This window comes from Belonocnema kinseyi, chromosome 4 (genome assembly GCF_010883055.1).
Source record: "Belonocnema kinseyi isolate 2016_QV_RU_SX_M_011 chromosome 4, B_treatae_v1, whole genome shotgun sequence".
Classification (NCBI taxonomy): domain Eukaryota; kingdom Metazoa; phylum Arthropoda; class Insecta; order Hymenoptera; family Cynipidae; genus Belonocnema; species Belonocnema kinseyi.
The window spans coordinates 61,824,125-61,887,677 of NC_046660.1; the positions used below are offsets into that span (position 1 = coordinate 61,824,125).

Below are 63,553 nucleotides of genomic sequence, written 5' to 3' on the forward strand. Positions count from 1 at the left end.
CCCCCCCCCCCAACGAGACATTCAAAAAGGTTAGTGGTGTGACTTAAATGATTTCTCTGACCAGTCACGGGGGTGCAGCAAATCCCATTTCTAATAATTTTACACATTTTGCCAACATTTTGTACTTTTTATTGAAAAATAATGGTTTTAAAGAAAAAATCTATAATAGAAAAAAGTGTATTTTTAAATTATCCACAAATTTTACTGACAACTTTTTTGTGAATTTTAAATATTTAATGAAGGAAAAGAAAAGAAAACAGATTTTAATAGCTTTATCAATTTTCGATCTTAAAAACGATACTTTCTAGTATTTTCATGGTGGTTTTCATCATCGGCGTGTTAAAATACATCGATATACGGCGGGAAAAAAATCAGAGGTATACTTATTTTTGGAACCGGATATAAAAAAATTGTGTACCTTTAGAAGTATTTTTTATAAACAAATCATGAGTGAATATTAGGGTGATCCAAATTATTTTTTCGAATGTTCATGCATATCGCCCTCATTTTTGTACAATTCCCAAAAAATTAAATGTCTTTACCAAAAAATGATATTTATAATTTCCGCCCACCGCATAAAGTTTAACACGTATTTCCCATAAGAAAAAATGACCTTTTTATAAATTTTATTCAGAATCGTCAATCTTAGGTAAATAGAATTTAAAATCAATATTTCTCTTCACAATTAGCAATATAATACGAATAAACAATGACTTTAAAAACATCAACCCTATAATTTTGTTTAATAGGGTCCCGAAAAAACTCCCATAAGTTTAGCCCTAATTATAATTTTTTTGCGTTTTTTGAAACAAATTGTTTGTAATATATAAATCATTACTTTATATTAATAATCTTATGTTTAAATAATTTGTTTAAACAATTCATTATTGTTTACAGGAATTTTCTCCTAGAATAGTTAGAACGTCGTGGTTTTTTCCGAATTTTAAAACTTTTTTCTGATTTTCTAGTTATAGCGAGGCAATAATTAATTAAATTCAACATAAATAGTTTTTTCAATCATTTATTATTATTTATAACAATATTTTCTTGGAATAATGCTAGAACGTTCTAGTTTATTCTAAAGTCTTCCACTTCTTGTACACTTTTGAACTAGAGCTAGTTAATAATTAATTACATTTGACAAAATTAATTGTTCAAATAATATTCTCTTCGAATACTGCCAGAAAGTTGCCTTTTTTAAATATGTAACTCTTTGTCTACTTTTCACTTAGAATGAAGTCAAAATTAATGCAATTTGATAGTTGTGTGATTTTATAGTCATTTTTTTCTGGAATTTTTAACTCTTTGTCCACTTTTTACTTAGTAAGATAATAGTCAATGAAAATTAACAAACATAATTGTTCAAGAAATGTATTATTGTTTATAGCTATCTTCACTTATAGCCATGCTAGATATTTGCGGTTTTTTCTGAAATTTTTAACATTTTGGCACACAGCTTACTTCATGAGATAATACTTTATTAAATATAACAAAAAATCATTTTTAAACAAAAATGATTGTTTAAACAATTTATCATTCACTTAAATAGTTTTAGCATTTATTATTTTAGCGAAACAAAATTCTATTTTTCTCATTTTTAAAGTCCAATTTTTTATTCTTACTAATATAAATTTATAAGTTCTTACCCTGGTACTGAAATCTCTGGAGGGACTTCAATTTGAGCTTTTTTCTTCTTTGCTGGCATGATTCTTGCATTATTTACTTAATTTTCAAAAAACATTCAGACTGACATTTTTACCTAACCACATTGAGTTAAAAATAAATAATAGAATGCCACTTAAAAAAGGAATGAAATAAAAAAAATTATTGACTTACGTGAAAATGCCACTGTTATTGAATCAAATCTAAATCAAAGCTGAAACCAGTTGAACGCAATTTATCGACCAAACAACAAAAGGAAGAGGAAAACCATTACGTCAGAATGAGAAAAGTTCTAACCTACTAGGAGACCCGAAAGTCGAATTTAGATTTAAAAAAAAATTTAGTGAAACAATTGCATCAACAATTAAATAGTTGAATTTTCAAGAAAAGACGAATTTTCACCAAAAAAAATAATATTGAACTAAAGTTACAAGGGTAGTTGCATTTTGAACCAAATAGTTCAATTTCAAATAAGGAAAAACTAATTTTTTCCAAAACAGTTCAATTTAAAAAAACAAAGAATTTTCAAGAAAAATACAATTTTCTAAGCAGAGATGACTTTTCAACTTAAAAAGACAACTTTCTAACCGAAATAAAAAAAATTACAACGAAACAGTCGCATTATTAACCAAATAGTTGAACTTTAAAGAAAAAAGATGACTTTTCCTTAAATTAGTTGAACTTTTAACCAAATTGGTTTTAAGAAAGTTTTTAATAGTCGAATTTTCAAATAAATAAGATCGAAAATCAATCCAAAACAGTTTTAAGACGAAAAAATGGATTTTTTAAAAGAGAAATTAGTTCATTTTCAACCAAAAATATCTATTTTCAACTAAAAAAAAAAACATTATTTAACCAAAATAAGAAAATTAATATTTAATTTAAAAAGAAGTAATTCTAAGCCAGCTGAAATTAACTGAAAAAAAAACATAAATTTGTAAAAATAGTTGAATCAAACAAAATGACGAATTTTTAGATAAAAATATCAATTCTTAACAAACAAACAAAAAGAATTTTCACCAAAATCGTTTTATTTTTAACCAAAAAAGATAATATTTTTAAAGAAAGAGATGAATAATGAATATTCTGCTAAAAAGACGAATCACCTACAAAACAATAGAATTTTCCAATTGAAAATATGAATTCTCAGCAACAACAAAAAAATGTATTTTTTTACAAAGCAGTTTCAGTTTACAACAAAGCAGGTCATTTTCCAACTAAAAAAGATTAATTCTCAATAAAACATGTAACAGTTGAATCCCTTAATAGAGCAGATTGATTTTCAACCAAACAATTGCATTTTTAACAAACAAAAAAATGAAATTTCCACCAAATTGATGACATTTTCAAGCCAAAGGTGAATTTTCAATAAAACAGTTCAATTTTCTTTGATAAAATATTACTTTTTTACAAAATAGTTGAATTTTCAACAAAAGAATTAAATTTTCAACCAAATATTACAATTTTTGACCAAAATAAGGGATAAATTTTTTAACAAATAATTAAATTTTCAAAATAAAAATATTAATTTTCTACAGAAAAATTAATTTTTCACCAAATAGTTAAAATTTTGATCAGCATAATAGATTAGAATAGAAACAATAGATTTTTCAACCCGCAAATGTGAATTTTGAATAAAAGGTTAATTTACAAATAAGGAGTTGAATTTTCAACCAAAAAAGGTATTAAAAAAATGAGTTTTTAATCCAAGTAGTGGATTTTTTAACTAAAAAAGTGGAATTTTTAAGCAAAATTATTATTTTTTGAACGAGAAGATGGAGACGAATTTTCTCAACAAATAATTTAATTTTCTACCAAACTGTTGAATTTGTAAGCCAAGAAGATGAATTTTCTACAAAACAGTTTAATTTTTAACACGAAAATATAAATTTTTAAGTAAGAAAATTAATTTTCAAGCAAATAGTTGAATTTGCGACTAAAATGATGAGTTTTAATGCAAAAATCAATTTTTAATACAAAAATCAATTTTTTACAATGAAGTTTAATTTTTCAAATATAAATTCTTAACAAAACATGTAATAGTTGAATCCTTAAACAAAACAGATTGATTTTCTAACAAACAGTTCTATTTTTAACTAAAAAATATAACATTTTTACCAAAATAGTTTAATTTTCCACCCAAAGACGAATTTTCAGCAAAACAGCTGAATTTTATATAAAGTACTATAAGGTGCGACTTTTTAAAATGTACCAAATAATTAAATTTCCAAACAAGAATTTGTATTTTTAAAACAAATATATAAATTTTCAACTGAAAAGTTAATTTCTTACTAAAAAAAACTTGAATTTTTAATCAAAAAGATGTATTTTCAAACGAGAAGATTAACATTCTACCAAAAAGGTGTTTACTGAGATACATGAATTTTTAAACAAACACGACTAATTATCTACAAAATAATATAATTTTCAATCCAAAAATATACATTCTCAATAAAAAAAATAATTTTTTATTAAATAGTTAAATTTTCAAATAAATAGTTAAAGATTAACCAAATATTAAAAATTTCAAATGAGAAATATGAATTTTAAACAAAAACGGTAATTTGCCACCACATAGTTAATTTTTTAAATAACAAGCAGTTTATATCATTATCTCATAATATTCGTATTTAAAAAAAAAATAATAATGAGTGACGTTTTTTATTTAAAAAGTTTCAAAAGGAATTTTTTTCATATGAAAAAAAGTTGTTAAAAATAAATATTTTAGCTTGATTTAAATACATTTAATAGCCAATTGCAATTTAAAAAAATGGAATAATACAGTTCATAAAAAATTTCGCAGCAGAAATCAAGCCAAATAGTTCAATTTGTAACCAAATAATTAAATTTTTTACTGAAATACTTAAATCTTTAACCAAAAAGATGAATTTTCAACTATGAAAATTATATCTTCACTTAAAAAACGCGAATTTTTACACAAACATATGAATTTTTAATTAAAAAGTGTCAATTTTCAAAAGAACATTAAATAGTTAAATTTTCAGTTGAAAAATAAAGTTTTGAATCAAAAAATCGAATTTTTATTAAAACAGTTGATTTTTTGACTAAAGAGATAAATTTTCACCAAATAATTGACTTTTTAACCAAAAAGTTGCATTTTCAAATAAAAAATATGAATTTTAAACAAAAAGTTAACTTCCTACCAAATAGCTAACTTTTTAAATCAATATTTTTAATCCTGAACAAATAATTGAATTTCCTACCAAAATAGTTGCATTTTCAACCAAAAAGATGAATTTCCAAACGAGAAGAGTAACACCAAAAAAGTTTAAATCTGTAAAAAAAAGAGAGTATTTTTTTTTATTTTAAAAAACCGAATTATCTACAAAAAATATGATTCTCAATCCCAAAATATATAGTTTCAAAAAAAAAAGTTAATTTACTACTGAATAGTTAAATATTCAAATAAATCGTTTTTGTTGAACCAAATAATCGAATTTTCAGCCAAAACGTTGCATTTTATATCAAAAATATTAATTTTAAACAAGAAAGTTAATTTCATACCAAACAGTTAAATTATCAAATAAACAGTTCGACTCCTAAAGAAATTATTTAATTTCCTACCAATATAGTAGACGATGAACTTTCTCACAAAAAATGTTTACTAAGATAGATGAATTTTTAAACAAAAAAGATTAATAATCTACAAAGAAAAGATTTTTCAACCGAAACATATACATTTTCACCAAGAAAGTTAATTTTTTTACTAAATAATTAAATTTTCAAATAAATAGTTCAAGTTTAACCAAATGATTGCAGTTTCAATTGAAAAGTTGCATCTTTGAACAAAAAATATGAATTTTAAACAAAAAACGTTATTTCCAACAAAATAGTTAATTTTTTAAATATAAATCTTGATTTTTAAACATATAATTGAACTTCGTAATAAATAGTTAAATTTTTTAATAAATATTTTCATTTTTAAATAAATAATTTAATTTTCTACCAAAATAGTTGAAGTTTCAACCAAAAAGATGCATTTAAAATAAAAAATATAAATTTTAAACCAAAAAGGTTATTTCCTACAAAATAGTTAATTTTTAAATAAATATTTTGACTTTTAAACAAATAATTAAATTTCCTATCAAAATAGTTGAAGTTCCAACCAAAAAGATGAATGTCCGAACGAGAAGATTAACACCAAAAAAAAGTTGACATTTTTAGAAAAGGAGAATAATTTTTTATTTTAAAAATATGAATTACACTGTGTGACAGTAAAAATATACTTTTATGGAGATGGATCTTTATCGACATGTTGCAGTCTATTTTCTCGTATGCACCCACAAATTCGTGCACGACTTCAACATGATCTGGGCTCTTGTTATTTCCAAAGAACTTTTTACAGAATTGAATGAAACTCTCCCACGCTCGTCTTTCTCGACTGTCAATAAATAAGAATCATATATGTTACCTCCCCTTAGCTTTGCATCACTCAGTTTACACGGGAAAAAAATTCTTGAGAACGAGTGAATCGAGAATATATTAAAGTCAAAGAAAGTGTCCGCTTAGATTAGGTAAAACGTTTAGTTAGAAGAGTTAAACATTTAGTTACTTTATGTAAATTGTTCTCGTAAATCAGTAATTTGGACACAAGTGCTAAGTTGGAGAGTTTATTATTTTCTACAGATTATGTACAATTTTATTATCTTTAGATTAAAAAAAATTTTAGTTGTTATAGAAATATTTTAAGGGCATGTGATACTTACAGTTTCCCCGGCTTTTTTTCCACAAAAATGAAAATTTTTAAAAACTGAATTCGGAGATGCTATAAAATATCATAACGGACGTCCCCGGACTCTTTTTTGAGGGATAATAACAAAAAAAGTTTATTGTGCTAAATAAAAATTTTATGCATATGTATTATTTTGAGGTTACGTCGTTTTTCATCTCTGCCTTTCCAATAATCTGGAAATTATTTACGAAATAAACTTTTTTGATTGCCTGCAAACAAGGTTTGTTTTGGGAGATTAGTTACTATGTTTATTTGTAAGTCCAAAGTTTTCGGCCAAAAATATTGTGTAGTTTGGAAGCAACGCTCGGGTGAATTGTAACACACATAACCTCGAAATATACACGCACGTTGTTAGCAATATCAAAAAATTTTTGATAAAAAAACACAAAAAAAGTATGTGGGGACGTCCGTTAGCATGTTCGCTATCATTTCCCAGATTTTGAAGGCAAAATATTTCTTATCCTAGGAAAAAAGCCGGGGAAATCTAACGCTAAAAAAATTGATACTATTTCCTAAGCGCTATGCAAATTAATCACATTTTGCTAAATTAAAACTTTTTTTAATTAACCCACAAAAAAAGTGTGTGGGGACGTCCGTTAGCATGTTCGCTATCATTTCCCAAATTTTGAAGACAAAATATTTATTATTCTAGAAAAAAAGCCGGGGTAACCTAAAATTGGTAATATCGACAATTTTCTAAGTATCACATGCTCTTAACTTACAGAAGCCAATCTTTCGTCAGGTATCGCGAAAATGAATTTTCCTGAAAACCGTATAATGCATTTGGAGGTCAAGTTTGTTGTTTTTATCGCGGTTCTTGATAATTAAATAAAGTTATCGCCTACAATAAAAAAAATTGTAAATTATTATTACCGTGTCATAAATTCTATTTAATATTAACATGCGCGCACATTTTAAGTGGTAAAAAGCATTTAATTGTCCAAAGTAAATCTGAACTGTCACTGCTCCCGATTAGACCGTCGCCATTTTATTTCGCTGCTCCCACAATGCACCGGCGCTCTTCCGATAATTCCTTCAGACACCTATTCTTAAAATCCCTATTATAGCTATACTTATCAGGGGTTTGACTATACGATATCCTTTGTATATGGAAAATGGTCAAGGATATTCATTTTCGCTGATCCAGGAATCTTTCATAATTCCTTCGTTCGTTTTCAGCTAAATGTTTAGCTATAATAAGGAATAATATCCCTATCACAGCTGAATTTCTTTACCGTGTAAGGAATGCAACTTCTTTCAGGTAACAAAACGCTTCTCCGTCGACTCTCAATTTCCTCAAAAACTGCTTCGCGTAACCAAGTTTCAAGTGCAGTGGTGGTAGGATGACATTTTCTGGTCGTACTAGTGGAGGGTTCAAAACTTTTTTTTGCCAATTGTAAAGAGTTAATTGTAATGAAACCCGAAGTAATGAACGATATGGTTTACTCAACTACAGTTCAGGAATTGAAGAATATCCAACTCGGTGATCATGGTAAAGCTGATGATCATGAAGCTGTTGATAAAGAGTACCTTCCGTCTGCATCAAGTTCAAGAGAACGACATGCAGTATCAAATGTGCACGGTAAAAAAAATTGAGCTGTGACAGGGATATTATTCCTTATTATAGCTAAACATTTAGCTGAAAACGAACGAAGGAATTTAGGAAGAACCCTGAATTAGCGAAAATTAATATCCTTGACCATTTTCCATATACCAGGGATATCGTATTGTCAAACCCCTAATAAGTATAGCTATGATAGGGACATTAAGAATAGGTGTCTGAAGCAATTATCGGAAGAACGCCGGTGCATTATGGGAGCAGCGAAATAAAATGGCGACGGTCTAATCGGGAGCAGTGACAGTTGAGATTTACTTTGGACAATTAAACGATTTTTACCACTTAAAATGTGCGCGAATGTTAATATTAAATGGAGTTTATGATGCAGTAATAATAATTTATTTTTGTTTCGATTGTAGGCGATAACTATATTGAAATATCAAGAAACGCGATAAAAACAACAAACTTGACCTCCAAATGCATTACATGGATTTCAGGGAAATTCATTTTCGCGATACCAGACGAAAGATTGGCTACTGTAAGTTAATATATTTCTATAAAAACTAATTTTTTTCTAATCTGAAGATAATACAATTATACATAATCTGTGGAAAATAACAAACTTTCGAACTTAGCAATTTTTTCCAAATTACTGATTTATGAGATCAATTTCCATAAAGTAACTAAATGTTTAACTCTTCTAACTAAACGTTTCACCTAATCCAAGCGTACACTTTCTTTGAGTTTAATATATTCTCGATTCACTCGTTCGCCTCAAGAATTTTTTTTCCGTGTGGACTTTCAGGACCTTAGAACGTAATTTATGTCTATCACGGAGACAGTCTGAAGTGCTCGCTTCTTGATTGAAGAAATGGAATTTGGTAGAAGATGATCCTGAAAGTCCACATTTGATACTGCATGTCGTTCTCTTGAACTTGATGCAGACGGAAGGTACTCTGTATCAACAGCTTCATGATCATCAGCTTGACCATGATCACCGAGTTGGATATTCTTCAATTCCTGAACTGTAGTTGAGTAAACCATATCGTTCATTACTTCGGGTTTCATTACAATTAACTCTTTACAATTGGCAAAAAAGTGTTTTGAATCCTTCACTAGTAAGACCAGAAAATGTCATCCTACCACCATTACACTTGAAACTTGGTTACGCGAAGCAGTTTTTCAGGAAATTGAGAGCCGACGGAGAAGCGTTTTGTTACCTGAAAGAAGCTGCATTCCCTAAATTGAGTGATGCAAAGCTAAGAGAAGGTAACATATATGATTCTTATTTGTCGACAGTCGAGAGTTCATTACTTTTCTACATTTATTTTATTTTTATTTATTTATTTTTTTTTTAAGAGCTGCAATTGTTAATTTCAGGGATCCTGACGAGCTTCAGATTCGAAAACTTATGCGAGATGAGGAATTCGCAAACAAGCTGAATGCAGTGGAAAGACGAGCGTGGGAGAGTTTCATTCAATTCTGTAAAAAGTTCCTTGCAAATAACAAGAGCCCAGATCATATTGAAGTCGTGCACGAATTTTTGAGTGCATATGAGAAAATAGACTGCAACATGTCGATAAAGATCCATTTCCTGCACTCACATTTAAATTTCTTTTCGGAAAATCTGGGCAAGATGAGTGATGAACAAGGTGCGCGATTTCACCAGGAAATAGGAACCATCGAAAAACGTTTTCAAGGGAAGAGTTCCATCAACATACTTGCTGATTACTGCTGGTCATTAAAACGAGAAACCAGTGATGAATCATACAAACGGAAGAGGTCAAGCAAGCATTTTTGACTCAGATAATTCCTATAATAAGTATTTATAATTAATAATAATACACAATAATAACTAAAAATTACAGAGCTATAATGACGGTTGCTATCAATTTCATCCCTCATAACGCAACCTAATTCAAATTAGACGTCAGCAACGTACATGCAAATTTACCAAAAATTTCTTAAAATCTTAAAATGCACACAACTCCGTCAATTTTCATCGAACTTGATTCAAGAATAGCTCATTCGACGCGAAATTAAATTTACTTTCAAAATATTGTATTAAAAGTAATCTTCAAGATCGAATAATATCGTAATATCGTCAGAATTGACAAAATGTAAAAATATCGTCAAAACTTACCAAATTTTTTAAAAAATCGCAAATACTTTCAACTGCAGTCTTGTCAGTTTTTATTTCGAGAAAATTCGCAATAGACAGTCGGAAAGGCCTGCATTTCACCTTTGAAACAATAAAAAAAGTTGAGAATCGGATAAAAATTAGAGAAGTTATGAGTGATTGTTCACATGAAACTGTACCCAAAAATGGTTTTTGGGCCATAAAATTAGATTAGTTAAATTTTCAAATAATTAGTTTCTTTTAACCAAATAATTGAATTTTCAACCAAAAAGTTGCATTTTAAATCAAAAATACGAACAAGAAAGTTAATTTTCTACTAAATAGTTAAATTTGGAAATAAATCATTCAAGTTTAACCAAATAATTGCAGTTTTAATCATGAAAAATGGTATCTTTAAACAAAAAATATGAATTTTAAAAGAAAAAGGTTATTTCCTACAAAATAGTTAATTTTTAAAATAAATAATTCAAGTTTAACCAAATAATAGAATTTTTCAACCAGAAGGTTGCATTTTCAAATAGAAAAATATGAATTTTAAGCAAAAAAGTTTCTTTCCTACGAAATAGTTAAATTGTGAAATAATTGAATTACCTACAAAAATAGAGGAATTTTCAAACCGCAAAGACCAATTTTCTACAAAAAAGTTCAAATTATTCAAAACAGTTACATTTTGAACCAAACAAAAAAAAAATTGAATTGCCAAAATAGTTTAATTTTCAGTTCTAAGACAAATTTTCTACTATAAAATAGGACTTTTTAACCAAATATTATTAGGGATGCAAAGTGGTCCATTGAATGAGATGGAATAGTTCTATCTTTTCCTATCCCCCAATTTCTATCAATTGCTATCATTTTTAACCTGTAAACTGTACACTGGTGCAACTTGGTTTGTTTGCAATTTTAATATTAATTATTTAATATATTGAACATATGATAAACAACTAGCCAAAAAAATGAAAAAACTTCGGGTGCGAATTCGCACCAGTGTACCGTTTGAGGGTTAATCTTTCTCCTACCAGCTGGAATATCCTATATATAATCCTTAAAATTAAAATCATCTAAAATAAATAAGGAGTCAAATTTATATTATATTTTCACTTTATTTTCTCTTTAACTTCACTAATATAATTACTGCTGTGAAATTTATTTATTTTTCTCAGATCTCGCTCTCACTTTTCATACATTCATCGCGAATTACAGGAATGTGATGGATATGTAATATAATAATTTGCGCATTATAATAACTTTATAATATAATAATAATAATAACTTTTCAATGCATAAAAAGCAGAATAGGTCCAAAATAACTATATTATTTTGGATTTCCTTATCTGTATAGGGTAACGAGGATCCTTTTGTCGAGTAAACGTTCATGCCTTTTAAACCTAAACTTTAATATATATATATATATTTTAAATTAAAAATTATTTTATAAGTGCGAATGGCAAAATGATGGCAAAATAGTAAAAATAGGAAGAATTTGGACTTCCACATTGACAACAGGTACGTTCCTCGACATTATTTGGTAATACCCTAAATCATATCACTATGCATTATTTTAACTTTATTTTAAATTTATTTTAACATTATTTTAGCTTTAGATTTCGGACGTTAAAGACAGAGTTTATATTCAAATTTTATTTAAATTTTACTTCGCATTAATATTTACTTCTGTTTTGTGTGAAAAAAAAGTTTTTGACGTTTACCCATCAGCTTTTATAAACCTGGATAAGAGAGATTATTTGTACTATTATTTTGTTGTGCTTGATTAAACGTTTCAGAGAAAAATGAAAAATGCTTATTTTTAAAATAATTATATAAAAAGTTAACCTTTCCATCACGTCAAAAACATTTTTTTACCTTCCTTTGGCCGTTCCGCTTGGCTGTATAATTTATTAACGAAAAATAAATTCAATGTTATTTAAGTTTTCACACACTTCGGAATTTTTTTATTCATACTCCTTCCAGTAATAAGTGATTGCCAAAATTATAATATGTTAAAGTAGTAAGATGCACTTTTTAATAATTTTTCAAAATAAAAAAAATAAAAATTTTTTAAAATTCACTCACGTTACATGCACCGTATTGCGAGAATTTGTAACCGTAGAGCCTATGCTCGAATCTTGCTACTGGCATTTTTTTTTCCTTCAAATTTTGTTTTTATTGCAATTGATTACAATATTTATATAGCCGAGATAAAATATCAATCCCTGATAATTTTTTAAATGAAAAAATTTGGGTTTTCCGCCTTTACCAGTTTTACTTCGAGAAAAAGGTTTTTTTTTTTATAGAAAAGTCTCACTTTTCCTCATTCAATTGAAAAGTTATATTTTAGTTATTATTATTTTTCATAAGAAAAAAAATATATAAATAATATAAATATTTAAATATAAAGAAATAGTAAAATACAATATAAATAAGAGACATCTGATATCATTGTCATAATATTCATATTTTGAAATGAGAGTTTCATAAAATAAAAGTTGTTAAAAATGTTTGTTTGAGTTTGATATAAATAAATGTAATCATCAATTTTTAAAAATGAATAAAAAAAATTAGCAAAAAAATGACAAAAATGAAAAACTCTCGCATCTTACTAATTTTTTGCCAACGAATTAAATGATCAAATTATTAGTTAAATTTTTAATCAAATTTTAACCGGATTTTTAATCAAATATATGAAATTTCATTCAAGTGGTTGATTTTTTCAACTAAATGCATCAATTTTCAAACAAAAATTGAAGAGGTAAAATTGCAGTTAAAAAATAAATTTTCAACAAGAAAAAAAACGAATTTTCAAAAAAAATAGTTTAAATTACAACGAATTAGTTTAATTTTTTTACTAAATGAGATAACTTTTCGATCAGATGATTAAATGTTTGACCAAAAAGTTGAAGTTAGAACCCGAAAATATGAATTTCCAGAAAAAGTTAATTTTCATCGAAATAGTTGAATTTTCTATCAAACCGACTGCTGACTTTTTCCATTTTTTTACAATAAAATATTATTGTAAAAAAATTGGTTTTTTCAACCTTTACCAATTTTACTACCGGAAAAGCTTTTTTTTAGAAAATTCATTTTTTAACATTTATAGTTTAGCTATTATTATTTTTATATAAGTTGTAAATAAAGTTGGAAAAAATCGTAAAATATTCAAAAATAAAGAAATAATAAAATTCCCGACAGCAGGAATCGAGCACGGACTTTCCGGTTACAAACTCTGAGCGTTACCGTCTGACCTAACGAATTTTTTTTCTAATCTTTCTGTTTGAGTTTTCTAATTACCAATTACTGGCAAGAGTATGAATCGAAAAAAATCCAATCTTGTTAGTATAAAAGCGTAAATAATACTGATTACAAAATTAGTGAAACTAAAAGGCTTCCCTCTGTCGACAGCCTTAGTCGGATACAATGTTTTGAAAACATTCTGCAATACTTTGAAAGCATTCATAAACTTTATATACGAAAATATTGCCTCGTCAATACGAGTTGACGACAAACATGAGCTTTTTTCCGTTAACTCCCGTTAGAATAAAAGAATTGCAATATTTAAAATCCTTTTTCTAGTCTTGCAAACGATTCGATGCAAACCTGGTCAACAAATGATTGTTAAAACGTGAATAATACTGATTATAAAATTATTATAGATGAAAGGAAAGGGTTTCGTTCCTCCTTCCGACAGCCTTCAATGGAATAAATGTTTTTAAAACATTTGAAATGCTTTGGAAGCATTGATAAACTTTGTATACGAAAATATTGCTTCGTCCATACTAATTGACGGCAAACATGAGCTTTTTCCGTTAACTCTCGTTAGAATAAAAGAATTGCAATATTAAAAACCCTCGTTCTCTTCTAGTTTTGCAATCCAATTCGCGGATCAATCCTTGTCAAAATTTAAAAGCAAAACTTGCTTCGTCTTCTACAGTCAAATCTGGATTTAGTCTCGATTTTGGGGCTGACGGTGACTATAAATCCAGATTCTCGAAACTGTTTTCTCCCTATCCTGTTTCTCTTTCTGTTTTGTCACGCCTGGGTGAACATCCGCGCGACGCGGCGCCTATTCCCGGAAACACTAAATCGAGGTTCAGTAAATCCAGATTTGACTGTATTTTTTCACTATCTGTGACACAGCTAAACGAATACAACAATCCGACAAACATGTTCAAATGCTTTGAAAGCATTTCGATAACTTCGTGTAAACAAGAACCTCTCCAGGCGTATACATAGTTTTATTTACTATTATTATTTATAAATATATAGTTTTATTACACATAAGCGGTAAACAAGAGCCAGTTTAGCAATTAATTTTGTCTATTTTAGTACATTATTTAATATTATTTTGAATTTAAATTGAATTCCTTTGAATTCGCATTAAATTCAAATTGAATTCTTTTGAATTCCTTTCTAAATAATTTTTTTTTATCTTTTAAATCCTCTTCAATTCTTATAACTTGCTTGAAATCTTTTGAATTCCTCCGAATTCCCTGATATATCTGAATTTTTCTAAATTATCTAAATTTGTTGGATTCCGTAAATTCCCTTAATCTCCTTGCATTATTTAGAAGCCGTTAGTTGTCCCTAAAATCATGGAATTATCAGAATTCTTTGAATGTCCTTAATCAACTGAATTCGTCAAATTTTCTGAATTCTGCCAATTCACGGAATTCAAAGGACTGCACAATAATATGCATTATTCAGCGATTTTAGAGAATTAAAGATAGAGATTTCAAAAAATTCAAAATATCAATGGAATTCAGACAATTCGGGGAATTCAAGAAGTTTCAGGAATTAAGGATATTCAATGAATTCAGAACATTTAGAATACTCAAGGATTTTCGGGAATTACGCGAAATGTAGAATTTCGAACATTCAAGAAATTCCATGTATTCAAGTAGTTACGAATATTCAAGGAATTATGAAATTCCGATTATTCAAGGAATTTAAAAATATTTCAGGAATTAAGAGAATTTATCATATTCAAGGATTTCGGGGAATTCTGAGAAATTCAGAATTTCGGAGAATTCCGAATATTCAAAGGAATTCAGAGATTTCAAAGATTCAGATAATGCAAGGAATTAATAAAATACTGGGATTCTAAAGAATTCAAACGCGGGATTAAAAGAATTCAAGCAATTCAGAGAATTAAAGAGGTTCACAGAATTAAAATAATCCAGAGAATTTGGAGACGTAAAAGAATATAAAGAATTAAGAAAATCACGAACGTGTTATTTACTTAAATAGCACGAGAATTCTGGATCAATCTGAAAAATCTCTATCCCTTCCACACACTACTCCTTTCCCCTGCCGAGTGAGTCACGCCTACCCCGAAAGGGAAATGGCTTAATCGTGTAATAATAGAAATTCAGAGAATTATAAAAATTCAGAGAATCCAAAGTATTGAGAGTACTCAGAAAATTTAGAGTATTCACATAATTCAAGAAATTTAAGAAATTCGAAAATTCTGCGATTCCAAAGAATTGATACAAGGAATTAAAAGAATCTAAAAATTCAGTTCGAAAAATTAAAATAATTTAGAGAATTAGGACAGTTTAGAGAATTATATAGATTTAGAGAATTATAGAAATTCAGAGAATTCAAGGAATAAAAGAATTAAGAAAGTTAAAAAATGCAGATAATTCAAAGAATTACGAAAACTTAAGAAATACAAGGAATTCAGAAAATTCAAGGAATGCAGAGAATTAAGGGAATTTCGAAAATTTAACAAATTAAGATAAATTTAGGAATTCAGAGTATCATAGAAATTCAGAGAATTCTATTAATTTAGAGAATTCTATTAATTTAGAGAATTGGATGAATCTAAGGCATTAAGATAATTAAAGAAGTAAATAAAATTCATATAATCCAGAAAATTTGGAGCCTTAAAAGAATATACAAAATTTAGAGAATTATAGAAATTCAGTGAATTATTAAAATTCAGAGAATTCAGATAATTCAAGGAATTCCGAAAATTTAAGAAATTCCAGGAATTTAGAAAATGTAAGGAATGTAGAGAATTGAAGGAATTTAGAGAATTCTAGTAATTTCGAAATTGCTGGAAATTCTAGAATTTCAAAGATTTCTACAAACTCCGAGAACTCTGGGATTTCAGAGAATTCCAGCAAGGAATTTCAAAAATCCAAGGAATCTAGATAAATCAAGAAGTACGCAAAATTTAAATAATTAAGAGAATTTGGTGGATTAAAATATTTAGAGAATTATGCAATTTCGGAGAATTATAGAGATTCAGAAAATTGAGAGAATTCTAAAAATTCAAGGAATTCAGAGAATTTAGATAATTCAAGGAATTCATAAGATTCAAGGAATTTAAAGAATTAAAGGAATTCAGGTATTCCAGGGAATTAAAATCAGGAATTCGAAGAATCCAACGAATCCAGATAATTAAAGTACACAGAATTAATATAATCCAGAGAATTTGAAGCCTTAAAAGAATATAAAAAATTTAGAGAATTATATAAATTCAGAGAATTATTCAATTTCAGAGAATTCAGATAAATCTAGGAATTCGGAGTATCCTAGAAATTCAGAGAATTCTAGTTATTTCGAAATTTCTGGAAATTCTATTATTTTAAAGAATTCTATGAACTCAGATAATTCTAGGATTTTCGAGAATTCCAACAAGGATTTTAAAAAAATCAAAGAATGCAGATAATTTAAGAAGGTCGGAAAATTAAAATATTTGGGAGAATTTGAAGAATTAGAAGACTTTAAAGAATTACGCAATTTCAGAAAATGTAGAGAATCGTAAAAATTCAGAGAATTCAAGAAATTTAGATAAATTCAGAAAATTAAAAATATTTATGCTATTTAGAAAATTTTGAATATAGGAGGAATTCGGGAAATTCCGAGTATTCCATGAATTCAATAAATTGAAGTAATTCAAGGATTTCAAGGCATTCCGAGATTTTCAGGGAATTTAAGAAGTACAGAGAATTAACTAAATGCAAGAAATGTGGGGAAATAAGAGAATTCAAAGGAATTATAGAGAATTCACGAATATCAAAAGTAAAGAAATTCAACGTCTTCATCGAATTCAAGGAATTCAGTGAATGTGAGGAATTTAAAGAATTCAGGGAATTCAAGAAATTCAGAAAATCCAAAGAACTTCAGGATATTAAAAAATTCCAGGATTTTCGGGAATTCAGAGATTTCCAGGGAATTCAATAAAGTCACAGAATTCAAGCACTTTCAGAAATTCAGAATATGCCAGGATTTTTTTAAATTCAGGAACTTCAGAGCCTTTAGGAAATTCAAGGAATTCGCCAATTTTTAAGAATTGAGAGAATTCAGAATATGTAAAGAATTCATAAAACTTAGAGAATTCAAAGATTTCACGCTACACAGTGCATTTAGGGAATCCAAAGAATTCATGAAGTTGGAGAAATGCAGAAAATTGCAGGAATTCAATAAGTTCCGAGAATCCAGGAAATTCAATAAGTTCGGAGAATTTAGCAAATTCCGAAAAATTCAAGAGATTTCATGGAAGTAAAAATAATTAAAAATAGTACAAAATAATACAAAGAATTGCAAGGAATTCAATATGAATTCAAAATAATTAAAAACAGCTAAAACTACCTGTTTTCCGCGTATAAAGTGTAACAAAAACAAGAGACATCAACTGCAAAAACCGAGTGGTTCTTTAAAAATGTAAACGAACGACACAATTTTAAAGTTTACGACGTACACTCCAAGAGAGTTTTTTTTGAAACATAGAGTTATCGATTTATAAACTTTCTCTAGGAAGATATCGTTTAATATTTACAATATCAAGACGCGATTATTGCCAAAATCAACAACGACAATTCTGCCGCTTGCAGTCAAAGCAACTCCGGCAGGCCGATCCATTTGGTTGTAGTAAGTTCCATAGGATCCCAAGTGTCGCCTGAATAAACCCGCCTTGTTGCGAATCTGAACCCGATGATTTCTCGAATCAACAATGATAATGTTACCTTTGTCATCAGCCGCGATACCCTGAGGTCTGCTGATTGGCTTGAGTTTGTCATTCTGGCGAACGACAACTTTCGAGGAGACGAAATCGGAATCGATTTCGATGATCCGATGGTTGTTGAAATCGGAGACAAGAACATTGCCTTCAGGATTGAAGCAAACTCCACGGGGTAGATCCAGAGTTTTCAGGTCGCTTAGGCTCCCGAAAGACTTGAGGAAAATTCCCTGTGGACTGAACATCTGAACTCTATTATTTCTCGTGTCGGAGACGACAATTTGGCACTCGGAATTTACAGCCACGTCCCAGGGATAGATGAACTGACCATGGTTGGAACCTTTTCCACCAAAAGTGTGAAGAAAAGTTCCTTCCATTGTGAAGATCTGGAAAAGACAAAAAAATCCCAGTCATTTCCCGGGATGCAAACATTTTTCACGGTCCATGAGACTTAGAAATTGGACTCTGATGTCCAAAATTTGGCCATTTGAAGTAATAAATACTGAGCTGCAAATTAAAGCACTCAAAGTCGAACTCTTGAACTTTGAACTTTTTAAATTTTTTGGTTTAAAAAATGTTGTATTTAAATGCTCAATTATTTTCTACGTATAAAATGGAAGCTACCAACACTTTTCAAATGATCAATTTTAAATTAAGTTTAAAGATTCTGATTTAGATTCAGTTCCAAAAATATAAAGCCACGTCATCATTTTAAATGCTCTAAATTTAAGAATCAATCAATGCCTATAAAAATTATATAGTTTTAAGCAATTTCTATGCTAGAAACATAAAAAATTGAACGATTACATTTTTTTTATAAGCTGAACACTTCTTAAATTAAGAGTTCAGTTATTTTTATTTTAAATAGTTAAAAATCCTTAAAATGTTTCAAAATTTTATTTTAAGGTCTTGAAACATTTACATATTGTTTCACATTTTTTCAAATTTTAAATTTTTTAAAAAATTTCAGAACTTCTAAGTATCTTTTAAAATGATTCGATTTTTTTTCTAAAATTTGTCCTATCAATTTCTTTAAAACCATACAAAGTTAAATTAATTAATTTCAAATCTTCCTCATTCATTTTTGATTCAGAGAATTCTGGGATTCCAGAGAATTCAAACAAGGAATTAAAGGAATCTAAGGAATTCAGTTTGAAAAATTAAAATAATTCAGATAATTAAGACAATTTAGAGAATTATAGAAATTCAGAGAGTAAAAGAATATAAAAAATGTATAGAATTATAGAAATTCAGAGAATTATTAAATTTCTGAGAATCCAGATAATTCAAGGAATTCCGATAATTTAAGAAATTCAGATCATTCTGGGATTCTAGAGAATTCAAACAAGGAATTAAAAGAATTCAAGGAATTCAGTCCGAAAAATTAAAATAATTCCGTGAATTAGAATTATTAAATTTTTTTTCAATTGAGAAAACTATAGAAATTTAGAAAATTATAAAAATTCAGGGAATTAGAAGAATTCAAAGAACTGAAAAAATTAAAAAATGCAGACAATTCAAGAAATTGCGAAAATTTAAGAAGTTCAAGAAATAAAGAGAATTTAAGGAATGCAGAAAACTGAAGAAATTCCGAAAATTTAACAAATTCTGATAAATCTAGGAATCCAGAGTATCCTAGAAATTCAGAGAATTCTAGAAAAGCAAAAAATTCTATAAATTCAGAGAATTCTACGAACTCAAAGAATTAAACAAATTCAGAGAATTCTGGGATACCCGAGAATTCAAACAAGGAATTAGAAGAATCCAAGGAATTCAGTTCGAAAAATTACAATAATTCAGGGAATTAGGAAAATAAAATATTTTGAAAAATTTAGAGAATTATAGAAATTCAGAGAATTTAAGGAATTGAAAGAATAAAAAATTAAAAAATGCAGATAATTTAAGAAAATACGAAAATTTAAGAGATTAAAGGAATTCTAGTAATATGGAGAATTCTGGGAATTCAAGAAATTCAGAATTCTAGAAACTCGGAGAATTCTACGAACTCAGAGAATTCTGGAATTTTAGTGAATTCCAACAAGGAATTTAAAGATATCAAGGAATCCAGATAATTCAAAAAGTTCGCAAAATTAAAATAATTAAGAGAAGTTGGAGAATTAAAATAATTTAGAGAATCACGCAATTTCAGAGAATTATAGAAATTCAGAAAATTTAGATAATTCTAAGAATTCAAGGAATTCAGAGATTTCCGATAATTCGAGGAATTTAGAAAATTCAAAGAATTTAAAGAATTAAGAGAAATTTAGAAATTCAAAGAATCCTAGAAATTCAAAGAATTCAGAGAATGCCGATAATTAAAGGTATTTAGAAAATTGAAGGAGTTTAGAGAATCCAAGGAATTCAGAAAATTCAAGAAATTGAGATAAATTCAGGGAATTCAGGATATTGGAGGAATTCGAAAAATTAATGGAATTCAGATCATTCTAGAGGGCAGAGATAATTCCGGGAATTCAAAATATTTAGTGAATTACGAACATTCATGCTATTTAGAACTTAAAAAGAAGAAATTCGAAGAATCCAAGAAATCCAGATAATTAAAGAATTACACCGAATTAATATAATCCAGAGGATATGTAGCTGTAAAAGAATATAAAAAAATTGAGAGAATAATTAAATTTCTGAGAATTCAGATATTTCAAGGAATTCCGATAATTTAAGAAATTCAGATAATTCTGGGATTCTAGAGAATTCAAACAAGAAATTAAAAGAATTCAAGGAATTCAGTCCGAAAAATTAAAATAATTCCGAGAATTAGAACTATTTAGAGAATTATAGAAATTCAGAGGATTAAAGAACATAAGAGAATCCAAGGAATTCAGAGTATTCAGAAAATTTAGAGACTCAGATAATTCAAGGACTTCAGAGAATTCAAGGAATTCCGAAAATTTTAAAAATTCAGAAAATTCTGGGATACCCGAGAATTCGAACAAGGAATTAACAAAAATAAAAAAATGCAGATAATTCAAGGAATTACGAAAATTTAAGAAATTCAAGGAAATCAGTAAATTTACAGGAATGCAGAGAATTGAAGGAATTCCAAAAATTTAACTAATTCGAAGAAATTTAGGAACTCAGAGTATCCTAGAAATTTAGAAAATTGTAGGAATGCAGAAAATTCTAGTAATTTAGAGAATTCTGGAAATTCTAGCAATTCAGAGAATTCTACGAACTTGAATAATTTTAGTAAAGAATTCGAAGAATCCAAGGAATCCAGAGAATTAAAGAAGTACGCAGAATTAATATAATCTGGAGAATTTGGAGCCTTAAAAATACAACAAATTTAGAGAATTATAGAAATTCAGAGTATTCAGGATTCAGAGGATTATAGAATTTCAGAGAATTCAAGGAATTAAGAGAATTCGGAAAATTTAGAGATTTCAGATAATTCAAGGAATTCGGAAAATAAAAAAAATTTAGATAATTCTGGGATACCCGGGAATTAGAAAAAGGGCTTAAAAGAATCTAAGGAATTCAGTTCAAAAAATTAAAATAATTCAAAGAATTACGAAAATTAAAATATTTTTAAAAATATAGAGAATTATAGAAGTTCAGAGAATTCAAGGAATAAAAGAATTAAGAAAGTTAAAAATGCAGATAATTCAAAGAATTACGAAAACTTAAGGAATACAAGGAATTCAGAAAATTTAAGCAGTTCAGAGAATTAAAGGAATTCCAAAAATTTAGCAAATTCAGAGAAATCTAGAAATTCAGAGTATCCTAGAGATTCGGAAAATTCTAGAAATGCAGAGAAATCTGGGATTTCAGAGAATTTTTGAATTTCATAGAATTCCAACAAGGAATTTAAAGAATTCCAGGAATCCAGATAATTCAAGAAATCTAGATAATTCAAGAAATTCGAAAAGTGAAAACAATTCAGATAATTTAGAGAATTATGCAATTTCAGAGAATTCAGATATATCAAGGAATTCTGAAAATTTAAGAAATTCAGATAATTCTGGGATTCAAGAGAATTCAAAACAAGGAATTAAAAGAATCCAAGGAATTCAGTCCGAAAAATTAAAATAATTCCGAGAATTAGAACAGTTAAAATAATTTTTTAAATTTGAAAGAATAATAGAAATTTAGAATTTAAAAAATTCAGGGAATTCTAAAAATTCAAGGGATTCAAAGAATTCAGAAAATTTAAGAAATGCAGATGATTGAAGGAATTCCGAAATTTTAAGAAATTCCAGGAATTCAGAAAATTTAAGGAATGTAGAAAATTGTGATTCAGTTCCAAAATTATAAATCCACGTCATCATTTTAAGTGCTCTAAATTTAAGAATCAATCAATGCATTTAAAAATTATATAATTTTAAGGAATTTTATGCCAGAAACATAAAAAATTTAACCACTACATTTTTCTGTATAAGCTAAATTTGGGCATTTGTTTTTTCGGATTTAGAATTAAATGGGGGGGGGGGCCTTTGCCCTTTTAAAAAAGCATTTTTGAGCCACCCTATTATACAGTTCTTATAACGATTTTTTTATTTTCTATAATATTTTTTCTAAAATGGCGAATAAATGAAAAGAAATTCAATATAGGAAAATCCATATACACGGAGAAAACGATATCGCAAGAATTGCAATATTTACCGTAATTCCTGCGCTATATATCGTACTTATTACATTATAATAGCGTAAAATCGTGATATCGTACATTGCAAGATTTTACATTATATTCTTATTTTATTATATTACCTATATATACGAGGGTTTTAGTAGTGGTCAAGCGATGTTAGTGCATTATAATATCGTTATCATATTCCGCTTTATTTCAATACAGAAGTCGTGTAATATCATTGGGCGATATCTTTTTCTCCGTGTAGGCTTAAATTTCCTATAAAATTTGTTATCAAGGGTTAATTTATTAACACCAACCTGAATTCGATGATTATCCTTATCAGCCACCACGATTCGACGCTGCGCATCAACAGCGACTCCTGCAGGTCTGTCAAACTCGCCCTGCAACCTGCCTTGTTTTCCAAACCTCCTCACAAAAGAACCGTCCTCTCCATAAATCTGAATTCTATGATTCGACCTATCTGATACGATAACATGACCAAATTTATCGCAAGCGACACCCCAGGGTCTGCAGAGACTATCAGCTGGATGACCAGTGAAGCCAAGAATCCTCGTGTAGTGTTTAGGAGGTCGGTACCATTCCGTCCAGACAATAACTGGAGAACTGTTGCCTGAAACGGCATTTCCTCCAGGAACGGGAATTAGAGGTTTGTCTCCAGTTGGTGAGACTGAACCTGAACAATCACCACGACCTTTCACAGGTCTTCGATCTCCAATTGATCCTGGATTATCCAGAGTGATTGAACCCAGTTTTTCAGTCAACTGCTCCACATCACTGTTCACGTTGAAGGACATCCAGTTTTCAATGGGTAACAAGTTCCTGCGGAACTGCTGAATTTTGTAGATCTGTCAAGAGTAAAAGGTCATTTAGTTTCTGATATTTAGCAGGATGTCCACCCTACCTGGAAAATCTGGAATGGGGATGTTGCATGAAATGAAGATATTTTTAGAAACTTGAAGCAGTGAATAACGTTATGGAGAAAACAGAAAATTTGTTTAGGTTTCTAATTCATAAAAAAATTCTATTTTACGTCTATTTGATCACATTCAAACCGATGTGACGTCACTAAGGTATACAACTGAGCACCAATGAGGCCAGTTTAGCCGCCATGTAACTTTTCAAAATTATGACCACTCAAGTTTTACGGTCGCCACGGTTTTCTACCCTACCTGGAAAATCTGGAATGGGGATGTTGCATGAAATGAAGATATTTTTAGAAACTTGAAGCAGTGAATAACGTTATGGAGAAAACAGAAAATTTGTTTAGGTTTCTAATTCATAAATAAATTTCTATTTTACGTCTATTTGGTCACATTCAACCCGATGTGACGTCACTAAGGTATACAACTGATCACCAATGAGGCCAGTTTAGCAGCCATGTAACTTTTCAAAATTATGACCAATCAGGTTTTACGGCCGCCACGGCTTTCTACCCTACCTGGAAAATCTGGAATGGGGATGTTGCATGAAATGAAGATATTTTTAGAAACTTAAAGCAGCGAATAACGTTATGGAGAAAACAGAACATTTTTTTTAGCTTTATAATCCATAAACAAATTTCTATTTTACGTCTATTTGGTCACATTCAAACCGATGTGACGTCAGTTAGGTATACAACTGAGCGCCAATGAGGCCAGTTTAGCCACCATATAAGTGTTCAAAATTATGACCAATCAGGTTTCACGGCCGCCACGGTTTTCTACTTGACAGCTGATCGAGCTGATTATCTAAGCTAACCTATCAATGCCTACAAACGCTAAAAACAAGGTTTCTAAAATAAAAGCCGAACCAAGGATAAAGATTCGAATGAAATTTGTATTCATTTAGCGCAAAACATACAAGCACGTTGGCAATGGGCAGAAGCTATTTGGACAGGCTATTTCAATTCTTTTATTTGTAATTATTATTTAATAATAATGTATGAGAGCCATTTAGAGACATTTATACTTTTATATTCATGTTAACAAAACCATTTTTACTTTATTTTTTATTTTTCATAATTTTGGTAATTTGAATTTTCCCGCGAAGAATTGCGTCACAAAGATATAGCCAATCTAAGCATTTGGCGGAAAATGCCGCGAGCGGCAGTAATATTCAAACTTTATTTACAAAAAAACATGTTTCTAATTCAATAAAAAATTCTTCCTTCTTCGAATGAAATAATGAGTAAATGAAGAATCAAAATATCTTTTTATCTCATTTCATGCAACATCCCCATTGTCAGGGAATTTTTATACACCTGGAAACACCTGGATGACAGGGATTTTTTTAAAGTCAGGGAATTTTGTCGAGAGTTTACTTATTTTATTTTATTCTAATATGAAATTTAATAAACAATAATTATAATAATAATAAAAATAATAAACAATAATTCTTAATTGGTAAAAGTAGATTTATATTAGGGATCGTCCATAAACCGATTTTAATGTTTTTCTTTAAAGCTGATGAAATTTCGAAGAAATTTTTGTCGAGTCTAATTTTGAATTCAGTTTCTCAATTTTGTTATAAATGAATAACAAATACATTACAAATACATTATTCAGGCATTTGTCGTCAGAAAAATTCGTTTTTTTCTATGTCAATTTTAAAAAATTAAGAACCTCATGATAATTTTAGAAGATTCATAATTTGTTGATGAATTTTATGATTTATTAAACAAATTTAATTTAAAAATCCATTATTCGAGCACTTATCGACGGAAAAATTCGTTTTATTCAATGTCACTCCTTTTAATTGGGAACTTCATGATAATTTTAGCAACATCCATCATTATTTGATAAATTTCATTATATTTTTTTAAACAAATTTAATAGACAAATGCATTAAAAGGACTGACTTGGAAGAGAAGCGAGTTTTTAGGTCAACAAATGCCCGAATAATGCATTTTTCAATTAAATTTGTTCAACAAAAACACAAAATTAATCAACTAATTATGAATGTTACTGAAATTATCGTAAAGTTTCCAAATTAAAAGGACTGACATTGAAAAAAAACAGTTTTCCGTCGACATATGCCCAAATAATGCATTAGTTTATTAAATTTTTTAAAAACATCATAAAATTTATCAACAAATTCTGAATTTTTCTGAAATTATCATGAGATTCCTAATTTTTAAAAATTGACAGCGAAAAAAATGAATTTTTCTGACGACAAATGCCTGAATAATGCATTTGTTTATTAAATTTGTTTTAAAAAAATCATAAAATTTATCAAAAAATTCTAAATTTTTCTGAAATTATCATGAGGTTCCTAATTTTAAAAAATTGACAAAGAAAAAAAAAAAATTTTTCTGACGACAAATGGCTAAATAATGCATTTTTTTATTAAATTTGTTTAAAAATATCATAAAATTTATCAACAAATTATGCATTTTTCTGAAATTATCATGAGGTTCCTAATTTTTAAAAATTGACAAAGAAAAAAAAAATTCTGACGACAAATGGCTAAATAATGCATTTGTTTATTAAATTTGTTTAAAAATATCATAAAATTTATCAACAAATTATGCATTTTTCTGAAATTATCATGAGGTTCCTAATTTTAAAAAATTGACAGCGAAAAAAAATTAATTTTTCTGACGGCAAATGCCTGAATAATGCATTTGTTTATTCAATTTGTTTATAACATTAACAAGAAGTATAAAGATAATTTTTTTCATTAAAACATTGTTTTCATTCATATTTCTTGCAATATAATTTGAAAAAAGGTTAAATTATTTTAAATTATAGAAAATACATTTTCAACCAAAATTTGTTCATAAAAATTTTTTGTTTATTGTATCACGACGGATTATCTTTACATAATGTAAATCTATTAAACATCGGCGATTACCACCATTTTCCTATTATTGACGAGCACCGGGAACGTCAAATAGAAAAAATTGTAATTTGTTTCGTCATATTTATTTATTTGTAAAAAAAATTTAAAAACTAAATTAAAAATCAGACTCGACAACCTTCTATGAAATTTAATCGGCTTTAAAAAACCATCCAAATTGGCCCACAGGTAAGTTTGCAGATGGTAAATGTTTTTGGTAGAAAAATTAATCTTTTTGTTCAAAATTTTATCTGTTTAGTTGAAAATTCAACTTTTTGGATGAGAATTCTTGAATTTTTTTAATTAAAAATTCATCCTTTTTGGTAGTAAATTAATCTTTTTGTTTAAAAACATATTTTTTAGTTGAAAATTCAACTTTTTGGTTCAGGATTCTTGAATTTTGTTAAAAATTCGGTTTTTTTGGTAGTATATTAATCTTTTTGTTTGAAACATCTAATTCCTTTTTTTGTATTGGAAAATTACTTTGGGAATTGAAAATTATACCTATTCCATTTTTGGTTAAAATGGAACTATTTTTATCAAAATTTTTTTTTTTTTTAATTCTAGATTAGTTGAAAATTCAACTTTTGGATTGAGAGTTTATGTCTTTTCTGGCAGAAAATTAATCTTTTTGTTTAAAAATGAATCTTTTCTATTTTAAACTTCAACTTTTTTGTTGAAAATATTTAATTTGATTAAAATTTCGTCTTTTTTTAGTAAATTAATATTTTTGTTTAAAAATCCATTTTTTAGTTGAAAATAAATTTTTTGGTTCATGATTCAAAATATTAGTTAAAAAACTAATCTCTTTGGTTTAAAACTGAACTGTTTTGTTGAAAATTCTTTTTTTGTTATGAAAAATTATTTTGGTAATTGAAAATTTACATATTCCATTTTTGGTTGAAAACGTTGTTTTTTAAAAGAATTAAAATTTTTGTTAAAATTTAACTATTTTGATAAAAATTCGTTTTTTTTTTTTTTAATCTCTTTAGTTGAAAATTCAATTTGGTGGGTTGAGCGTTCTTTTCTTTTTTGTTAGTAAAATAATATTTTTGTTTAAACATACTTGAATTCTGTTAAAATGACATCTGTTTTGTTAGTAAATTAATATTTTTGTTTCAAAATTCATCTTTTTTAGTTGAAAATTCAACTTTTTGGTTGAAAATTCCTATTTTTTTTTAAGAAAATGATTCTTTTTTTAAATTCATCTTTTGGGTTAAAAAATTAACAACTGGGTTTGAAAATTGAACAATTTCTTTAAAAATAAAAAATAATTTTTTTCTTAAAAATTCAACTGTTTGGTTCATAATTCTTAAATTTCATTAAAAATTCGTTTATTTTAGTAGCAATTTAATCTTTATGTTTTAAAATTCATCTTTTTAGTTTAAAATTGAACTTTTTGGTTGAGAATCCCTGAAATGTGTTAACATTTTCTTTCGTTAAAAAATTAATCTTTTTGGTTAAAAATTTAACAACTAGATTTTTAAGTTGACGTACTTTCTTAAAAATGCAATTTTTGGTTAAAGATTCAAAATTTTGATTAAAAAAATCATCTTTTTGGTTGGAAATTGAACTTGTTTGTTGAAAATTCCTTTTTTTTGGGTTGGAAAATTACTTTGGTAATTGAAATGCCTATTTCATTTTTGTTCGAAAATAGTCCTTTTTTAAGTAAAAATTCAACTTTTTGTGAATATTAAATTATTTTGTTAAAAATTCGTTTTTTTTTTATTTAATCTTTTGGGTAGAGAGTTCTTGTCTTTTTTGGTAATAAATTAATATTTCAAGAGAACTCTGGAATTTTATTATATATAATATTAAATAAATAAGTAAATGAATTTTTTTATAAATTCGTATTTTTAGATAGTAAATGAATCTTTTTGTTAAAAAATTCTTCTTTTTCAGTTGAAAATTCAACTTTTTGGTTGATAGTTCTTGTCATTTTTGGCAGTTAATTATTGTTTAATAATTCATCTTTTTTAGTTAAAAATTCAACTTTTTAGTTGAGAATTCTTCAAATTTATTAAAACTTTGTTTTCTTCGTTATAAAATTCAACTTTTTGTTTAAAAATAATGCAATTTTTGTTTGACTATTCAAAATTTTAGTTAAAAAATCATCACTTTGGTTGGAAATTGAACTTTCTGTTGAAAATTACCTTTTTTGTTGAAAAATTATTTTGATAATTTATTGAAAATTTACATATTCCATTTTTGTTCAAAAATTGTGTTTTTTAAGTAAGAAATCAACTTTTTGTTAAAATTAAACTATTTTGTTAAAGACTCATTTTTTTCCATTAATCTAGTTCAATTGAAAATTCAACTTTTGGGTTGATAGTTCTTGTCATTTTTGGCGGTAAATTATTGTTTCAAAATTATTTTTTTTTAATTCAACTTTTTAATTAAGAACTCTTCAAATTTATTAAAACTTTGGTTTTCTTCGTTATAAAATTAAACTTTTTGTTTAGAAATAATGCTACTTTTGATTAAACGATTCAAAATTTTAGTTAGAAATTCATCACTTTAGTTGGAAATTGAACTGTTTTGTTGAAAACTTATTTTTTTAAATTAATCTTCAACTTTTTAGTTCAGAATTCTTGAGTTTTGTTAAAAAATCGTATTTTTTTGGCAGTAAATTAATATTTCAAGAGAACTCTTCAAATTTATTAAAACTGTGGTTTTCTTCGTTACAAAATTAAACTTTTTGTTTAAAAATAATGCAATTTTTGGTTGAACGATTAAAAATTTTAGGAAACATTCATAACTTTAGTTGAAAATTGAACTGTTTTGTTGAAAATACCTTTTTTTTGTCGAAAAATTATTCTAGTAATTTATTGAAAATTTCCATACTCCATTTTAATTCAAAAATTGTTCTTTTTTAAGTAAGAATTCAACTTTTTGTTAAAATTAAACTTTTTTGATAAAAATTATTTTTTTTTTTAAATTAATCTTCAACTTTTTAGTTGAGAATTCTTGAGTTTTGTTAAAAAATCGTTTTTTTTTTTGTAGTAAATTAATATTTTAAGAGAACTCTTGAATTCTATTATATATAATATCAAATAAATAAATTGATTAATTTTATTCAAAATTCTTATTTTTTTATGGTAAATGAACCTTTTTGTTTAAAAATTCATCTTTTTTAGTTGAAAATTCAACTTTTTAGTTGAGAATTTTTGAAATTTATTAAAAATTCGGTTTTCTTTTTTATAAAATTAATCTTCTTGTTTAAAAACAATGAAATTTTTAGTTGACTATTCAAAATTTGAAGTTTGGAAATTGAACAGGTTTGTTGAAAAACTATTCTAATAATTTATTGAAAATTTACATATTCCATTTTTGTTCGGAAATAGTTTTTTTTTTAAGTAAGAGTTCAAGTTTTTATTCAAATTGAATTATTTTGTTAAAATTAAGATATTTTGTTAAAAATTCCTTTTAAACAAAAATAATCTAGTTGAATTGAAAGTTCAACAGTTGGGTTGAGAATTCTTGTCTTTTTTGGTAGTAAATTAATATTTCAAGAGAACTCTTGAATTTTATTATATATAATATTAAATAAATGAATTTTATTACAAATTCGTATATTTCGATAGTAATAAATGAATCTTTTTGTTTAAAAAATCTTCTTTTTTAGTTGAAAATTCAACTTTTTATTTGAGAATTCTTGAAATTTGTAAAAAATTCGATTTTCTTTGTTATAAAAATTTAACAAGGTTTTAAAGTTAAACTCCTTTTTTACATACAATTTTTGGTTGAAGATTCAAAATTTAATTAAAAACTCATCACTTCGGTTGGAAATTGAACTGTTTTGTTGAAAATTCTTTTTTTTTTCGTTGAAAAATTATTGTGATAATTTATTGAATTTTTATTTCATTTTTGTTCGAAAATGTTTCTTTTTCAAATAAAAATTAGTTTGTTTTTTTAGTTGGAAATTCAACTTTTGAGAGTTCTTGTACTTTGTTGCAAATTCATCTTTATTGGTATAAAATAACTTTTTTTATATTTTTGGCTTGATAAATTTACTGTTTTGTATAGAAAAATTATTATTTTGTTTTGAAAGTTCAATAATTTAGTAAAGAAATCAACTACTTGATAGAATTTTTTTTTATAATTACATTTTTCGGTAATTAAAAGTTAAAGTATTCCATTTTATTTTAAAAATGTACCTTATTTGTTTAAAAATTTAATAAAACCCGGATTAACTGTTATATAAAATTCAATTAGCTCTGAAAATCACTTTTTTCTTTTAACGTTTGATTTATAACCGAATATTAGAATTAATTAAAATAAATAAAAAAAACTGCACAAAATTGCTAATATTGTTTATAGATAATTCCTTTTTGTTTCAGTTAAATTTTATTGATTTTACAGAATTAAATGGCAAATATCAGAGAAGGCATTTGAAAATTATACCTATAAAAAACGTAAAATACCTGAAAAAAAACTTGGAATTATCAGGTAATTTTTTTTTCCAGGATTTTAGTAGACACCCTATTTATAGAAAATGTTTCTAAAGCCAACATTTTTGAAGAAAAATGACCATTTTTAGGCCAATAACGCAGGTCAAGTTGAACTTCAATTCATATTTTAATAATCTTATTTATATATATATAAAACAATTTATAATTTATAGTCAACCAGCTCAAGTTTTTTTTTTAAATAAAAAATAAAATTTTAAAAATTTAATTTTCTAAATTTTAAATAAATTTGGAAGTGAAAAAATTTGTTTCTTACATCAGAGATGGCCATGTCTTTCATCAGTATCAAAGGGAAAGGATTTATTGAAGATTTCGCTGCTTCCATGGCGCTGTAAAGTCTGTTTGTAGTATTCCTCAAGAACATGATGGTATTTCTGAGTTCCTGGTCTCTCGTCTGGAGTTTCGTCATTTGGCAAATTTTCTTCTCTTCAATTTCATTCAGGAGCGTGTGTTGCCTTCCGTCGAAACCCATCCTCAACAGCTTTACGAGATTTAGCACATCTTCTGTCGCCTGTTTTGCTCGCAGTTCCAGTGTATTTGCTGCAACCTAAAAAATAAATACAGTAAATTTTTTAATTTTTAATTTTGCAATTAGTAATTTATTTAAAGTATTTGAACTCAGCGATTGCCGATAATTGTTCACAAATAAATGTTTTCGACATTAATGATAATAAATAATTTGAAAAATATTAATGATTATAAAAATAAGTGGTCAAAAATACATTCAAGGCGTTCAAAATTTAAGAGTTTTTTTCAAATCGAGAATCTGTAAATGAAATTATTTCAGAAAAAAAAATTCGAAAATAGAACATATTTAAAACTTTAAAAATCGATTACGTAAAATTCAAAAGAATTGAAATGTTTCAACGCTGCTTAAATTGTAGAATTAAAATTTCTTATTACATTTAAAAAAAATTAAAATTGATACCTTTAAAATTAAATTACTCGAAAAAAATTTGAAAATAAAAAGTAATTTTTAATAGAAAAGTTTTTAAAAACGCTAGTTCAACTGAAGGGGGAAAATTCTTTGCATTGCTATTAACAGATGGTAAAAATGGTAAATTTATTTTTTGTATCTGTTAGATATAATATCATCAATTATTTAAGTCCATTTAATAATTTTTTTAACTTTAAATATTGAAAAATTTGTTATAATGGATTTTACAATTATGTTTTTAATATTAGGCAATAGAAACTCAAGCAAACGTGAATTTTCTGCTACTTTTTTATTTAATTTGAAAATTAAATTTTGAATGATTTATAAGCAAAAGAATTTTTAGGGAATTTAAATTGTGAACATAAAAAATTACAATTGCATTGAATATTTTATTTAGCAACATTAAAGCAAAGAAAACTAAACATTCATTATTTTATTTCATAATTCTCAATTTTAGCGTGAAGTTTCGAATAGAAATGAGGGTCTCGAGTTAAATAATTAATTAATACTAAAACATAACAATTTATTTATTGAATTTGTCCCTAAATTACCAAATAGTTAGATTTTAACTAAATAAGATCAATTTTCAACAAAATGGTTAAATTTCGAACTAAAAAACATCAGTTTTTAACCATAAATAAAATTGTTAAATTTTCAGTTAAAAAAAATTAATTTTCAACTAAAAAGATATATTTCACATTAAAATTGTGAATAATTTATTCACTTGAATTTTTAACAAAAAAATATAAACCCTTAAATGGCCAAAACGCCACTACCGGTACACTGCTTTTGAACGGCCAATAACTAAGACTATTCGACACTAGAAAAAATTTAAACACATATATTTTTATTGCTTAAGATCTCTTCTTTCCGACAGTGCCAATGAAATTCCTCAAAAAAATTTCTTATTATCCCAAAATGCAGTTTAAACAAAAAAAAACGTGATTTTTCGTGCCTATATTTTTTTTGTGAACCATTTTCCAAAGCTTTTCGAGTCTGTAATTAACCTGGAATCTCACTACCGGGTGGAATAAATGTCTAGACTTTGAGAATCCATGGTTCAAAGATCGATTTTTCGTTTTAGTATTTTCAAAATGGCGTCTTAATGGCAAAATTTTTGTGAAAACATTCATGAATTTTTTTACAATAAACGATGCGCTTTTCGGAAAAATCAGCAAGAATAAAAAGTTCTTGTAATCAGCCAAGGAATACGCCTGAATTTTTTCGAAGCGTTTTGAGCAAAATTTTGGATTTTGCATATAAACAATTTTTTCAAAATTCAAAATTTTGCTCAAAACGCTCCGGAAAAATTCAGGCGTATTTCTCGGCTGATTACAAGAACTTTTTATTCTTGACAAATTTTCCGAAAAGCGCATAGTTGTTCAATAAAAAATTTTCATAGTTCTAAGCATCGTGTAAGAGTAAAATGATTCACGAATATCTATCGTCCGTCTGCCGCAGACAAAATTTACGTTGCCCAACTATCTCTTTTTTTTAAAGGGATTTTATATATTTTTTTTACATTTTTTAATTTTTTTTATGGAGAATTTTTTTCATTTCAGATTTCAATCCGTTGAAATCATTTTGATTGCGAAAAATATTTCCTGCTGATTTCTTTACAGAAATTTCCAGGGCAAACTTTTTCTTCGTTACTCCATGAAAAAACGTGATTTGGTTCCAATTGTTTTTGAGATGCTGTGTAGTTATGGAAAAGAGATCTATATGATGCATTCGGTCTGGGAAATTCCGATCCCGAATTTTCGTCATCTGATGAATCATCTCCATCAGAGCCAAAGTAATCTGGATTAGGTATGATGATACGTTCATCATTTTCATCGGAATCCCATTCCGATTCGGAGTTTGTTGCAATTTTTGAGGCTTTACGCTTTGGCATTTTTTTTTGCTGGGTGTACTCGAAAATTCCCAGGATGACAATGCGGTGAAGGTGTGGTTTGATGTCAGAGTGCAATAAAGGTTACGGAGTCGTTGGAAATTTTTTATTGAAAAACTATGCGCTTTTCGGAAAATTTGTCAAGAATAAAAAGTTCTTGTAATCAGCCGAGGAATACGCCTGAATTTTTCAACGAATTAATAAATTTTTTGTACAAAAAAAAGACCAATTTTCGACCAAATATTTGAATTGATTTTCAATTAGAATACTTGAATTTTAAACCAGAAAAATGACTTTTTAACCAAACAAATTTATTTCTGCCAAAAAATACAATTTTTCAATAAAAAAAAATATCATTTTTCAAACAAAAATTGAATTTAAATTTACATTAAAAAGGTAAGTATTAATATTCAACGAATTAATTTTTTTACTAAAAAAGACCAAATTTTCAACCAAATAGTTGAATTTTAAACTAAAAAATATCAATTTTCAGCAAAAAATGGAAAAGTTAAATTTTCATTAAGAAAAAAATTCATTTTCAACCATACTGATTAATTTTTAACTAAAATTATGAATCTTGTAGAAAGTTTAATTTTTAATAACATAAGATGATTTTTTAAAAAAGGGTTTAACTTCTAACCAAGTAGTTTTATTTTGAACGAAAAAAAAGATTAATTTTCAAATAAGAAGGTTATTTTTCTACCAAAAAAGACGACTTTTCAACAAAATACATGGATTTTTAACAAGATAGTTGAATTTTAAACTAAAAAATATCCGTTTTTAACCATAAATAAAATTGTCCAGTTTTCAGTTTAAAAAAAAATAATTTTCAACCAAAAAGATACATTTACCAATAAAATTATGAATATTTTATTGGCATACTTGAATTTTCAACAACAAAATATTAATTTTCTTTCCAAAAAAATACGATTTTTCAACAAAATATATGAATTTTAAAAGAATTAATTTTTTTTATTAAAAAAGACAAATTTTCAACCAAATAGTTGAATTTTGAACTAAAAAATATCAATTTTCAGCCAAAAATGGAAAAGTTAAGTTTTCATTTTAAAAAATAATAATTTTCAACCAAACAGATGAAGTTTTAACTAAAATTATGAATCTTGTAGAAAGTTGAATTTTTAAGAAGTTGGTTTAACTTCTGACTAAGTAGTTTTATTTTCAAAGAAAAAAATATGATTTTTAAACAAGAAGGCTTTTTAAAAAAGAAAATTTTTTGTTTTACTAAATGACAAATTTTAAACCAAATAATTGAATTTTAAACTAAAATGATGAAATAGACAATTGGAATAGTTAGTTAAATTTGCAGTTGAAAAACAATTTCAACCAAAAGATGAATTTTCAATTAAAATTATAAACCTTCAAAAACAAAAATTAGTTTTTAACAAAAGGGTTTAAATTTTAACCTCATAATAACATTTTCATTCCAAAAAAGATGAGTTCTAAAGGAAAATGCAGTAGTTGATATTTAAATCCAAAGAAAAAATACGTTTTTCATCAAATATTCATATTTTAACCAAAAAAATGAATTTTTAATTAAAATGGTGAATTTTCAACCCAAAAAATTAATTTGTAAAAAAATAGTTTCAAGTTTCAAAGAAGTCATTTTATTTCCAACTTATAAGATGAGTTTTTAACTAAAATGGTAAATATTTAACTGGTATATTTGAATTTTTAACTGAAAAGAAGATTTTTTAAACAAGAAGATTAACTTCCAAATAACAAGAGAATTTTCTACCAAGAAAAAGAAATTTAACAAAATATGTGAATTTTCAATTTAATAGTTGAGTTTTTAATTAAAAAATAAAAAGTTTCATCCAAATTGTTGAATTTTGAACAAAAAAAAAAAGATAAATTTTCAACCAATAATGGACAATCGAATTTTTTATTTAAAGATATTAATTTTGAAACAGACTGATGAATTTTTAAATAAATTAATGATAAATATTGAACTGAAATACTCAGGGTTGCTGTTTTAATTCGAATAAAAAAATTGTAACTCTAAAGCTAAAAAATTTTCCATTTGAAGTAATAAAAACTGATTAACAAATTATTTAAGGCAGTTTAAGCTAGAAATACTAAAAATTGAACAATTACATTTTTGTCGTTAAATTATTTTCATTTTAAATAGTTTAAGAATATTTAAAAATCTTCAAAAAATTATTTCACAACCTTAAAACATGTAAATGCTTTTGAAAATTTTGGAAATCTTTTTAAATATTCTCTTAAAATTAATTTTTCAAAATAAAAAGTACTTTTCAATTTTTCCTAGGAATCTTAAGAACATTTTCTTATACTTTTAAAGCCTTTTATAATTCATAAAAAGCTTTTAATTTTTTTGTTCGAAATCAGCAAAAAAATTTATAATATGTTTTTAATTGGGCCGTGGGCTATATACTTGAATTTTCAAATTAAAAAGACAATTTTTTAGTAAAACTGTCGAATTTTGAACTAGAAAAGATCAATTTACAACTAAAATAAAGAATCTTAAGCTAGAATATGTAAATTTTTATCTATCGAAAAGATTAAATTTTAATAATAAAGATTAATTTTCTACAAAAAAGAAGAATTTTCCACAAACTACATACATTTTCAAACAAATAGTTTAATTTTTTAATAAAAAATATCGAATTTCAACCAGATAGTAAAATTTTTAATAAAAAACAAATTGCAACAAGAAATAGAATAGTGTAATTTTTCGTAAAAAATCTAATCCTGAATATAAAAAAATGGAGTTTCAAAGAAATAGTTGAATTTTTTACTGGAATAGTTAATTTTTAGTAAAAAAAATTATTGTCAACAAAGTGGTTTACATTTCAAACAAGAAAAAAAATGAATTGCCAATTTAAATGATAAATCTTGAAACAAAAAATTAATTTTTAACAAGCTTTTAACATTTAACAGTATACTTGTGTACAATATATTTTGTATAGAAAAAAATTGGATAGGGATCTTATTTTATCAAAAAAGGAGCATTTTCAACTATAAGAGATCAACCTTTAAAAAATGAAAAAATGAAACTAAAAATAAGGCTAAAAATAAATAAAGGCTAAATAAACTGTTAAATTCTTAACAGAATGGTTTAACTTTCAGCAAAAAAGATGAATTTTTACTAAAAATATAAATCTTAAAAAAATGATATTTTAGCAAAGGGATTCAACCAAATCATTCAAACAAAATAGTTGAATAGAAAGAATTTTTAACCAAAAAGTTGGATTTTTTTTTTAAATTAAATATCTGCTAAAACAGATAAGTTTTTAAATAAAAAAGATCAATTTTCAAACAAAAGTAGCTGAATTTTCTGTTAGAAAGGATTTCAGTTAACTTTTCACGATCAAAAGTTGAATTAAAAAAAAGTGTTTACGAAAAAAAATGAAGTTTCAATCCAAAAAGACGAATTTTTAACCAAAAAGGTTGACGTTTTAGCAACATTTTAGGATTCTCTACCAAATAGTTGCATTTTTATCTATGAAAGATGAAATTTCTCTTAAAACAGATGAATTTTTATTAAATTTGTTTTTAAGTAATTGAATTTTCATCCAAAAAAGATGCTGGTTAACTTTTCAAGATCAAAAAATGATGTTTCACGCAAAAGAAAAGTTTCTACGAAAAAAAAATGTGCAGTGCAAAAAGACGATTTTTTTCAACCAAAAACGATACATTAAAAAAAAATAGATGAATTCTCTCTGCCAAATAGTGGCATTTTTATTCAAGAAAAATGAAATTTGTAATGGAACAGATGAATTTTCAATGAAAGAAACAAACAATTTTGTTTAAAAGTTCGACTTTCATCCAGAAAAGATATCAGTTCTCTTTCCAACACTAAAATATTAAATTTAAACAAAAAAGTAAATTTTTTGCGAAATAGTTAAATTTCCAACAAAATAGCAGAACTTTCCACCACAAAGTATGACTTTTTAACAAAATTGTTGAATTTATAACCAAACTGTTGCATTTTGATACAAGAAAGATGAAAATTCTACTAAAACAGGTAAATTTTTAAATAAAAAAACAAACAAAAAAAATTTGAATTTGCATTCAAAAAGAGTTGAATTGACGTTTCAACACAAAAATAAGTGTAAATAAAGTAGAAATCACTTTTATAAATTAAAAAAACTAATTATAATACACAATAGATATCATATAACAGTTTCCAATTGAAATACACAATATTGCGCAATATACGCGAATGAGTACTCGCGCACTGCGCCACTTACGAGGCGACAGTCGCAACCCGGTTTATAGGGAAAATTCAAAAATCCAATGATTCTGATATCACTCACCGATAAATCATCCATTTCTTTGTTAAGGGCTTTGATGTTGTTCAAGGCTTCAGAGTAGACCAGATTCGCCTGCATCTCCACCTTTTCAATAGCTTCGTCAAGATTTTCTAATTCGTGAGCACCATGGTTCCTCATATCGCAACCGCCACAAATAGTTTTACAGCAAGTTTGACAATAATAATACTGAGCACAAGGATGACAATCACAAACGACCCTTGTCAATCTTGGAGAGCGACTTTGCAAAGGGGGACTTTGCGTTCCAGTTGATGTAGATAGAGACCTCATGCGTTCTGGTGTCAGTAGGTTGTTGAATACTTGCAACTGCTGTTTAAATTTTTTTTAGCATCTTTTATTTTCATTTAAATACTCAATTTTAAAGACCATCAGGTATTCTGGGTACTTTCAATTACAGGACGGCTATTCGGATCTTCAAATTCTAACTTCAGGGTTGCTACAAAGTCTACTTTTGAAAAAAAATCCGGGTAAATTTTTTATGCAATTATCAATCATTGTAAAACCTGGTCTAACGATTTTTTAAGGCAAATATTTATCAATATATAAATTAATAAATATTAAATTAATTTTATTTATCTAAAATATTTTTATTATTTTTCTTTCAAATGCATTTCAACTAATTTAATTTAAATGAAAAAATAATATTCTTAATTTATATAATTTTAAATTATTATTTGCAGTTAATTTTAATAAAAAAATATTTTTGAAATATTTATTAATTTATTAAAAATTAATTTGTAATTTAGATTAATAATTTTTATAGAACTTTCTCTAAACAAGTTTTTACAGATTGTGGAAAATAATAAATTTTGTAATAGTTCGGCATCTTTACGTGAAAATTCATTCATTTAATTGATAATTCGTTTTGTTTTAGAAAAGCAATCTTCTTGGTCAAAAAATGAGCTTTTTAATTGAAAGTTCAACTATTTGGCTAAATGTTGAATTTTTTTGTTTAAAGATCTTTTTAAAATTAATAATTTTAGTTGTAAATTCATCTCTTTCGTTGAAAATGTAACTATTTTGTTGAAAATCCATTTTTTTGTCGGAAATTAATTTTTGAATTTTGAATTTTTTAATTTTTTTGTTGAAAATTTGTTTTTTATTGACAATTAATTTTTTAACTCAAAATCTATTTCATTTTTGGTTGAAAATTTACCTTCATTACTTAAAAACTAATTAATTTCGTTGAAAATTCGTTTTGTTTAAAAAAATTAATCTCCTTGGTCAATAGCTTATTTTTTAGGTTGAAAATTCAACTATTTAGATGAATATTGAACTTTTTTAAATTAAAAATCTTTTTTTTAAGATTAATAATTTTAGTTGAAACTTCATATCTTTGGTTGAAAATTTAACTATTTTGTTAGAAATTCTTTTTTTTTTTTTTAATTTGTTTTCTTATTGAAAAGTAATAGTTTAACTCAAAACCTATTTATATGTATCTATTTATCTATTTCATTTTTGGTTAGAAATTTACCGTCTTTAACTATTTTGTTGAAAATTCGTTTTTTTTATTGAAAATTAATTTTTTAACTGAAAATCTATTTCTATTTATATATTTAACTATTGTTAAAAAATCACCTTTTTTAGTTAAAAAATTATTTATATTGTTGAAAATTCATCTCTTTCGTTGAAAATGTATGTATTTTGTTGAAATTTTTTTCGTAAGGTGGAACTGCTTTGCAAAAAATTCATTTCTTGGGGGTTGAATATTCATAATTTTAATTTAAAATTCAACTATTTATTTGTAAATGAACTTTTTTGTTGAAAATTAATATCGTTTCGAAAATTCAACTATACTGCAGATAAATTTTTTCGAAAGTTAAAAAATGTTATTGAAAATTAATTTTTTGTTGAAAATCTAAATATTTGGTTAAAAATTTAGCTACATTTGTAGAAAGTTCTTCTATTTGGTTATAAAATTAACTTTTTCGTTAAAAAACCATATTTTGGATAGTAAATTCAACTATTTTGTACAACAATCGTATTTTTCGATTGAAAATTTAACAATTTGGTAGAAAATTTAACAGTTTAAAAAAAGTCATATTTTAATGATAGAAAAATATTCTTTTTGGTAGATATTCATTTTTTTTCTTTTTTGAAAATTTACGCATTTGGTTAAAAATTCTTTTTTTAGGTTTGAAGTTTTAGTTTGAAAATTCAACTATTTGGCTTAATTTTCAATTTCTTTTTTTTATTTAAAATTAATTTTTTAACTTGAAATACTATTTACTAACTATTTATCTATTAAATATTTGGCTGAAAATTTACGTTTCTTTTGGTGATTGAAAATTCATAATTTTGATTGAAAATTCAACTATTTGTTCATAAAATACTTTTTTGTTGAAAATTCATGTTATCTGGTTGAAAATTCAACTGTTTTGTAGAAAATTTTTCTTCAAAATTAAAAAATTTGATAGAAAATTAATTTTTTGTTGAAAATTCATATATTCGCTTAAAAATCTAACTACATTCGTTTTTTAAAGTCGTATTTTATGGAAGAAAAATATTCTTCTTGGTGGATATTTAATTTTTTTTCTTTTTTTTTTAATATACACATTTGGTTAAAAATCAATCTTTTTCCTGGGATGAAAATACGTCTTTCGGGCAGAAAACTAATCTCCTTTGTTGAGAACTCATCCGTTTTGGATCAAAATGTTGAAAGTTCATCTTTTTTTGTTAAGTACAACTGTTTTTTATTAAAAATTAAAATATTTTTTGGTCTAAATTTTATTTTTTCGATACACTTTTTTATTTGATTTTTTCGGTTCAAAATTCATTTCATTTGTTAGAAATTTAACTATTTCGTTGAAAATTGTAATAAAAAAATTCAACCATTTTTTTAGAAAATTCCACTTTTTGGTTGAAAATTCAATAAATTTTTAGAAAATTCAACTATTTGGTTAAAAACTAAGTTTTCTGTAGAAATTTCCTATTTTTGAGAGAAAAATCCAATTGCCTTAAAAAAATGATCTTTTTGAGTTGATAATTCAACAATTATGTTAAAGTCATATTTTTTTATTAAAAATTCAACTGTTTTATTAAAGCGCCGTCTTCTTGAATTAAAATTTTAACTTTTATAGTATAAAAATCATTGATTTTAGTTGTAAATTCAACTTTCTTGGTTATAAATAAACTTTTTTGTCTTAAATGCAACTGTCTTCGATAAAAATTAGTTTTTTTTGCTGGAAAATGTAATTGTTTGATAAAACCTTCAACAATTGTCTTAATATTCGTCTCTTTTGTTAGTAGGCTCAACAACTAATTTTTTTAGTTGTAACGCCGTCTTTTGGAGTTTAAAAATTTATCCCTTTTGGTAGAATTTTTTTTAATGCAATGTATTTCGATTAAAAATGTTAAGAATTTAACTAATTTCAAATTAAGTTCAATATGATATCTGCATTAATGTGATCTAAAAAAAATTATTTCTCTATTATTCTCTTATTTCGCTAAAAATTAACCTGTTACTCCTGTTTTCAGAACACTTGGTTTTTGAAAATTTGCTATTTTTCTATTTTACATAGATATATTGGCAAATAACCCTAAAATTGGTAATTCCCAACTTTGAAATTAAAAATTTTTGTTGCTTTTATGCTATTTTGTCATTTAAAATAAAAAAGAAACCTGGTTATCTCAAGTTTGGGTCAATGTCCAAAGACAGACGATTCTACGGTTGGTGCGAATAAGAAGAACCTAGTCATTTTTTCCAATTTCCAAACCTTTTCCAGGTCTATCAGATCTTCCAAGTTTTGTAACAACCCTGAATTTTCAAAACTATAGAACTAGTGAATTTTAATTTACTTACCAAGAATCTGGAAGCACAATATTCGCATTCAGCGGAGATTGTGCAGGTACATTCATTAAATGGACTGTAAAGACGAGACCGGCAACGTTGAAATTGGTCTCCATTGATAACTTCTAATACTCTGGGATAAATTGAAGAGAAAGAATCTGGTGAGTGAGGAGATTCGAGGGGCGAGGTTTGGATGTAGGATTGTGGTGATAGGATGCATGGGGATGGAGTACTTCTTGCTGTATCCATAATGTCACTCATCGAGCTTTTACTGCTCCTTGACTTTGGCTTTGTGCGATTGTAATTAGCCGATTTTGTCCTGAGTCCCTGAGAAAGAAAATCCTAAAGTTATTTAGGATTATATTATTATTAGCATTTAATTATTTAGGATTTTCACGCGATAAACACGGCAGGGCTTAGACTCACTTTAGAGGCCAAATAAAGCGTAGTGTCACAAACTTTTAAAAATAGTGTCAAAATAGTCTCATAAATTTTTTTAAGTATTAAAAGATAACTTCAATGCTTATTTAAATTTTTTATTTTTTTAAATCCTTTTTTCATTTTTTTACATAACTGAGAACAGAATTAACAGAACCCAATAAGAAAATCCAACTATTTTTTGTTGAAAGTCAATTATTATTTTGGTTGCAAAATCTACTGTTAAATTTTTGTGTAAGAATTCTTTTCCATTTTAACATTTTATTATTTAGTTAAATATTGAATTGAAAATTGGACAAATGAACATTGAACTCTTTTGTTGAACGTTGATCCTTTTGGTTTAAAAATTAATCTCTTTCTGTAGAAATTCAATCTGATTCGGCTTAAAATTGACTCTTTTAAATTGAAAATTCAACTTTTTTGTAGACATTTTTTTGCTCAAAAATGCAACTGTTTTTTAGAGAATTTACCATGTTGGATTGAAAATGTAACAATTTGGCAACATTTTTTCTTCTTAATTACCGAAAAATCTTTTCTGATTAAAATTCTGCTCTTGAGTTAAAAAGTGTTTTTTTGTTTGAAAAATCGTTTAATTTTCCTTAGAATAAAATTAATTTATATTGAACTATTCCATTTCTTATACAAGTTTCTTTTTAATTGTAAATTCAACTGGTTTTATTCAAAATTAAAATTTTTTGTGGTTCATACATCAACTATAAAATTTTTCTTTGAGAATTCATATTTTTTATTGAAAATTCAGCTACTTGGTTGAAAGATCAACTTAGTTAAAAACTCATTCCTTTTTTTTAATTTTTGGCTTAGAAATTCCATATTTTTTTTCTATACTGAAAAATCTTTGTTAGTTAAAATTCAACTAATTAGACTTTTAAAAAAACTTTTCAAAAATGCATATTTTTTTTCTAGAAAATTTAACTGCTTTGTTAAAAATTCGTCTTTTTGGTTTGAAAATTCATCCCTTTTAGTAAAAAAATGTGATCTTCTTTTTATTGAACATGCAACTGTTTAGATAAAAATGACCTTTTTTCGATAATTCGTTCACTGATAAATCTGTCTTGGTTAAAAATTCCACTCTTTTATTATTTTAAAGTGTTTTTTATTTTTAATTAAAATATTTTTAATTTTTTATATTTAAATATATATATTTAATATATATATATTTTTTTTATTTAAAAGCGAAATCTTTTTTGTTCGTACATCAACTATCACATTTTCTGTGAAGAAGTTATATTTTCTAATAAAAAATTCAGCTATCTAGTTGAAATTTTTACAGTTTTGTAGATAATTTAATTTTTTTGTTAAAAAATTATATTTTTTTTCTTTTACTAGAAATCTTTCTAGGTTGAAAATTCAACCATTTGTTTAACATTTTTTCATTTATGACTGGAAAATATTTTTTGGTTGAAAATTCTACTATTTTGTTGAAGTCTTTTTTTTATAGAAAATTAATCGTCTTGGTTGGAATGTATTATGTTCGAAAATTATTATTGGCCTGTGAAGCCTGTTACTGACACAGTAGAAATTGAAAAAAAAATTTAATGGGTGGGGCCTAAAATAAAAATGGGTTCAATCCGAAATTTGAAATATTTTAGGCCTTTTTTAGATAAAAGTTTATAGAAAAATTGTATTGCAATTTTACCTAAGAATAAATAAGAAACTTACCTTATTGAAAGAATTGTTGCCTCTTTGGCCCATGGCCAGGCTTTTCTACTGAGTGGAGTTCTGCGACTGAAACAAACAAGAAATACAAGCTTATAAATATAAATGAGAAATTGGAATTAAACTTTTTTTAAATAACCTGCTTCGCCAAATATGTATTTTTAAACTAAATTACTTAGATTTATTATATATTAATTAAGTAGAGGGAAAGTTTGGGGTTCTTATAATTGAATGAAGATTTAAAATAATTTAAAATATGGTACTTTCATCTCAATTTACTTTTTCAATTAAAAAGATATTAAGATCATAATTCAGTATCTAATATTAATTTACCGATTACTGTTAACTCTTTCTCTGAAGATTGTTTAAAACATATTATTTATTTGCTAAATATGAACAATGGGCTTTTTTAGACCAATTAAAATTAATAAGATAAATCCTTATTCAGGAATCAATAGTCCAATATAATTTATTTTCTCACACTAATTCCTTGAATAATATAATTGTACATTTCATCTAATAGTAAAAATAGATAAAAGCTTCAAATACTCATATTGGAAACAAAAAAATTAATAAAAAGGTTATTTCAGGTTATTGGTGACATTTATAAACAATTGAAAAGTTTCGGTTAGTGGATGACCATTGGTGCCGCCTAAATTAAAATATGGGAGTAATTTTGTTTTTAAAAATTGTTTAGAGACGACTGTAATTTAATAAGTTTTCGATGTTTTTTAAATAACATTCAGCATTTTGATTTTAGCGAATTAAACTGTTCAAAAGCAGCTGAAATTTTTAAAACAAATGTTTAAAATAGAAGAAAAGTAGTGTATGGGTGAGAGGAACTGTGGGGGATTTTATTTGTTCACTCCAGCGTGACAAATAAATAGAAACAGGAGAGACAGAGAAACAACACCGGAAAAAGATTGTATTACGTCAGTCCCTAAACCGACATATAATCCAGGTTTCACGCAAATTGAAATAATTATTGTTGAAAACCAAAACTTAATTAAAAAGATAAATTTTCTACAAAAAATGGAAGATTGACATTTTCAATTAAAGTAATTAATTTTCTAACAAACAAAAATACAAATTTGCAAACAACTATTTGAATCCTTTAAAAAATTTTAATTTTGTAATAAAAATAGAGAAACTATACATTTTCAATCAAAAAAGTTCATTTTAAACAAAACCAAAAATTAATTTTCAACCAAATAGATTTCTAAACGAAAATTAATTAATTTTTAATCAAACAGTTCAATTTTCAACCCAAGAGATAAGTTTTTAATAAAATAGTAAAATTTTCGAATAAACAGGTGAATTTACAATAAAGAAAATCAAATTTCTATAAAAAGAAAGATAAATTTTCGACAGAAAATAGAATATTCGAATTTTTAGTTAAAAAAATTAATTTCTAATAAAAAATAGACGAATTTTTAGTCAAAGAAGAATAATTTTTGACAAATACATGAATTTGCAAACAAATATTTAACTTTTTAAAGGAATTTTCAATCTAATAGTTAAATTTTAAAACAAAGAAATGAATTTTTAACATAAAAAGTTGAATTTTTAAGCAAAGAAATTAATTTTTAACTGAAATAATGAATCTTCGACTAAGATGAATGTTTAACTTTTAAGTAATTGAATTTTCAACCCAAAAATATGCATTTTCTACAAAGAAACAAATAGCGGAATTTTTAACCTAAAAAAGCCGATAAGTGAATTTTCAACTCTAAACGAATAATTTTGCAATAAAAATAGAATAATTACATTTTCAGTAAAAAAAGTAATTCTTTTTAACGAAATACATAAAAAATTAATCTTAAAAAAAAAGATTAACTCAATAGTTGAATTTTCAACCCAAAAGATGAATTTTCGACCAAAAATAAAAAAATTCAACAAACAGCTGAATTATAAACCAAGAATATTACATTGTTATCAAAAAAGATCATTTTTTGATAAGATTTTTTACATGTTTAAAATTCTTATCTGTTTTGTTGAAAATGAACTATTTTGTTCAAAAATTCGTCTTTTTGGTCAAAAATTAATCTTCTTGTTGGAAAATTATTATTGTTCTGCGAATTTCACTATAATTTTAATGATAATTAAATAATAATTATAATGTATGAATATAATGTATGAATAATTATAATGTAATTTTCTCGAAAATTCTTTTTTCTTATTAGAAAATTATTCTTTTTTTCATTAAAAGTTAAACTACTTGGTTTAAAGTTTAACTACTTTTTCAACCATTATTTTTTTATTTTAAAATTCATTATTTTACATTTCCAGATTAAAAAATGAATAAAACCAAAACACTTTACAACAAAATAGCTAAATTTTCAAATGGTTTAATTTTTAACAAAAAAAATTAATTTTCAAGTCATATATATGAATTTCCTACAAAGACGATTCACTTTCTACAAAAAATACGAATGTTAAAAAAAATATACGAATTTTTATCAGAAAATATCCATTCTTATTTAAAAATGGAATTCTTACATTTTCAGTGAATAAAATTAATTTTTAAAAAACAAAAAACAATTTCTTAGGAAAATAATTACATTTTAATTTATAATTCTGAAAATAAAGAATAAAGAAAAATATAAAGAAATAAAGAAAAATAAAGAATAAAAAAAATTAATTTTTAAGAAAACATTAATTTAAAACTAAATACGATATATTTTAAACTAAAAACGATAAATTTTCAACCAAAAACGATAAATTTTCAACCAAAAAGGAATAGTTAAATTTTCAAGTAGAAAATTAACTTCCAATGAAAAATGGAATGGATTGTCAACATAACAGTTACATTTTCAACGAAATAGTTTAATTTGCAACTATTTAACTAAAGGAGATTAATTCCGAACCAAAAATATAATGGTAGACATTTCAATTTAAAGCAATGAACTTATAACAAAGATAAGACTTTATAGGCGGCCCCTAATTTGTTAAGTTAATCAAATAGATCAACAGATCAATTCACGCGTCTCCAAGACGCCAACAATTACATTAAACGGAGTACTGTTATATTTCCAACATCAAAAAATCTTCTTATAAATAAAGAAAATATTCTTTTTTTGTTCAATTTAAAAACGAAATTGGTAGTTTTTGGTAGGCATGAAAAGTTCTTAATTTGGACCATTGATACGTCTGGAAGACGCGAACAAATATATAATATACATTACTGTTGTATTCCCAATATTACAACACTTTTCCACATATCAATAAGATAAACAATAGATTTTTTAAATTTAATTTATAAATCGGTATTGCTAGATCATTAAAGCCAAAATAGGTTCTTTAATACGTCATTCGATGTGTCTCGAAGACGCGAACAAACATTTCAGATACTGTAGTATTCATAAAGTGAACAAAATTTCTCATGTAAATAGAATAAAAATTTTTTGGAAACTTTATAAATTGGTGCTGATCGATTATAAAAGGTTCAAAAATAGGTCAATCGATATGTATCAGCGACGCGAACAAATACACTAAACATAGTAATGACGTATTTTGATTATCAAAAAAGCTCTTCTCACAAAAACAGAAAACAAATTTTTTTAACTTCATAAATCGGTACTAGCAGGACGTAGGTCATACAAGCTTCTACAATAGGTCGATCGATGCGTCTCAAAGACGCGAGCAAATACGCTAGATAGCGTATTATTCTATTTTGAATATCGAAAAAGTTTTTCTCAAATAAGGTAATACTTTGGACGCTCCCCAAGTATCCGGCATTGGAGAGAAAATTAAAATTCTTGCAGAACTTTCAAGAACTTTCGACAGCTCGAAAACATGAACCTGCGTTATTTTGGACAGCGACTGGTGGTCGGGGTCGGGCCCAAATGCCTGAAAATGAAGGGCCAGATCACGTGGGCTTCCCTGCACGGGTGGTTTCCTGGAAATACGGTCTTCCTCTAAGCTAGTTTCTATATAAGTACAAGGAGAGACCGACCAGCCGATCTCGGGTTCGGTTCCGTATTTATCTGCTCGACAAATGTTCCAAAAGAGCAGGTTTTGCCCCCGGAAAATGCATCTTGCAACAATCGCGAGGGGCCTTTCTGCAGACCCAATGAAGCCTCAATGGCTCAAACTCAAAGAAAATGTATTTCAAAGTAAAGGTCCGTTGAGATTTTCTGCCCTGACCTGTCCAACCGTGGACGATGACAAAGGCTGACAACGGCCAAATTGTTTTCTTTTTGCGAGAGAACAACATTTCGGGCTATTCTTCCCATTCTTAAGCAAATCTATAAAGGTGCTTGGAAATTTCCTATTTGAAGAGTTTTTGTTATTTCGGGAGATTTGATTGGGTTTTATGAAAGTCTTCATTATTTCAAGGATTGTCTTAAACTTTGTCAGAAACTTAATATCCGATTTTTAGAAATTCATGGTCTATTCCTCAAGTCCTAGAGACCTAGAATCAAGACTTATTACATTCTCATCATAATAAGAAGTTATTTTTTATGTGCGGTGGACACATTTTATTAACGATTTCATTATTTCGTAACTATTTTAAAACAATAAGAAAAATATTCTAGATTTTTTTCTGTTACAGGGTTTGCTTTTGATCAAATAATGAAAGACAAGTTTGTTATAGTGTTAATAAACGAACCATTCCATTCTTTGGTGGGTAACCATTTCTTTTATGTTGCATATTAATAAATACTTCAGTAATATAAATTATTAAGAAATTATTGACTTTTTAGAAATATTAAAAGTGCTACTTTCAAGGTTACATTTTAGATTTTTGTCTTAAACCTTGTTATAAACTTGATATCAATTTTTTTTTTAAATCACGGTCCATCCTAAAGTCCTGAAGAACTAGAGCTTAGTCAACTAATGTTTTGAAAACTTATCTTTTTCGTGTATTTTACAATTTTTTTTAGCAGTTCTACTATTTTGAAAACAATGAGACTAATGCTATTTTGCACGTTAGCTTTAAACCAGGATGTCTAGGGATTATTAGGGACAACAAAGTTAAAGGTCTTTTTCCTGTTTCCCTTGTTGGAAATCAAATAATGAAAGAACCGTTTTTTATAATATAATTAAATGATCTATTGCATTTATTGTTGGTCAATAATTTCTGTACTGTTGCATTTTAATTAATACTTCAGTAATCGAATATAATAAAAACTTCAATAATATAAATAATTAAATAATTATTTACTTTTTTAGAAATATTAAAAATGCCACTTTAAAGGTTATTTTAGAATTTGATAATATTTTTGAAATTGTCACTTAACCCCAACTCATGTAAAATTTTAAAATAAAATGTGCAACACAACAATAAATGTTAATTAATTCATTTTGAAATCTTTGTGAAATGTTTACCATTCTTGAAATCTTCTTAAACCTTTTATATATTCGAAATGTTAGAAATCTTTATATTTTTTTTATATATTTGAAATAATTGTAAAACCTTTAAAATGTTTGAAATCTTGTTGAAGTCCTTTGAAATTGTTTGAAATCTTTCTGAAGTATTTTGAAATCCTTAAAATAATTGGAAAACCTTTAAAATCCTTGGAATATCTCTGAAATCTTTTAAATAATTTTAAAGACCTTTAAATATTTCTAAAATCTTTGAAAGAATGGTAAAACCTTTAAAATCCTTAAAATATTTCTAGAATTTTTTTAAATTGTTTGAAATAATTTTAAAAACTTTGAAATCTTTAAAAATCGTTCTAAAATTTTTTTAAATAATTGTAAAACCTTTAAAATCTTTCTGAAAATTTTTAAAGTTGTTTAAAACCTTTTGAAATCAAATGTATAACGTCTTTGTGTAATCCTTGAAATATTTAAGAGATTTATACAATATTTTGCAACCTTTATAATCTTTGTGAAATCTTTAGATCCTGGAAACCTTTCGGAAACCTTTAAAAGAACTTTAAACCCTTTTAAAATCTTTAAAATCTCTGAGATCTTTTGAATCCTTGTGTAATCTTTGAAACCCTTGAAATTATTTCAATCTCTGAAACATTTGTGGAATATATTGAAATAATTTTAAAACCTTTAAAATCTTTTTGAAATATTTATAAAATTTGTAAAATTCTTAACCAAAACAGATCAATTTTCAACCAAACAGATGAAGTTTGAATAAAAAAAGTTTAATTTTCGACCAGAAAGATTACTCTTGAATAAGATAATTAAATTTTCTACAAAAGAATTTTATTTTCAAGTAAATAGTAGAATATTTAACCAAAAAGGATGGATTCCGAAACAAAAATATAATAGAATTTTCAACAATAAAAGTGAATTGTAGAAAAAAACAGAAATTGTTGAATTTTTAATCCAAAGACGAATGGCCTACAAAAACATTTAATTTGAAACGGAAAATTGTTGATATATTGACCAAAGAAGATTTTAATTTTGAATAATAAACAGTTTCTTTTACCAAAAAAAAAAAAATTATATAAAAAATAGAATAGTTAATTATAAATTAATTTTCATCCAAGACAAAAACGAATTTTCAACTCAAGTGATGAATCATTACAAAAAAAAATTAATTTTGAACAAAGTAGTTGAATTTTCAAAAAACAAAATCGACCAAAAAAAGGTGACTTACGAATACAATAGCTGAATTGTCAACGAAATATTTAGTACAATTTTTAACAAAATAAAATTAATTCTAAACCTAAAGTTTAAAAGGAGACTTTTCATCCGAAAAAAATGAATTTTTAACCAAAATTGGTTGATTTTCGTTTTGGATTTTAATTTGGATTTAAGCGAAAAAATGAGAAAAGGAGGAACTTGCTTGAAAACAGGAAAAAAAGAGGAATTCTTTTAAAAAATGGACAAAGAGGGGAATAAGGGAAAGAGTGTAAAGTCTGGTCTCCTATTATGAAAAAGTTTGTATTATCCGCAGTATGTACTCTTATGTCATATCCAATGTGTACCAGTCTCCCTTACCCAAAACATAAAAAATATAATTGGAAGCAGCAACTCAGTTTGAATATTTATTTGAAAAATAAAGTAGAAAAATTTGTACAACACGTTTGAAAATTGGAATGTTAGTAATCTAACGGCTAACCTACACTCTTCTGCAGGAAGAATCAATATTGATGAGTTTCTTTTTTATCGCTCGCGACTCTCACATTTCTTAGAGATAAGTTCCTGTTAAGGAGATTCCCTGCATAATCTTTGTGGACACTATGCGTATCCAAAAAATAAATAGTAATTCCAAAACCAAGAAGGAATCCGGAATTTAAAATCCCATTTTTATTTTTAAGGCCAATTTAATTTTTAGAGCATTATAAAATATTTTATAACATTTTTATAATAAAACCCGGAAAAGGTTTTATGGGTTCATATTTCATAATCCTTGAAAATAAAATGTGCAAACTTTGCCCCATTATAAAAAAATATTTTGGGATAATCAGTATAATATGATTATTTTTATGTAATAAAACTCCCTATAATTTTTTGCGGTTAGAAGAAATTCATTATATAATATAATTAATAACTATAGGATAATCAGCATTGAAGGAATTAATGTAAAAAGTAGAGGAACTATGAAGAAAAAAATTGATTTGTACCACTTATAATCCAATACGGAAAAGCACAAAAAATATTCCCTTGATATTTTTAAAGTCGCTTGAATCCATTAAAATCTTTGAAATTTTAAAATTCTTATAACTTCCTTAAAATCTTATAACCACTTTGAATACTTTAAAAATCTTTAAAATTGTTATAAATCTGTAGAAATAATTTTAAATTCCCCGAAAATAAATTAAATGTAAATCCTAGGGTGTTTTATAGAAATTTATATATATTTTTAATTCCCTAAAATCTTTCAAATACTTAGAGGTCATATGAAATCTCATAAATCTGGTGAATATCTTTGAAAGAAATCTCCCTAAAGAAATGAAATCTTTAAAATTAAATAAAATATTTTTTATTTCTTCATATTCCTTGAAATGTTTGAAATGCGTAAAAATCCCGTGAAATAAAAATTAATTAATTCCCTAAAGTTCTATATAAATTAGTTGAAATCTCCTAAATTTGTTTAAATCGTAAAAGTTCAATAAATAAATCTTTGTAATCCTTTGTAATCCTGGAAGATTTAATCAAATCCTTCCAATATCGTGAAATCCCTTAAAATCGTGCAAATCCATTAAAATTAGTCGAAATGATCACCACGAAGCACTTGAAATTTCATTCTTTAAAAATCCGTCACTAGAAATCTTTGGAAATCCTAAACAAAGTTGAAATAATTTGAAACCCCTTGAATTTAAATTAAAGTTAATATTTATATTTCCTCAAAAAAGTTAAAATCTTAAAAAATCTTTAAAAGTCTTGAAGATTCAATAAAGTCCTTTTAATCTTGTGAAATTAAATTTTATTTCCAAAAAATGTCTTTAAACCTTTGGAAATACTGCAATAAGTAAAAATAAATCAAAATCCCTGGAAAATAAACTAAATTAAATATTAATGTCATTCATTACATTTCTCTCAAAAAGCCGTGAAACTCCCTGGAAATCTTTGAAATCCTCGCAGAATCAAAAAAATCCTTCAAATCGGACAAAATTCCTTGAAATACCTTAAAATCCAATAAAGTGAATTTTTTATTAAAAAGATGAATTTTCAACCCAGAAGATTAATTTCTACCAAAAAATATGAATTTTCCACTCAAAAATATCATTTTTTAAACCACAAAACGAATAATTAATTTTTTTAGTTAAAAAATGAATGCTCAGCCAAGAGATGAGTTTGTAACTAAAATTGTGGAATATCTAAATGGAATAATAGCTACATTTACAGTGATAACAAAATAATTTTCTGCCAAAAAAGAAACAAATTTTAACACAATAATTACACTTTCAGTAAAAAAATTCTTTTTCGTCACAAGAAAAAACAAGTTTCCAATAAAAAAGCTCACATTTCAACCAAAGAAATGAATTTTTAATTAAAATGATGAATCTTCAACCAAAAAAAGTAAAAAATGAATTTTGAAGCACAATGATAAATATTCAAATGGAATACTTGCATTTTTAACCAAAATAAGAATGTTTAAAGCTGAATATTAAATTTCAAAGAAACAGATCATTTTCTACTTAAAAAACGGGTTTTAAAAAAAGTAGTAAATTTTCAGCGAAATAGCTGAATTTTAAATTAAAAAGGACAAATTTTCAGCCAAATTGTTGAATTTCAAACTACAAAAGACCATTTTTAACAAAAAATGGAATAATTGAATTTTCAATTAAAGAAGATAATTTTAAAGTGAACTGATGAATTTTAAACTAAAATGAGGAATCTTTAACTGGATTAGATGAATTTTATACCTTCCAAAAAGACGAATTTTGAATCAATATTCTACCAAAAAATACGGTTTTCCAGAAAATTCATGAATTTTCAAACAAATAGTTTAATTTTTAAATAAAAAATATCAATTTTCAACCAAATAGTTTAATTTTGATCCAAAACAAGATAAATTTTCAACCAAAAATAGAAGACTTGAATTTTTCCTTAAAAATATAATTCTTAATAAAAACGGATTTTCAGCAAACTAGTTTAATTTTCTACTGGAAAATTTTAATTTTTACCTTCAAACCAAAAAATTAATTTTTAATAAAAGAGTTTAACTACCAGCCAAGTAATTTTATTTCCAATCGGAAATATGAATTTTCAACTAAAATTATCAATATATAACTGAAATACTTTAATTTTTAACCTGAAAGAACTTTTAAACAAAAAATTAACTTTAAATAAAGATCATTTTGTACTTAAAAAAACGCCTTTTATCCAAATACAAGAATTTTAAGCGAAATAGTTGAATTTTTTATTTAAAAAGACAAATTTTCAGCAAAATAGTTGAATTTTAAACAAGAAAAGATCAATTTTCAACCAAACTGATGAATTTCAAACTAAAATGATAAATTTTTAATTACAAAGATTAATTGAATTACTTTAAATAAATTTTAAACCAAAAATAGAATACTTGATTTTTCCTATAAAAATGTAATTCTTCATTAAAAAACGGGGTTTCACCAAAATAGTTTAATTTTCTACTGGAATAGTTAAATTTTAATTTGAATAGACGATTTTCAATAAAGAAGTTACACTTTCAAAAAGAGATGAATTTTTAATTAAATAATGAATCTTCAAACAAAAAAACTAATTTGAATAAAAGAGTTTAACTTTGAACCGCAAGTAGTTGAACTTTTAACTAAAAAAAAAGATAAATTCGCAAGGAACAATGTAAAAAAAAATTCTACCAGAATTCAGAAAAACTCTAAAAACTGCTTAAAGTACTTTCTTTTTCTTTTTAATTTGGAAGAGCGAACTTTTAAATTGTGACAAATTCTGACTTGGAACAGGGAGTTTAGATAAAGTAGAGATCACTTTTATAAATTGACAAAAATAATTAATATAATGAAAACTTAAATTTTATTCTGATCGGAATTAAATTCTTTTCTTTTTATTATTAAATTCCCGGTCATTTCGCGGTCAATAAAATTCCTGGTTTCCCGGTCAAGTCGCCACCCTGATAATTGCTCCTCACTCATCTCTGCACTGTAAATTCAATGGTTTATTGTTATTCTTGAAAATATTCTCACCCAGCTGGCAGGTATGGCCATAAGAAAGAGCCAGAAGGACCTTCTGAAAAAACGCTGTGGCTCAAGCTCGGGCTCAAGCTCAGAAGGCTTAGTTTAAATCTTCAAAGCATAAAGTGCAGACCCCCCGATGAGCTGTTAAACTGTAAATTATTCGAACGAACCCAAGGGCCCAAAAGCAAGTTTCGCATACCTACCGGAAGCTCCTGAACTAAAGTCTCTTCCTATTTATTTGAAAACTTTCATAAGGTCACTAGCGTCATAAATTCTTTCCCAAAGAGAGAGTTTTTAGCCTTCGAAATTATACTACTTTTTTTTACAATGATTTTTAACTGCTGCAATTTCTCTTTTTTTCTGCGACTTGAAATAAATAAAAAATTGAAAAAAGGACTGGTTTAGAATTTAATTTTACTCCTTGATGCTTTCAATTTGAAGATCTTCAAAATTTACATGCAATTCAAACAGAAATATCGAGTGACGATTATGGGAATCCTTATCTATATCTAAATGCACTCTAGATGAGATAAGTTGGAATACCTGTTTTCAAACTTCCAATACTTTAAAAAAACTCATACAAGAAAAGAGACTCAAATTTGTAAACAAAATTCCTCAGATCCAAAAACAAATTTTTGAATTTGACCAATATTTGAACATTCGGGAAGTTTCGTGTTTACAAATAAACATCTTAAAATAGAATTAAAATTTGAAGATAAATAAATTATTAGATCGGAACCTATTATCAAAATTCAGTTTAATAAATTATTATTTATAAAAACATTCAAATTTATTTGTAATTTTATCATGTTTAAAAAATATCATATTTTGAACAAATTTAAATGAGATTTCCGGTTTGAATTTGTCTAAAATTTTAAAATCCCGAAAATAATAATAAATTGATAATAAATTTACCACCGACAATTTACTATTTTCAGGAATTTTAAATTTGGACAATTTTTTCATGAGTGTGATCATTTCTGGTTTTAAAGTTACGGGAAAATTTTCTGATCGTTTTATTTTTATTCGGGGATTTTAAATTTCGGAAATTTTTATTTTTCGAGAAATTTCTGTTTCGGTAATTATGTTTTCTGTATTTTTGCACTTTCGAGAAAAATATTTTTGAATTTTCCAAAATTTGTATTCCATAGCATAGCATCTTCACTTTCGTTTTCATTCTCCGAGCTTCGATTGCCGACGCGCAAGTTTCACTCTCGTTTAGCATTTTCGCGTCAATGTAAGACTGTTTTTATAACCTCAACTTAAAGAGCTCGTCTGATATCAAATATTGGTTTAAATGAAATTAGATTTAGATATTCAAAATCCGACTTATTCATAAACAGTGTTAAAAATTAACAGAAATTTAATTAGAAAACTGTTTATCAATTCGAATTTGTTTAAAAATTTGTCCCTAAATATGAATAAAAAGAGAATTACACTTTTTTTAATACTAAATTATTTTCTTCTTAAATAATCAGAAGAATTCGGCAAAATGGTGGTTTCCCTTAATTATAGATTATTACTAATATAATAATAATTAATAATTTATATAGATTAAGAGATGACACCGTTTTGCCGAGTTAAAAAATCTCAAATAAGGAAAGATACCGAAACAATAATTACGGAAACATAAATTTTCCGAAAAATGAAAACGGCCGAAATTTAAAATTGTTGATAGAAAAGAAAATTACCGAACATGTAATGTAATAAATGCCCATTTAAATAGAAAAATATAATTATAATAGAAAGAAAGCTGTTAGGTTTTTTTTGCGGGAATTTTAAAATTCGACATTTTACTATTTCCCAGAACTTGAAATTTCTGGCAATTTACTATATTCGGGAATCTCAAAATTCGGTAATGTACAATTTTTGGGAATTTGAAAATTAGGGAATGTACTATTTCTCAAAATTTGAAATTTCAGAAATTTACAATAATCGGGAATTTAAAAATTTACTATTTTTGAAAATTTTAAAAATAGTTCAGGTACTGTTTTCGGAAATTTTAAAAATAGGCCAGGTACTATTTTCGGAAATTTTAAAATAGACCAGGTACTCTGTTCGGGAATTTGAAAATAAAAAATTTTAAAATTCAGCAGTATTATTTTTGGGAGTTTCAAAATTCCAGAATTTAAAAATTCGGCTTTTACTATTTTCAGAAATTTTTTAATTCGGCAATTTACTATTTTCGGAAATTTAAAAAATAGGCTAGGTACTATTTTTGAGAATTTGAAAATAAGAAAAATTAAAAAATTCGGCAGTGTATTAGTTGTGGGAGTTTGAAAAATACGAATTTTAAAAGTTGGAAATTTACTATATATTAGGGAATTTGAAAATTCGGCAACGTATACAGCAATGCAGCAATGTACTTATTGGGGAAATTTGAAAATTTGCAAATGCACTATTTTTAGAAATTTGAAAATGAGGGAATTTACGATTTTCGGAAATTTGAAAATTCGGTAATTTATCATTTTTGAAAATTTGAAACATCGGTAAATTGCTTATTTATGAAATTTGAAAATTAAAAAATTTACGGGAAAATCTCGAAAAATAAAATTGCCCAAATGTAAAAATCCCGTATCGGAAAATTCCTGACAGCAAATTGCCGAAATTATAAAATATCCGAACTATAAAATCCTCGAATTTTGAAATTTAAAGATTTAAAGACTTATTGTTTAAATTTAAAAAAACAATAGTTGAAAAAGTATATATTTCTAATTATAAAATTTTGTTTGAAAATGTACATAATATATTTTTTTTAATCTTAAAAAATAGAATTTTTATAAAAAAAAGTTTTCAAAATATTTTAAGATAAATCAGTGCTGAATTTAATCTTGCAAAGTTTGTTTGGAAAAAGCTATTAGGTTCGGATAAAATTAAAATCATTTTTTTCATTCGAGGTACAGGTATTTAAAAATTTTTTTAAATAAAATTATCGGCATTTTAAATTCGAACAATAATTCTTAAAAACTTGAAACAAACAAATAAAAAATATTTGATTATTGTACTTTTAATAAATAAAGAAAATTTAATAAAAAACAATTTTTTAAATACCTTTGAATTCGGAAATATTTTGCTTCAGACATTTTATAATACGAAAATTTTCGATAAGGAATTTTATCATTCAGGAATTAAAAAATTCATTAATATTATAGGCTGTTAAGGAATTTTATTTTTCGGGAATTTAACAATTCAAAATTTTTATATTTCGGCAATTTTATAATTTCGGGAATTTGAAAATTCGGATTTAAAGACTTCGGGAATAAAGAATCTCGGTACTTTTATTATCTTCGGGAAATATGAAATTTCAGAAATTTTAATTGTGCAGCTTCTCTGAGCGCATCGAAAATATTTCGTCTAAATCACCGAATTTCGGTGAACCTAAACAGGACATTTAATTTTTCGAGAAATTCCTCTTTTGTTCATTATTTTTTCGGTATTTTCCACCAACTTTAACTCAGAAAATAACATTGATCAGAAAATACGTCGTAATTCGGATGCGGGATGTATGTGAATACTCTGAAAACGAGAGTGAACCTTCCAGGGGGTATCGATTGTTTTTCCCAATGAGAGAAAAGCCAACCCATTCACCAACGCATGAGGCTGCGCCTGACTTAAAAATACGTCTTCGAAATTTACCCGAGAATCAAATTTTGACTTTAATTGATCAAATTCTTCGAAAAACACAACCGAAAAAAGATAAACAGAAAAGACCACAACAAACATTCTTGTTCTTAAATTGGGTTTGCCACTCATCTTAAAGAGGAACGTTTCGAACAGTTTAAAGTTAAAACCTTTAATCTTCTCACAACATAATTTTATTTTCAAAACAAATAAAAATATCAGGAAAAAGGAAAACTCACATAGTTATAACGAAATTCAAATTCAAGTCCAAGAATCGAAAGTTCTGGAATTTAAAAAACGCATAAGGGGCTCTGCACAAATTACATAAGGGTTTTTTAATACACCCCTGCCCTGAAAAAAATTTTCCATACGAAATTAAAAAACTTAAAAAAAGGCGGAAAACTTTGTTGACCCCCTCTACATAATTTATGTACAACTAAACAACTAACGTGCAAAAGTAGCCTTGCCAAAAAGTAAAAACTCGCAAGAGTACCAAATTTACGTTAATTGAAATTGAAATTATCAAAATTCTAATCATATTTACCTACCTGGACTGTGAACAATGTTTTCATAACACGCCGGCCGGCACAATTCGCGTCACTATGTAAAGTTTCGTAAAGTACGGAATTGAAGTAAATATATTTTTAATTTTCCGCAAAGATGACTGCCGATCGATATTGTGAAAATTAACTTAACATTACTCGAGATTTTGGAACCCCGACTACAAATAAATTAAAAAATCGCAATCCCATCAGATTTGGACTGTCAGTTTTTGCATGAACAGATTTGAATTTTGAGCCATGAGTTGCGTACGATTTGTACACATCCAGTCGTAAATTAAAAAAATTCTTTGAGTATAACTTCTCGAGTCGAACTCCTGGTCTGCACTGAAATGATTTTCTCCACTGGAAGCTTTGACTCTGCGGCTCCGGTGACCCACTCCCCTCTCCGCGAATATTCGCCAGCGTCGCCCAATCGGAGTGGGGCGCTACCCCTCCAGTCCTTTCGAACTACACCCCCGCGTTCTGTCGACTGTCACCCCTGCGCTACTCTCGTTCGCTACCGGTGAACCCGGCCGGCGAAATTTATTTTTGGGAGCAGACGACAGGGGTAATTAATATTATTTTTTGTTTTTTCTTGAAAATAGGAAAAAGGTCATTTTTTCTAAAAGAGGAATATTTCGAAGAATCTTGGTTTTTTGGCGAAGTTTTGTTATTTGTATATTGACTTTATCCCTGTTTACGTCAACGCAAAAACAGGAACGTAGCTAGAAATTAAATTAGTGGACGTGGGAAATAAACACTAGGGTGGTCCAAAAATTCAACTCTCAATTTTTGGTGATCACCCCACCCCCGTCCTCCACAGCAACGCAACCACGATGCTCTCTTCCTAACACCCAAGAATCATTTTTATTTCTTCTTTTTTATTTTTGTCCAAAGGAAAAACAAATGTTTCTCTTTTCTTTTTTTGGGGAAAAAAAGGAAAAAGTTTTTTTCAGTTTGCAAAAGGAAAATTTTATGGCGGTTGTCCGAATTGGGTCGTTAGATTCTTGGCTTTATTTTCAGGAATTCTTTACATTAACGTGATTATTAGACGTAAAATTGCAATTAAAATTTGATTTTTAACTTATTAAAATGTATTAAATTTTAAATATAAGCATTTCTTGAAAAAATAAGTATTTGACGTTAAAAAATAAAGGTCAAAATTAAATTAAATTTCTTTAATTTGGACCATTTTTTATTGTTTTATTTTTGGCTTAATAGTATGTTGATAAAAAAGTGAACTGACAATTATTTGTTTACGAAAATTAATTTAAAATTAAAACCCCCAAAAAAGCAAAAATTCTAAAAAAAAGTTTTATTTTTTTTTGTATTTATTTTTGAAGATCAAATATTTATGAAAAAAATTCTTAAGTTAAATAAAAAGGATGTGAAAAATCCTATCGAAACTGTAGGAAACCAATATTTTTTTCCAATATTAAAAAAGCATTGTAACAGATTTGTAGCCTGAAAAACTTCTTTACGCTTATTTTAATAAATAAACCAATTTTGCTCCTCTTTTTAATCTTAAGTTGTTTAAAGGAAAAAAATTATAGCTTTTTCTTGTGTCTAAAAAAAATTACCCAATTAAAAAAAAAAAGTTAAATTTACTTTTGACATTCACTTTCGAAGGCCAACTATTTATTTATTTTTTTTCAAAAAACGCCTATGAACAATGGAAAGGGCGTAGAAGAATACACTTACATACATTTTACACCGAAAAAATTAATTTAAAAAATTTTTTAATATTAAAATTGTAAAAACCACTAAAACTTATTTAAATAATCAATAAAATTTTCAAATAATAAAATTCCGGACTTTTTTTACTTGAGACTATTTATTTATTAAAAATAAAATATTTTGATTTAATATATTTTTCTTAATATTGATGTTTCTTAAATTATTGTTTGAATATTTTATTACTTTATTCTTAACAAATAAATAATAGTTATAAAAAAAACAATTTTTCACTGTTAAAAAAAATTAAATATCGAAAATTCCCCATAGTTTATAACATTATCGAATTTGAACATTCCCTACGGAAAATTGCCCTATAATAAAATATCCTAACTAGAAAATCCCCGAATTTCAACAATTGCAAAAATTGTTTTTTCATGAATATTACCGATGTATTAAAAAAAAAACATTATTTTTATAAGAGAATTGTTTTTTTTTTTAATTTTGAAAGTTTTCTTTTAAATTATTTTTGGAATTCAAAATAATGATAATTGAAAAAAATATATATTTCTTGTTAAAAATTTTGGTTTTGAAATTTTCATATTGTTTTTTCATTTTTTTTAAAGTTCTCAAATATCGAACTTTTAATTGCAAAAAAAAAAACAACATTATTTTAACTTCGAAATAAATCAGTGCTGAATTGAATCCTGCAAAGTTTGTTTGGAAAAGTTTATTAGGTTCAGATGAAATTTAGGGAAACAATTTTTTCCGAGACACACGTGTTTGTAAATTCATTTTTTAATAAAATTTTGATACAATTATTGTTATTTTAAACACACTCAAAATTTTTTAAACCTTAAAATCACAAAAAATGTCCCTATCAAAAATATTTGATTATTGTATTTTTAATAAATAAATAATATTGATCAAAAAACAATTGTTTCATTGCAGTTCGGATATTTTATAATTCGACAATTTTCGGTCGGGAATTTTATTTTACGGGAATCTTAAAATTTTTCAATTTTATATTTCGGAAATATTATAATCCCTGAAATTTTATTATTCGGGAATTTTCAAAGTTGGGAATTTTACAGTATATGGGATTTCGAAAACGTAATATTTTTGGAAATTTGAAAACTCGTATTTTAAAATTGATAGGAAATCAACATTTTCGGCAGTTTTATTTTATTTAAGGAATTTTCATTTTTTAGGAAACGTCTATTTCGTTAATTATTTTTCCGGTATTTTTCCACATTCAGGACTTGGAAAATTTGACAAATTTATTTATTTCCTATTACATTGATCCGGGTTTTTCTCATGGAAACTGGGACATTCCCACTTGAAAATCCCAGCACACCCCTGATATTTTCCCTTCCTAGGAACGAGAAAAACATCCTTGGCACAAAAAAAAAAAATAATTCTTCTTTTAACTTCCTGGATGGAATTAAGAAATAATATAGGCTTGACAAATTCCATCAATATTTCCAAAGAAGGTATTTGTTTACAAGTTAAAATGCAGCAAACAATTTTTCAATAAAATTAACAAAAGTCGGTTTGTATAAAATTCTATTAGATTCTTATAAAAAATGCTGCTTTAAATCGATTAATTTAAATATTTTAATAAAAATAGTGTAAATACTTTTTGTGATGTTTCACGCCCTGCTAATGTCAATGGCCTGGAAAAATCGCTGTAAAGAAACTGTATAGAAATGACTATTGATCTTAAAAAATAAAACTTTTCGAAAGAGAAATTCCAAGTCTGTTTTTTCATTAGTTGAAAAATGGTATATCATGAGAATAAAATATAACTTTTACACAAATAATATATAAGAATATAATAGAGTTTATTCACACCAATTTCTGGAACGAGGGGTTGGTATTGGGCGTCGGTTCGTCGGAAAAACCCACCCTCAGCCACCCCTAACAATCTTGACTCAACTTCTCTCTATTTCTGCCCAGTACTTCAATTCTTATCTTCTCCGTTATTTTGAGAAAGAAAAAAAATTCATTTGATACAACTGTAATTTTTTAATAACATTTTAATGTTAAACTTAGTTTCTTCGACAATATTAATTTATAAATGAAGAAAAGTGGGGTTCTTGAAAAAATCGATTTTTCATTCATATTAAAAAGTAGGAACTATTTCTTTATAGGGATGGCTGAAAATTTAGAAAAATCTCGTCAAAAATAAAATTCCCGTCCTTGCAAAATTCCCCAATTGGATCGTTCCCCAGTTGGAAAATTCCCACACAGTTTATAATATTACAGAATTTGAAAATTCCCGACAGTTTATAACATTGACGAATTTTCAAAATTCACGATTAATAATATTTTCGAGTAATAAAATTCCCGAATTGGAAAATTCCCGAAAAATAAAATTCCTGAGTAATAAAATTCGCACTAATTTTATAATATTAACAGAGTTGGAAAATTTCCGAATAATAAAATATTTTCATAATAAAACATTTAAATAGTAAAATTTCAGGATTAGAAAATTCCTGAATTAGAAAATTCCCAAATAATAAAATTCCTATACAGTTTATAATATTACAGAATTTTCAAGATTCCCGCATAATAAAATTCCCGAAAATTAAAAAAATCTCTTCTCTGCAGATGCAACATTTGAAAGAAAGCAGTTTGAGAAAATAATATAATTTGTGAAGAGATCTGAAAAATTCCGATTTAATGAATTTCCCGAATAATAAAATTCCCGACAGCGTAAAATTCTCAAAAAAAAAAGAATTTTCGATATAGAAAATTCTCGAAATTACAAAATTCGCGAAAAATAAAAATCACAAATTGGAAAATCCCGGAACAGTTTATAATATTACTGAATTTGAAAATTCTCGATTTATAAAATTCCCGATATTTCAATCAACAAATTAAAAAATTTTTAGGATAATAATATTCACGATAGAAAAATTGCAAAATTATCAAACATCCGATGGGGCGACTGTAAAAATAAGAAAAATAAAATTCTTGATATTGTAAAATTTCCGAAAAAGAAAAAATTTGAAATAGGAAATTCCTGAAATTATAAAATTCATGATGCTGTAAAATTGCCAAAAAATAAAAAAATTCGAAATAGGAAATTATCGAAATTATAAAATTCCCGAAATATAAAAATTCCAAATTGGAAAATTCCCTACCAGTTTATAA

General features: G+C 26.2%; 2 protein-coding genes across 4 annotated transcripts in view; both read right to left on the reverse strand.

Moving 5' to 3' along the window:
- The window catches only part of LOC117171203 (armadillo repeat-containing protein gudu), a 28,781-nt gene extending 26,825 nt beyond the window's left edge, over positions 1–1,956 (reverse strand). The window contains exons 1-2 of the mRNA XM_033358284.1: positions 1,837–1,956; positions 1,647–1,759 (exon numbers count right to left, since the gene is read on the reverse strand). Coding sequence (XP_033214175.1) covers positions 1,647–1,705 — 59 coding nt within the window. The 5' untranslated portion in view covers positions 1,706–1,759; positions 1,837–1,956. The remainder of the gene's footprint in view (positions 1–1,646; positions 1,760–1,836) is intronic.
- A 15,439-nt stretch (positions 1,957–17,395) lies between these two features.
- On the reverse strand, positions 17,396–59,042 carry LOC117171394 (E3 ubiquitin-protein ligase TRIM71-like). Of its 3 annotated transcripts, none has more exons than XM_033358667.1 (7): positions 58,727–59,042; positions 44,017–44,082; positions 41,911–42,225; positions 38,094–38,417; positions 31,221–31,511; positions 22,976–23,524; positions 17,396–18,459 (listed from the first exon to the last, which is right to left on the reverse strand). In XM_033358667.1, the coding sequence occupies exons 2-7, from the start codon at positions 44,047–44,049 to the stop codon at positions 17,890–17,892; spliced, it is 2,082 nt and encodes a 693-aa protein (XP_033214558.1). In that variant the 5' UTR covers positions 44,050–44,082; positions 58,727–59,042; the 3' UTR covers positions 17,396–17,889. The 3 variants fall into 3 exon arrangements, with proteins under 3 accessions (XP_033214558.1, XP_033214557.1, XP_033214556.1); XM_033358666.1 differs by having other exon boundaries at positions 38,094–38,414; positions 41,911–42,240; XM_033358665.1 differs by having other exon boundaries at positions 41,911–42,240.
- Positions 59,043–63,553: the final 4,511 nt, after the last annotated feature.

Bases quoted from the DNA above. Each gene is read 5' to 3' on its own strand.
- LOC117171394 (XM_033358665.1), bottom strand. From the start codon at position 44,049: ATGGGCCAAAGAGGCAACAATTCTTTCAATAAG. The intron at 38,418-41,910 runs GTAAGTAAATTA...AAATTTAAACAG, and splicing joins ATTGTGCTTCCAGATTCTTG to CAGTTGCAAGTATTCAACAA. The intron at 23,525-31,220 runs GTAAGAAACAAA...TACTCTTGACAG, and splicing joins AAGACATGGCCATCTCTGAT to ATCTACAAAATTCAGCAGTT.